The sequence below is a fragment of the Falco rusticolus genome, chromosome 5, assembly GCF_015220075.1.
Source record: "Falco rusticolus isolate bFalRus1 chromosome 5, bFalRus1.pri, whole genome shotgun sequence".
NCBI classification, from domain to species: domain Eukaryota; kingdom Metazoa; phylum Chordata; class Aves; order Falconiformes; family Falconidae; genus Falco; species Falco rusticolus.
In genome coordinates, this window is record NC_051191.1 from 35,998,781 (window position 1) to 36,070,869 (window position 72,089).

Below are 72,089 nucleotides of genomic sequence, written 5' to 3' on the forward strand. Positions count from 1 at the left end.
CTGGGTAGTAGGACAACTTCAAGACTACATCTGTAGTTTTAGTTTTGAAACTAATACAAGTACTATTTTTCCTTTAGGTACATATTTAACTCTAAAAATTGTAGCCAAACCTGCAGTTTCCTTCAGCAGTTCTTCAGCCCTAACATTTGGGCAGATTAGCACCGAGTTTTATTACATTTAGACCCCTAGCAAGCATACGGAGCCCAGTTTCCATAAGCATGAGAATAAAATCATTCTTAGGCCACATCATCTTCAGAAGCTCCTCCAGTGAGTAAATTTTGTTTCAGTTTCATTCTGAAGCTGTTTTCCAGAGACAGAAGTTGCTCCCTGCATTGTACCTGGCAGGAGGAACCACCCACTCTCAATATAGGTGAAATTTAGAAAAACAAGGTGGATCAGAGAAACATCCTATCAGGTAAGAAAACTGTTGATCTGCCATGAAAGCCTGGATGTAGCTTTGCTGTGCAACATCATAAAGGAGCACCGGGACATAACAACAGTTGTGGGCTCAGAGAGACTAACCCAGCGTACGAATGACGAACTGAGATCCCGCAGAGCGGGACAGCAGTCTCCCAGCACTGGGAGAGCACAGACCTGCTCAAATAGATCTGGCTACTTGCTGATCAAAATAGAAATTTAAGAGGTTTCTGGTTCAAGCAGAACAGCAGTGCAGAGTGGGTATGAATGGTGCTGAACTGAACAGGCCTATGAACGGGCATACAGGCTGCTCCGAGCATCATGGATGAAACCACTGAGGAGCTCAGGCTTGTTGATCTGAAGTGGACATTGTAAAACAGCAAGGAGAGGGATGAGTTAGAAAATTAAAATGTACTTCAACTCACAACACTAGTCCTTCTGGGATGAGTCCTTCTCTCTCAAGATCTCCTTGACTGAGAAAAAATAAACTCTTTCAAACCATTGGGAAGCTAATGATGAAACTGTATGGGAAATGGCGAAGCCTGCTCAGGACCATGGCTGGGAGCAGGTGGTACAGTACAAGCCAGTCCATAGCTGTGTCTCATCTTCAGTTTCCCCAACACCCGAGTCCAATACTTGCCGCTCTACTTTTTTTTATGTTAACAAGACCCTAAGACAACACTCCTTTACAACTCCAATGTGACATACATCGTACTATCCTGGAACAGAACATGCTCCTCAGTAAGACAAAGGCATTCAGGAGACCGTTTGAACTTTTTTAGGTCTGGTGCTGGTATGAGCTGTTGGCACCAAGTACATAAGCAACAGCAGCATTTGGTCCCCAGAGCAGCATCACGCCACAGCCAGTGCTGAGGAAGTATTAACATGTGTGGGCTGCAGAAAAGTCTTATTCTGAGGGAACCCAAGAGCCAGGATAAAGGCTGAAATTAAAACCAAACAAATAAAAAACTCCCGCAAGACTGAAAATGCGAAACTGGTTACATGTGAGATAAAACAAGCTTCACCTATACATCATGCCATCTCTCTCTCACACAGCAGTGGCTGAAAAGAACAGCCGTCTGCCAGGATGTGTTTTGGTCTGTGCTCGTGCCCACACTGAAGGCTCTTTCCACCCCTCCTGCTGTGTGCAAGAGAAAGCAAGCCTCCAGCACCAGCCACCACAGCTCAGCTACTGCAAGATGGTTGGACAGATCATTCAAAGCACTAATCTCCTGATTTTAAGGGTTCAACACAACAGACAGAGATTTACAGGGATGGCCAGGTTTTTCTGTTTTGGGCTTTTTTCTTCTTTTCTACCCACATATCTATATAACACAATTTATATATAAAAAAAAAATTTTTGCTTTGACTTTTCTTGAATCCTATCCCAAATAGCATCTGGTAACAGCAACAGTGCTTATTTCAATACTTGCAGCATGAGGTGCAAGCCTGTCCCCAGGCCTGCCAAAACCACCTCAATGAGCTTGTGAGCTCCTGAAGCTGCTGTTGCACATGTGTCCAATGACAACTGCTGGGCAATTCCCTTCCCCACTTCTTCTTGTAATTATGGTGCACATTGTGTTTCGTTAGAATTGCAGTTTGTTTATATTACTACAGTCTTTCTTCTTGCAGTCAATGTCTTTCCAGAATGGAAATCCCACTTCTGCAGCGTAACAGGGTATTAAGGCTGGAGCTGGGGGCTTGTTGGATTTTTTTGTTTGTTTTATGGTCAAATTCCAAAACAGTACCCAATAGGACTTTGCTGGTTAGCCCATTAAAAAACAAACCAACCTCTCTGTAGCCATGGTAACTTAGAACAGAAATATAAATTAACAATGCACACATGCACACACACCTTTTTTTTTTTTTTTTTTTTAACTCTAGACCAGAAAAGGAAACCAGTGTATTGTTACTCAAACACCTCAAGTTTAGCACTTTCAGGTAAGAAATTAATGCACTCATTGAGTGGAAGGTAAACACTGCTGACACACCAGTCTGCTCACCAGAACCTCACACCTAATTTTGTTAGGTCTCTAGTGTTAAGGACCACCGCTCCATTACAGCTGCCTGCTGAAAGCCTGGGAGAAGGGAAATCACGAGCAAGGCAGACAGAAAATATGCAATTATGCTACAAAATCTGCTTTTTCAGCCATGTAACTCAGCCGGTGGGGCCCCATAGTTTATTCCACTCTTTGCAGCAGTGCCAAGCCATCCAGACCATACCACCACCAAACACCCGGCTGTAGAAGCATTGCCATGGTGACCACCTACCTGCACAAGCTTTGCCAAACTCGACAGAATGGAAGTGAAGTTTATAAATGACTTGTAAAAGATTGAAAAGGAACTTTGAAGTCAGTCAGTCAAAACAGAAAGCTTCATTATCTTGTCAAGAAAAATAAGAGTACATGATCCATTTCAAGTCTAATCTTCAAATACCTACAATGTCTTATCTGCAAAGAAATCTTTCTGGTTTTCCCCCCAGTTTGAATGGCATTTGTTAATGAGGTTACAGCACCATCTCCTGGAAGAAAACAATTTGCTGGAATTGCTCCTGAAATTTAATTTTCATTTAACTGTGTTCATACAGCCAGTTAATACACTAGATTCTGCCATGACAGTGCAACACAAGTGAAGCAACTGGATGGGCAAAGAATTGTATTAACCTTTTTTCCCTTAGTAGACATCCTGTAAAGTGTTATAATGAACAAAAGGAAAGAATGTAGAGGTGAATTTTAGCTATACCCTAACCTTTTGAGAGGAGTAGTTGATGCTTTGTGTTTATGAGGCAACAGCAGATTTACCATTACAGAACCAGCACTGGGAGAGCACAGACCTGCTCAAATAGATCTGGCTACTTGCTGATCAAAATAGAAATTTAAGAGGTTTCTGGTTCAAGTCAGAGGGTATAAAACCAGAGGGTCCAAAAGGCTAATACTATGATGAAATCAAAGTATCACCAACCAATTATTACAGATTTATGTTCAATTTCTTTACAAAAATACTGAACAATTAATAACAAAATTACTTGCAGATAAAAATGATCCTGTCAGAATTAAATTTAGGTTTTTACAATAAATATTACTATACTTTTTTTAACATTTAGTGTTGGAAAAACATCAAAGAATTGTCTTTTTATTTCAGATGGCTGAAATAACTTTCAGAAATGCAATACTGATTATTTGCATCCAAGAGGAACTGTAGCTTAAAAAAATCAAAACATTGAAAGATTGAAAAAAATAAACTCACCTGTTCTCAAGATGCATGTGTATAGATAAGCACAGATATCTAGTAGAGATTTTAGTGTGTTAAATCAGAGAGCCACTTGAAAGAACAGCACACATTCACCAAGAATTACTAGCAAGCAGGTATCCTAACCCTGCATCTATATATGATGTTAATATTACTAGGTACTTTGTTATATTTATGGTGCACTCTGAAAACTGTTACATAGCATAAAGAATGTACTTATCTGTAGTTACTGCAGAAGTTATCATGAAGAAACAATGGTTGTTTTCAATAGTATTAACATTATTTATTAGCCCACTGAGCAGGATTGTACCCAATGTGCTTGTTACCACATCCAACTCTACAATTATCAGAGCACAATGAAAAATACAACTACGGGATTAAAATACTTCAGTTATTTAAAACAATTTTTCTTTCACTAAAAGGTTTCAGCGCATGATATTTAAGGCTATTTCTGAAAAATGCAGAAAGGAAAAAATGAGAGTTATTTTTATGATTCAAATTATGATGATTATCAATTCAATGTAATAATAGTAGTCTTGGGGCATCACGTCTCCTTCTTGAAAAATCAGTGCATGCAATCACTAGAATTTTATTCATAAACCCCTGCCAAATGGGTAAGTTGGGGCTACAGGAATATCTTGCACACAATGCAGCATCTTGCTTTTAAGCACAAAATCACCTTCAGTACTGTGATGTATTTACCAATACACGATCGTGTATTTACTGGTACAGCCAGGCAGAAACATTTGGATTTTTCTCTAGCAAAGGCCATTAATGAGCAATGAAGACAGACCTCACTGTGAATAGACTCTTCTTCAGCCACACAATCAACCTGCTGAAAGAACATATTTATGAAAGATGCTTCCGATGCTGTTCTCAGATACTGTACATTCAACAAACGTCTTTCCACTACTTTGTCAAAGAAATAGCTGGTTGCAAAGTGGAGTGCATTAACTACGATATCTTTGTAGTCAAACATATTGTTCTGCATGCAGACCACAGATGCTTCCTAGGGCTTCTCTGTTTCTGTAACATTAGCCTTCTCAGAAACAAATGCTGTTTTTGTTGCTATAGGCTCAACTCTGGATAAAACTACAGAAAAGTACGCAAGATTTAATCAATGGAAGCAAAACTAGGTTTGATAGTAAGATATCATCTGTTTACAATCCTGAGGTGCACGTGTTGGAACATTTCTCTTGTAAACCAACAGTACAGCAGCACAGAAATAATGTGGTACCCACTTAAGGCTAACTCTGCAAGTATTTAAATCTTCTATTATATTCTTTACTGTTTCAAAGCACTATCCAGAGAAATTGCTCCTTGATGGGTTCAACTATTTGCTGTAGTCTACAACAGTGGCAGGTCACTTTTTAAGAGAGCAGCAGTCCCCTTCAAAGCTGATTTAAACAGGTTACTAAATAGGTCTCCACAAATAAATACATATTTTTAAAAAGCATAGGCATTCTTCATTGCAAATCACATTTATCCACTAGACCATGTTAAAACTCAAATAAAGGAAATTAACAGAGTAAACATTCTCCCACTTGCTTTTTACCACTTCCAAAGGCAGAAGGTAGGCGGCACGTCTGACTCAAATCCTGCAGAATGTTTCAGCTGATCCTGGGAACTGTGCATTGTGGTTGCTTTACTTCATTAGTTGACATGGAAGCATTTTAAAGTTTTCTTTAAAGGAAAATTTTAAAATTGGAAATAAAATTTTATTTATTGGAATGCTTAGAAGTAGTATTAACTCCTAGTTTCTGTTATTAAATGCTGCCAGAGGCATTATTTAAAATTGTATTATTTGAGGTGGATTCTCCCAAAGAAGATCAGTGAAGCAAGCCAATTTTTAAGATGAACTGTCCCTTGAAATATAATTGTGCACTTACTAAAATTACCATGAAAAATACAAGTCAAAAGTAAAGATTATCACAATCTTACAGCGAACTGGATAGCAAGTGAGCATAACTCCACTACCTGAAGCAAAACAAAGCTCCCTTACACCTACATACTTACCAGTTGCAATATGAATTCAGTGACAAGAGTAGACATGACCAGATTTTTTTCTGCACCATATTGTCTCCATCTTGTAACACTGTATTTTGCTCAGCATCCATACTACACACAACTATGGGCCTTCACTTATAGGTGTTAACAAGCGTGTTGCAAAACAGCTCCCAAGTTCTCTTCTTTCTGTAGTACAGAATATACCTTGCTCACGTGATACAGCCAAGCATATAGAACTGCATCTGTATTGCAACGGCAGCCTTCAGGTTGTTCTTAAAACAGGTCTGATTCTCTTCAGTAATTTCTGCAGGTTTCAAGGAGACATTTAGTCTCTCAACTGGAAGGTCTGATCCCACAGACATGCAGGATTTTGCCAGGTCTGTTTGGTTAGCCATACTAGACACTTCTTTTGTCCCTGGTACGCACCCCAGGACAGCGAACAAAAAAATACTTTAACCAAAGAAAATCCATTATATTCTGAAGTGTTCTTCTTGACCTCCTTCTACAGAACTGCCTAAACCTGTCATCGGACCTTTTTCTTTCCTATCCTTCCGCATGTTAAAAGATACACAGAGAAAAGTTAAACCCAGTCAGTTGCCCAAGTGTTTCTGTGCCCTTCCCAACCATCCTTCAAACTCATCATCCCATAATCAAAAAGCACTTGGATAAGGTGTAGAGTATTTTGTTGATAGCTAAACTATGAAGTCTCAGAGCAATAAACGCCTAACAACATCAGTATCAGGAAAAAACAGAGCAACAAATATTAGTAATTTGCCGAACAGCAAGGTAATGTAGATTCACATTTGTATGCAATAGCCTGCTCCTCCCTCCTTTTAGCTTTGTTTCCTGAACCAGCCATGTTCAGTCACCTAACAGACCTAAAATAAATCATTCAACCAGAAATTTTTACAATTTCAGAAAATTCTTTGTCCTTTAACAGCCCTTGATGATACCCAACTGTTTCAACCTGAATACACCCATTCAAACCATTGTAAAAAATTATTTTCTCCATGGGCAAGTAACCTCTTTTCATTTTTCTTATAAAACTCTATATAGAATGACTGAATGCGCAAGGCTGAAAAGCCACTCAACTAAATTTCCACCTTAGACTTCTTTTTTCCCTCTGGGAAGATATAAAAGAATAAAAAAAAAATAGTCTTGCAAAAATCAAATAATTATGCCACTACAAAATTACAGAATTGTGGGTTTTGTCTTATTTTAAAAAGTTGGAAGTGAAGGAGAACTGAATAAGAATTTGTCAACTTCTTAGAAAATGACCTGCAACTAAGGTCACTGTGTCTACATATATACCCTCCTAAAATCAAAACATTGTACAATCTTCCCTGTCAAACAACTTTTTAATCTTTCATACCAGCCACCGGGAGATAAAATTTTTTTTTCATTTTATTACAGCTGAATTCAACCCACTTTATATGCCAAAATTGGTACCATGTGAGAAAGCAGTGGAGAGTTCAGTGTTTCACTTTGACTGCCCCCTGCCAACGTACCAAAATCAACCACCTTGTCCATCTGCAACTTCAGTTCCACACTCCTAATTTTGATGATGAGATGGCTTTTGTAAACAAGTCATGATTCAAACCAGAGATCTGGTGTTTCAGCCTACTGTGTCAGGAAAAACAAGAACTCTGTACAACTCAGTCACTTAAATTTAGTATCTTTCTTCTAATAAAGAGATATTTGATCATCTTTGCATTTGGGAAAAAAAATATGGTAAAGTTGTTTGACTTTGAAAAGGAATCAGGATGATGGGAAATCAAATGTTGTTGTTTTCTTAAACGCTGGTCAATTTTTACCCTTCTGTTGAACATGGCTGACATTTCAAAGTTTGCCATCGGTGTGAAGATCAGTAGCTGTGGAGTGAAAGAATCAAAGTAGCTCCTCCCATACGTTCCATCAGTAGGCAGAACTTAGCTGCTACAAAACACCTTACTGGCAAGCTGGTCTAGAGCTGCAGATCGCTTGATACAGTGCAAGCACTAAAACTGAGGGGCAAGAGAAAAAATTACACGAAGCCACATTCCATTAGTTGTGCTGCGCATGGAACAAATTATTTTATTTTGTCCTTCAGTATGTTTCTAAATAAGGAAATGTGATTTTGCGTATTTTTTATTTAAAAAATACTCTAAATACCGGTTAATTTTAAGTATACTGGATTTTCACTGCATAGTGGTTGAACTATGAACTTCCTCAAAAATGGCATTCAGCTGCATTTAAGCATAGCACCTGAAAAATACCTCCGTAAAATGGATACTACGTGCAATTCATGGAAGAATAGTCTTCATGCACAATGGAAACGTTGTAGATATGAGAGATAAACCTAAGCCTTCTAGCACATAACATTAGTAAAGACTGGAGAAAGAAAGTCTTCTAGAGTACTTGAAATTACAACATCAAGAATCCCCAGAAAGGGTGGCATCCAAAGTAATAGTAATCAGATGATTAAGAATCCAGTACTTGTTCAGTTGAAGAGAAGAAAGACTGGGGGTTGAATGTGAACAATTTTTTTTTTTAATCTATTAATAAAAGAACATTGAGAAAGAGTGAATTGCAAACTTTTTTCTACTACAGGAATATTTTTACTGCACTGAACCAAGTGCCACAGCCCATCTCCTAAACTCTGCAGCAGTTGTACTGAGCTGCCTCATAATTGTCAGGTGGGAGAAAGACACATAGGAAGAGAAATAACTTCTTCAGAATAAAATAAAAATTAATGAATATATAATAAAAAACTCAAATCCTTGACAATAGAAGTCTTTTCAGAACTACTACACGCTTATGTCAAAATAACTCTTGGTATTTTGGTCGGATTTTATTTATTTATTTATTTTTAAAAGAAGCAGCAGGGAATAGAAGATACCCCTTAAGTTCTGGGATCACAGGTCACAGCTTGCCATTTACTCCCCCACCGCCCTTCTGTATTCCCCATTCTTCAAAAACATGATAAAAGGCAGAACACAAAAGAACAGATATTTTAAAATTAAAATATTCTCACAAGTTTTGTTTTCTTTCTCTCAGTGCTACATTTCAGCTAACATCTGTCTTCCAGCCTATGTCTGCATGGTTCTCAGAAACACACTCTTCTCCGATTCACAGTTATGTTCTAGACCACAACATACAGACTAAAATCAACAGAAACCTTTTTATTTTTGGGGGGGCGGGGATGGATGACCTTTCTGAAGGGATTTTTCTCCTCATCAAAGATTATACGGAAACATTAAAGCCTCATGGGGTGGAAACGAATCTAAGGAAGTCTAACTCTCTACCAAGACAAAACTGCCTGATACTCACAAAAGTACCTCTTGCAGAAAACCTCCCCACTTCCCCACCACTGGTCATGGAAGATTAATTTACTTCATTATTCTCAAGAACTCAGTTTTTCTTCTCCTCCCCAAACCGAGATACAGTGAAGAATTATAAATGGATTCTGATGAAAAAGGTCAGTTTTAGTATAAGAGCTATAACTCTATACCGAAGAGCTCTTCTATAGCAGGGGGCAACACTCGCTGTCACGATGCCTGCCTGTTCATATTCACTAGTGCAGCGAGCAAATCTTTCCATCTCATAGCAAGGAGGAAACAAGGACAAAAAGAAAAACTGCCTAGTATTTTTCATTTCTCCAAAATTAAGAACAGTAATAACAACAAAAATATTGTTTATCTGAAGTTTAGAGCAACAGGGAAATAAAACCTAGAGACTGCAGGCTTAACTGTTGGGTATTTGGCAAAAACAGGTATCATTACAGTCAGAACTATCAGGATTTACAAAGCCAAAAAACCACACACTCCCAAGGCCACGTTACTTCACTTCTAAAAGGCGAGGAAGGGGAAATACCAGTAAATACGAGAGCAGATGCGCTAAGTCACTACCACTAACCAAGTCCACCAGAGCAGGGTGAACTTGTTCCTAGCATTGTTGCTGAGTATACCTGTTAAGCCAAATACAATAGTAGCAGATAGGAACTTTTCATTCTTATTTCTTATTTGAGTTGATTAAATGTTCAAATAATCCTTCATTTGAGAGAAGCAATGCTGCTTACATGCATATGTACTGCTTTGCTCATCTCATAAAAATACAATCTAGAAGTAGTTCAGCTCTTTTTATTTTGTCAACTGCTGTATTCGATAGAATATTTTGAAGGGAAATTATATCAAAAATAAATTTACATGATTGAAGTGAGGCGTTCTTAAGGTACTTGTAGTTTTCAATTTATAACTTTAGAAAAGACCTCCCTCGGAAGGACAGCAAGATTTTTCATGGAAAATCAGACCATTAAGTATTTTTGAGATACAAAAATATATAAAGGTAAGAATTCAGAATGCGAGGACTGGCCAACCATTTCTGTATTATGTGCAAGCTTATTAATTGGTCTCAATTGCCTGTGTGCAAAATGATGAAAAACACTAGAGGAAGTTCTAATCATACCAAGCATCTTCAAAAGCAGCCTTTCAGAATTCAGGTTTTGTTCTAGTAAGAGTAATTTCATATTTTAGTTTCAAATATTTAGCATTTAAAGAACAGCTACAGGTATTCCTGACACCATCCTTAACAGAATTATCTAAACCTAATTGCACTAAAAGCATAAATACACTAGATTTAGCCCAATGCTTGGATATAAAGTGGGGAAAACAAAAAAAAAAAACCTTTCAACCAAATGATCCAATGAAAGTCAGTCGAATTAGAACACCTGATCTGGTCAGACTTCATGAAACTAATAAAAAATTTTGGTAATAAGGGTGCAGTTACAATTCTGTTATGATCCTTTTGCCCTGCATGGCCAAAGTAACCAACTGCTACTTGGAGAAAGCTATACTCTTAGATTTTCAGAAATTTACAGGGAAGACTTAATTCTTACGTTCCTACCTGCTTCATCAGTGGTCAAAGTGAAAATTATTCCCTTGCAAGAAAGCATCACTATGTACTACATCTCAATCTTCTCTTCTATCCTTAAGTTTGCTCCACTGTAATGTACTGTAAAACAAAGCGAAGATTATTTGCATCCACCACATTAGGTGTTGTAGTAAATAAACACACAGATCTCTCAACTACAAATACAAGTATTCCGTTTACTTGCTGCTGTCACTCACTCCATTTACATATTTTAGCCTCACATTTCATGTTTATCATACCATTCTCACACCTAGCTTTAGGGCTATAAAACATTTTAATGCACTCTGAAAACTTAACACAAAAGTTCTAAGATTAGTTTGACAACTAATTAGCACAACAGTCTTAATTAGGAGACCTGTATACTGCTGTAATTGAAGTAAATGAATTATACAGCAAGATAAAATGCACCTAATTCACAGTGCTTTTTCTACCATATGGTTTCTCTCTAGAGTCATCCAATTCTTTTTCATGACATTTAGATATGTTGGTACGTTTAATCTCATTTATTTTTACTTCTAGAAGACAATCGTTACATTAGTATGAAGACTTTGGAGACAGAGAAAGCTACAATTTCAAAAATTTCTACAGCATTAAAATTGTTACTACTGAATGAGTTCATAGATTTCTTCGTTCAGGTCCTTTTATTAAAGTAAAATGCACCAGTATCTCCCCTGCTTTTCCCAAGCTGCAAGCGTATAAGGTGAAGAATTTGCCCCCGAACCCCAATGCTCACAGGAAACTGAAGTCATAAAAACATGTTTGTTTAGTCATGTAGCAGCTTACGCCACACATCCATGTAACAGGTTTCCAAAATATCAAACTAGCTAAAAAATACCTGATAACTAGAGAAAAATCAAATTCAGATCTCACTAAAAGAAGACAAATAAGCAATTGCCTTAACCAAGTAACAACAAGTCTCAATTTGAGGCGGGGTGGTTCCCCATCTTCTGCTATTAAATTCCCAATTCCAGTTCACTGCAGGACTGCCAGCTATCACCTTCTGGTCCAGTTATAGATTACCTCAGCATATTCACGGCAGATTTCTTTTCTTGTATCTGTTCGTTTTCTATCTCTTTCCAGTCTTATGACCATTCCCTTGTTCCTGTCTTGACAAAATACTGTATGACACTTGCAGCACTGCAATCTACTGGTGATTCCACACGCCAGAAAACATTCCCACAGGCACAAAATGATGGTCTGGCAATACTTGTCTAGGTAACACCGTATATTAGTGCCTTAACAAAAGCTGTTGGACAAAGAATAAGAGGTAGAAGCCACTGAAGGAACTTCCTTTGACACTTTCATACAAAAGCAAAGTTGAATCCAGAGTTCAGGAGCCACTAAGCAACTACTGTTGTTCTCTGCTCATTTTACCTCCATCTTATCTCCTATTTCCCTCCGATCTTCTGGTTCGTCTGCCTCAGTGCCAGGGGATCCAGCCTTTGGGAATGAAAAATCATGAAAACTACAGGAATTGTCATATTTACCCTAAGAACATCTGCAGGGTCATACTACTGGCATTATAAAAGCCAGCTTAAGACAATCAGCCTTCACTCATCCCTTCCTATATGAATGGTCTGTATGTCAAAATACCTGAAAATTGCACTGATACAATAGAACTTATTTTAACTTGCATTACGAATAAACTGCACATGCTGTTTTACAGACAAGATATATTTGTAAACTTGCTCATGCAAAATTAGTGTGCACAACAGGGATATTTGTTTTCTAATCCCCATACCTTTAAAAATGACATTTATGACTGATTTTTTGGAACTGTGCCCAAACCCTCTCTTTAATATAATAAATCTTACACAGAATTCATCTGCCAGCCAAACCAATTTATGAAGCTGAAACAAAAAAGAATAAAAAGTTATACAAAAACATGGTGCACCTGGACGCTTGATTCCCACCTCCCCCCTTTTTGTTTACAAGTAAAGTGTAAATAAAAGAAAAAAAAATCATGATCACAAAATTTTGACATTTTAATCCTAGACATTACAGGGCAAATGGATGTTGGAACCTATTTCCATATACCATGCGTCAAGTTTTTAATTCCCAAATGTGGCCAAATCCACTAAAACAAGAGTGGTTAACAAACTCTGGATAATGGAAATACATTTCTGGAATAAATGCTAGAAAAGCAACAATGGGAAAAGCCAACTGTCTCCATAAAGGTAAATAAAGTGGAACAATGTGTAGATTAGATACTTTTTCTGTTTCTTACTCATAACCTGTCAATTCAGTGCATCATATGGTTCAATATAATGGTCCTCGTTTTGGACAAACATCTAACTAGTGTCCATTGATTCCAAGTTAGTGGATGATGAATCTTTTTGGATACTTTCAAAGATGGCTGCCAGCTCAGGGTTAGAGCTTATCTGTGACTGAAATTCACTCATTAATGGACTCTTCTCTGCTTCTGGAATGGTTAGAAGCGCTGCTACTGCCCTCATGGCAGATCGTTTCAGTTCATCTTGCTTTTCAAACTCTTGTTTCACAGAGTTTGCCTTTACCTAGGGAAAAAAATGAAAATAACTTTGAATCTTTTGCTTAACCCTCCTGCTTACACCCACCTTATATATATTAAAAAAAAAAATTATCTTACAAAGACCTATTTTCTTCCATACTACCACTTTGCACAGCTTTCAAAATGGCCTAAGCTCTTAAAAAACCCACAAACAAACAAACAAACCAAAAAAAGAAACCCTCCAAACCCCAAACATCTACTTTTTAGCAGGCTTTTTAACAGCAGTTTACAAATAGACTGAAACTTGAATACTGCAAGGTAAAGCAGAAAAAAGGTTGCAAGCTACCAAGTCGATTACCAAATCAAAACAATTATAGCAACCAACCTCTAGCTAGTGAGGTCAGTAAATGACATTAAACTGATACTATCACAGTACATGCAGCTTCCTTCTGGAACTTTTTTTAAAAAAGCTGACCTTCATGAGAATAACTGCTTAACCTTCTGTTATAATTCGCAAAGATGTTTCAGTGATACAAACAAATTATCAATAAAAGCAGTCAAATTTCTTGATGTAAAATATAACAGACTACAGTAATGGAAAAGCAAGGTAAATCAGGCATTAAATGACTGTCAGAACATGCAGGTGGATCAAGACAAAAGCAGGTATAGAAGGTATGTAATATAAGTGAAGGGAAAAAGAAAAAAATACAACAACAAAAATAGGACTACTTTACACTGCCTCCATCCTTCATTACCCAAATGCACGTTTGAAACAATGTAATGAGCAGAAGTCTGAAAAACTCTCAGTACTCCAGTTTCACTATTTACAATAAATTGAGACTTAAAAGTTGCCGAAGTAGTAGCTAAATTTTTAAGGAATAAAAGAAATGGCATCAAAGAAACAAAGATTTTTAAAAGAAAGTAACAAGTCCACCCCTCCACTTCTAATTCAAAGAAATTTAATACGTGTATAAAGGCCCACATATGTATATTATTCTGCCTACTGCAGCTTATCAACTGTAACTCAGGAAATACTGCAGCAGTACAGAAGTATCCTTCATACTCAAGTTCATTTATATTTCCATAAGACAACACAAAATAATCAACTTAAGTAAGTTTGAATTTAAATACCTTAGTTGTACATGTAGCCCGTAAAGGTTCAACGAGCCTATCCAACCTTTGCAGCACTGCACTTGGACAAAGGGTAGACAGTCTCACCAACATTAAAAAGGTTAGCATCTAGGTTGAGAAAAAACAATTCAACAATTAATTATGCTCAGCACATGTATGGCGATATATTTCCTACAATGTTGTGTAACTTTTTTAACAGCAACACTTTAATGAAAATTGCAAATATAATTAAGTACTTAAGCATACAGAGTAGCATTTTTACCATTTCAGCCTATTTGCTATTTAAAATATTTTGACTAAGTCACTGCTTAAACAGAGAAAAATGACAGCTAACCTTAATATCATAGTGATCCTTCAGTCCATCTTCAACATGGTTTAAGAATTCAAATATATCTAGTCTATCCAAACAGCTATCCAGAAGAGTATACATGCACTCGAAAGCTGCTTTCCTTATGTCCAATCCATCATCCACTGTATGCTTAAATGGTCCCATTTCCACCTGTCAGAGAATAACAAAATTAAGAAGCAACATGTTTAGAAAAACCAAAGAATTACTTACATATATTTAGCACTGGTTTTCTTTGTTAACATACCTCTCTGATTAATTCCTTTCTGACTTTTGTTTCATTGTAAAGATGAGGAAGCACAGTATCTAACAGGTCCCTTATTAATGACGGTTTATTGTGTGCAGCTGAATTAAATGTCACTAAGGCTACTCTCCTGACATTAAGATCCGGGTCCTCCAATGTTTTCAGAAAATCACCTGCAATCATGTACAGAAATAAATCAATCTATGAGGATCTTTTTCATTTGCTACTTTAAATCTTTGCTTAGTTTTACCTTTCAAAAGGATGTATTTAGTGCAGGAGTTATTTTCACGTAACAAGAGACCAGTACCTGTTATTTTAGCATGATTACACAAATAAATCTATTAATTGTAGTAACATTAAAAGTATTAATGTAATTGATACATAGTATTTCATATGATGAAACAGAAGAAGAAAAACCACCACCAAAATAAATGGCCATCACTTAATGACGTTTTAACTTTTTTCTAAAGGTACGGTGTGTAAACTAATGACAATTACATTTAACCTTTCCTTTTCTCCATTAAAAGTATTTCAGAAAATGCATTAGAAAACAAATTTCAATTTTGCAGTTCAAAAATTAGAGAACACCTCTTAAGGAAACTATAAACATTGATTTTTAACACCTGAATTGGCATATACTGAGAATCCCTAAATAAGCCTTAGAATTCCATAAAATAAGCCTATTCAGTAAATACCAATGTAGTAACACCTCTTCTACTACAGTTCTATAACAGAGTCTTTTTAAAATAAATGCCTGCGGGAATATAATGTATTTTCCCTCAATGTTTGTGAAGTTTTACTAGCAACTGCCACAAGGAGTGAAATTTTTAAAAGGAGAAAAACAACAAGGTGTAATATCAAAGTGACTTCTACACACACAAAAGAAACTGGGTAACAAAACCAAAGATGACTGAGATGTTTTAAGTACTAGATACCAATAGGTTTTTGACTGAATAATCAATAAATATTTCCAGAACACAAAGAGGCAAGGCAGCTTCAGTGGGAGGGACAGTAGGGGGGAAAACCCACAAGCATAATCAATTTTTGAATATATTATTTTCTAAAAAATTAAGCTTAGTGATGAAAATAACACATAGGAACTGAATTTCACCTCCTCATAAATAAAAACCTTGCTCTCCACAGAACTGTATTTTTTTAAAGATTAATCTTTTTCCCCTATTTAGGTTTAACAGTATACACAATTTTTTACAGATCTTTAAACCTGTAAATAATCCACAATAAAACATTCACCATACCATATTAAACAAGTCTACAATACCTTATCATACAAATGAGAGAAGAGCAAAAACTCACAACATTGCAAAACTCTTTTATCATACCGATATTAGACTGAAAGCTTCAATTACATTATCCCTGTAAAAATATATACGTTTCCAAATGCTTCCAGACCACAAGCATTATAGAATTGTAAAGGACGTAAATTTACAATTCACCACCTGTAATACTCAGAATTCACATGTGCATACATATTTTAAGTGACTGAAAGTCAAATATTTCCAAGACCACCCTTCTGGGTAAAGTCAGTACCTTTCTACATCAAACTGATATAACTTGACAAAAACATGGGAAAGGAAATCAGCTTTTGAGTTTCATCTTCCTAAAAATCCTAGCTTCTTGTATTGTCCATCACCGCTTCAATACATGTAATTTTTAATCACACAACTTTTACCGCTCAGAATGCAAGCAAACAAGGACTAATAGAAATAACTGACTATTATGGAAACATTTTATAACTGATCCAACAATTATCATTAGCAGTTAATTACAGTACCCACAAAATACTTCTGAGAACACAAAGAACTAATTTTAAATGCAATTCTACTGCCTGAAAACATAGAAGCTGTCAGTAAAAGTAAAGAGCTTACCTATGCAGTTCTTCAAGAGTGGGTCTATGGGTTGTGGATGGTCAGAAATAGTGAACTTAACAGCAGTAACCACTGAACTTCGAGCATATGAGGACCCTAGTATGAAACAAAAGTGTGAATATGCAATGTTAAAACAGTACAACTAAAGAATTTAAATCATGCTCAATGCTGTTCTTTTTAAACTTCTAATACTCTTAAGGACACTAAACAAGACATATTATTTATTACTAGCAATGCAATACATAAATCTACAGAGAAAACATTTTAAATAAGGGAAAAAATACCATAACATTTTTATAAGCATTTAATGATATTTGATACAGAAAATTAAAGTAATAAGCCTACTAAAACAGGGGTTTTTTATGATCACACATAGGCGCACAAATAACTCTTTAAAGCAGAAGCATATGAAGAAAACACGAATACGGTTTTTGATATGAAAATGATTTGTGAATTATGCACAAAGATTCTTCCTAATCCTTACTTCAGAATTCTTATCTGAAAATTAGGAATACTGTAATTTACAACAAAAGGTCAACCTGTTGCAGCTTGCTTGTTAATTCGTCCCATTATCACACATGCTCCTTCCTCTTTAAGTTTATAGCTCTTTATTAAATATAACATCATTAATTGAAATACCAGAGTTTGAAAGCATAACATAAAAGTAATTCATGTTATGTATGACTAACGACTTCTAATAAAAATGCAATCACCACATTGTTGGGGGAGGCAGGGGGAGCAAAATTTCAAGAGTATCACAAAATTCAAGCAAATTACTTGCAGAACTAGATCAATTTATCCACAGCTAGCATAAGGCCATTTGCTACAATACATGCCTGAGTCAGTACTACTCACCTGACGCCAAGTATCCCTTTAGTCGTGGAAGCAGAGTCTCTGGGTCTATTAGCGTAAGCTTGCCCAAGCATTCAGCAACAACATTCCTTGTACCCTCTTCTGCACACTCGCAGTGTTTTAGGAGTAAGGCCCAGATGTTCTCAACATATGGTTTGAGACCAATCACTGATGCAGAGCTAATTATTTCTTTCAAGGAATGAAGGAGGAGGTATTGCCTCTTAGGCTGACTGGTTATTTCTTGTAAGACAAACGGCAGATACTCAGGAAGATTGCCAACACTAATACTGCCTAATGCGTAAGATGCTGCTGATTTGACTTCTTCACTAGGAGAAGAGAATGCATCTAATATTACAGACTTCAGCTCAATTTGTCCACTTAAGTCAATGTGATGCCCAACTTCCCCAAGAGAAAGCAAAGCCAAAAGCCGAATGGAATCTGTGGACCTTGAGTTCTTGACATCTTGAATGAACTGACCTACAACAGCCGGCCCTTCCTTAGGGCAGGCTCGAGTAAGGGCAGCAACACATTTGGCAATGGAATAGTAAGACTGCTTGTGAGTAAGTGCTGTGCTCTGTGAGTACACTGGACCCGTTAACATGCGCAGTAAATCCATATAGCCTAAATTATTTGTACCAGTCACAACCAAAGCTTGGAAAAATTCTAGCATGGCACTAAGTGCTCCACCCTGAAGTAGAGGCGATCTCACCAGCCCAATAAGTTCATTGAGAATGGACCCACTAATCTTTGACAAAGAGGAAGGATATACTTTCGCCAGCGTTGTCAAAAAACTAATGGCCATTTGTGATACGTGCATATCACTTTCACTAATCAGAGGTGGAAGCTCATCCAGCACAGCATCAATCATGGCAGCTGTCAAGCTGTCACTGTAATTCTTAATTAAAATATCTAGAGCAGAAAGAGTGCCCAGTTTCAAAGCTCGTTGGTTCTTTCTCAAAAAAGAAGCAAGAATAGGAACTCCTTCCCCAAGGATTGGTCTCAAATCTATCTTCAAAGGAGAACCAGCAATCAATGTCATGGCCTTCACTGTAGTCAACCGAGTGATCTCATTTTTCAGTCTCTCTAGGAAGATCTGAAGTGTACTAGGTAGGTCTGTGCCTAGGCTGTCACCAAGGCTACAGATGATTTGACCCATGCAAGATATTGCCCTTTCTTTCACCTCCTGATCAATGTCAGCAGCCTTTAATCTCTTGATTGTACAAGTAAACAAATCTTTGATGTAAGGAGTAGCATCAAAGGAAGAAGGCTGGTCTAAAGGACGAATGACCTTCACAAGTTGTTGGGTGACTAAAAGTGCCTCTGACGTTATCTTGTAAAATGGGTCTCCAACACAAGCTACAACTGGAGGTACCAATGCTTGAACATGAGGATGAAAGACTTGGGGAGAATGATTGCAGAGGATCACATACAAACAGGATAAAGCATCTATCTTCAGATTAGAAGAACTTGATTTATCATTCAGTGAAAAAATTATTCCTGCAAGAAGAAAAAGAAAAATTTATTCTTAGGTTAGGTATTTATATTCTATTAGCACATTTGAAAATCTCTGAATTCAGCCAGTTATACTGAACTTATGTTTTCCTGCTCCCAGCATCTCCTGAATGCTTCCAAGCCCCTTTTACCATTTTATTCAATTATTTTTCAAGCTTCCTCTACACAGAGGATGCGGACCATTTGATGGTTTGTGATGGATTTTCTTAATCACAAACAGATTCTGAACATCTAACTTATCCAAACTACTTTTCCTTGTTAATGCAAAACTCAACATTTTAGGTCCCAAAAGCTAAAATATGGACAATATTTCGCTCTGTTTAGATGAGAAAGAAGGCAGTTTGATCTTGCAATTAAGAAGCAAATTAACTTTTTTATATATATAGAAGAAAAAATTACCTGAATCTTAGAGCCAACTCTTGTTTTCAAGATTAATGGAAATACATCACTAAAATATTTATATGGATCTATGCAGTAGCTGATTATTTTGCCAATTTCTTTAAACAGAAGCAACACTTGAATATGCTTTTTGCAAAAGGTTTGAAGTTTTAAAATTTTTGAAACTTCCCATCTAATTTATTATTACCTTTAAAATTTACTAGTATGTTTCTCATACCTGGTACAAGTACAGGAACATGTTGTGTTAGGGCTCCAGGTAATACATTTACTAGCTCAGTCAGCATGTTAAAGCAACACTGACGAGTCTTCACACTTTTCTCCTTCATCTGTTTGTGCAAGGCTTTAACTATGTTAGGGACCTGTAATCATCACACATCTGTTAATTGATGCAATAGGCTGACATTTCCTTGATCTCTGATCACTGGGGGGATATAAAGATAGATATGTATCCTACCCCTCTATTTCTGATTTCTCTACAGAACAAGGGAAGTTATAGAAACAGTGGGAAATGAAGATTCAAAAGAATCACTATTAAAAAAATAGTAATTTAACTTTGAAAGGTGAGATGACACAAAACAAAACTAAATTTGCAATGATAAAACTGTAGAGAGCAACAACCGAGAAGTCATCCATACAATTCACTTAGGAAAAAGCTGTCCAGCACTATCTTTTTTATTCTGCTAATAAAATACATTGTAGTAAATCAAGTTTTATCTTGACCATTAAAGCTTACACCAGCATTACAGAATGCAGAAAAAAAATAATCTGATTTAGTAATTTGCCTGAACTTCATAGGACATGCAACTTCTACAGGTGATGGTAAACAACTGAAATCAAGATAAGCATATTTACATGAGTTGGTAATTTCAGTTTCCAAGACTGTTGCACTCAAAACTGCAGGCCAGTTTACCTGGCTTGCTCTCTGTATTAGTACTACAGCAATAAACCGTAATTTGTGTATGAAGGAAGTATGGTATGGCATATTTAAAAAACTATCCTAGTGAATAAGGCATAACTTCAATCAATGTGTCTTTTGAAGATAACAAAATACTTGAAAAATAACCTGACTCTGAAGCATTGTCAGAGGCGTCTCTCCTTGTTCCATTGCATCAGGATCACAAAGCCAACTTTGCACAGGTCGAGTTTGTTTTAAAAGAGAAAGATATGCATGAAAAACATCTGCTTTAACATTCTCTTCACGTTCTTTGAATCTGGCTATTAAAGCAGGAGATACAGTTTTGTAGAATTCTGGAAGCATTTCATGTCGTGTGCTAACCACAGCATCTAGACACTTTGCAGCTGCACGCCTCACTTTCCAGCTCATGTCATCATCATCACTATATTCATCATCGCTCCCTTGAAAAAATAAATTATGCATATGTTAAAGTCTAGACAATCAAAGCATCAAACATTATTTTAAACAATTAATAAAACACATTTGGGCTCTGCGTCAGGCACATCAAAGAAATTGGTTCAGAAGTATGTTAAAAACTATACTTAAAAAGCCTTCTAAACTGCCTAAATCATAAGGCTAATTATTTTCTCTGCCAAATTTTCATGCTAGTCTTACACATGTATTAATTTAAACTGCAAATAGGACAAGGCAGTTCCCAACGTATTTACAGCCTGACTATTGATTTAAAGCATATTCTTCTTTATTTGTGACATAAGTGACAATGCAACAACAATTACTAGCTGATGAAGATGCAACAAATTACTGTTTGTCTCTTTCTAGGAGTAAATGAAATCATACTCTGTCCCCTAAAATTACAACAAAAAAATATACGTTAAGCAATACAAATTGACTTTTTAAGTGCTAAACCAACAACGATGCAGCTCATTCATTCTTAAATTAATGAGAATGTTACGCTCTGGGTTCAGATTACTTGTGTGTCGAAGTTTTCATAAAGCTTACATATGGCAAGGTATTGCCACCATATTAACAATAAATACCTTATGCCTTTCAGTCTAAAACATTTTTTATCCTACAGAAAAATACTGAGTATTTTGCAATTTTTAATCTATTCTGATTTTATGCATTAGGTAACAACATATTGTAGTGGAAAGTAGTGAGAAGCCTTTCCCATGCTGAATATGTATTTTCAAATCATTAACTGATGTTCTTCTCACTTCAGTTATATCATCCTACATGCTTCTGCCTTTTTCCACCTTTCAAGTATTTTAAAATATTTGCCTTGTACTTTGTATCCACCCTTGGAATTATTTATCTCCAGCAACAACATCCTATACTTTTATTCTAAGAAGTGAGTTCATAAGGTATGTTTATAAACACTACAAAAATTGAATACAGAATATACAAGTCATTCAAACACTGCTTCTTAGTAGCAATACCACCCATATCAATTTTCTCAGATGAATGCAGGTTCACAAGCTCTTCCTCTCTCCCAAACCAAAAAGAATATACCTTGATCATCATCATCACCACCATCAGCATCCATAGCATTTTCATCTTCATCTTCATCATCATAATTGTAATTAGGATCATAGGTAAGATATTTAAGACAAATGTTTATAATAGTTGATACATGAGGATAAACTTCTTTAGGACATCTGTGTAATACAAAAATACAATCAATGTCAAATTACTTTGAAGAATTAAAATTTTTCTGAAAGACTTCATGCCATACACTGTACTTTGGAGACATTAGCCAAACCAAGTACCATCCATGCATCCATCTGAATTACAGAAATTCGGAAAGGAAGGTCAGAAAGGGCAATGCTATTCTGTAACTAGATCTGCTAGACTGGAAGCTTGCAAAGGACCAAGATATGCCTTTGGTTATCACTTTTTTTGTCACCACTACTGGACAATAGTATTAGAATACTGCCCCTCTCCTATCTGCATAAAGAGTAATGGCACAGTAGAAAGTTTCTGAGGTACAGAAATAACACTGCTTAATATTTAAGTTACAAGATAAGAGTTACAGGAACAGTTTCAACTCAAAGCTTGCAAAAATATTTTGTACCAAGGAGACTGTTTCTTGACAGTTTACAACCAAACAGCACACTATTAGATCTTAGAAAGCCTGAAACGGGTACCTGAAAATAACTTACCTCCTAACAAAGGATTCAAAGGCTTGAATGCAGTACTCTCGCAGTTCATCATCATCTACATTACAAAACTTTACAACCAAAGGAATTATTTTCTCAAGATATTCACCTGGTAAGAGAAAAAAAATTAGCAAAGTAATTACTCTCATCTAAAAACTTTCAAAATTACAGATAATTTATTTATATATATATATATGTTTATAGGTGTTTTTCTTACCTATTCTATGACCTGCTTGCCTACTGATAGCAGCAATACACTGTATATAGGTCCTAGTTGTTGACATGGAATCATTTTTAGACAGTTCTGTCAACAGATGTTCAATGAGGTCAACAAAAACCATATTGCCACAACTCATAACCAGGTGACCGAGAGCAATGATGGTTCTTTTCCTCACAGCAAGTCTGGGGCTAGTCAGCTGGGGGAGCAGACAGGTCAGAATTGAAGGATGGAAGTTAACAAGCAGTCCTCCTTGCCTTAAAACAGACAAAACACAAACTCAAAACAATTGAATCTAGATAACTTTGCTCATATACTGTACAACAATTCCTTTAAAAATTCCCAAAACATCACCAAGATTCAAATTAATTTATTTTTTTTAAGTGTTCAAAAAGCTTAAATTTATGAGTTTAAAATATACCCTCAAGGCAATAAACATTAAAATAAAACCACAGTTCTCAGAAGAATAAATAATGATCTATCTTCACTTATCTTCACTTTTAACTTAACTTTTTTCTAAATTAATTTTCACCTATAAGTAATACCTTATCATATTATTTCACATAACTTAAAATAATTTAAATTTAACATTTGAAAATTAAATTTCAAGGTGTAAAGAGTATTTATGAGTATTCACCAGTGTTTTGAAAGAGGGATGTTTACCTGCTCAGCATATCAGCCATAATATCCAGTGCCTCCAGTTGAACAGACACATCTTCCTGCTTGGCTATAGCGCTAGTGAGACGCCCTGTGATCTTTTTGCAAACATTAGCTGCTAGTGCCGAACCTGAAAGTACAACAAAACCTCAGCATTTTCATAATTTTTAAAAAATACATTTTTAAACATCAGAGATCATATTTGTGACTGGGGAAAGCAACCTGATCCTAACATAAAGCAGCTCTTCCCACTCTACAAAACAAGCTCGAACAGCCAGTTTGTTTGTTAATGTAATATATGCTCTGCATTAGAGCTGAAAGACTATCTATGTACAACCATACCGAGAAGGAGGGCTTCTTAACTGTCCTATAAGGTATCTACAACAGAAAAGACACTGCTTTTGGCAGGGCAAGCAATGGAAAGTGAAGGCCAAGACAAGCCTAAGGCAATAAATCAAAGGCCTATAGGTTAAAAAAAAAAAGGAATAAACTAAACGGTAAGGGGAAGCACTGAAGTAGACAGGGCTGCCTCTAAAGAACAGCTGTATAACAAGAAAACAAGATAAAATTATTTTGCACAATAAGCTATTTAAGTAATAAGTACCTGAAATACTGCCAAAACATTTGAGAAAGGGGAAAAAAATGTATACCCAGAGTATTTTAAAATTCAAGTAAAAATGTTTTTACTACAACTCCACAGTTCCCCCTTCTCCAAATGTCTAATGTTGTTCAGAGTAATAATGAGAAGATAAGAAACTCGCGTCATGGTAACAGCTACCCAAAGGCTAGCACTCATCTTCAGTTGCATGAAGGTTTTTAACCACACTTTGGGAATTTTGATGTTAAAATTAATACCATTCCAACCTATAATAATTGTAATTTATATTAAATGTAATATATATATATAGGGGTTTTTTTTACGTTTTATTCTTAACTATATGACTAAAACTAAACATAACAATTGGACAATCAAATGTGTAACCACAGAGGCTAGGAAAAAAGACAACAATTACGTGTCTAAAAAATTAGTTGAGAGCAAGAAATAACACCCAGGTTCCTTTTGTATTGGAAATACTAGTTCTATTGAAGGATTTTGCTACATTTTTGTTTGAGCTTTACCTCCACCCCAAAATCTCCTTTTGTTTTGTGTAGGCAAACAGAAGAGTAGAAGTTTAAACTGATCTGCTTAAAATTAGTTACTTATTTTAGCATCTCACTATTGTTAGCACTAAAAGCAAGACTTAGATGTGGACTTTCAATAAACAGTGCTAAAATCAGAGTTGGTTTTTTGATTTAAGAAACCTCAGTCTCTAAAAACTGCATTTCCAAAGCCTTTTTAACCACTTCTCAATTCTCATTCATATCCTACTACAATATCTGAAAAGCACTTGCATAAAAAGGTAATGCTATTAACTGATGAGCTGTTCATCATTATTCTCTCTTTTGGAGGAAAGACTGCCTTCATTTAAAACTGCAGGTAACCATTTCAGTAATTTAACAGGCAATTGTTAGAAACACAAGGTACTTTCCAAAACACCAGAAACTGAGACAAGAAATCAGATCATTAAAGAAAAATACCCAAGTTATAATCAATTTTAGAGTATACTATCAATCAAAAAGCCAGATGAGATTCAGCTATTATTACAGGCTAGAAATATTCCACCAGGCAATTAGGAAAATCGGAGCTTTTACACTGAATTTGTTATACCAAAGTTCATATACCGTAAGTTTGTTTTGCATATTAATGTAATCCTACAGTAAAAAAAGGTTTTAAACTAGTAAAATCTGGAAATAGAGTCAGAGAAGAAGAAACTAAAATGACATTTGTGCCATACGTTTTTCCTCTAACAGAAATAAGTTCCAATGTTAAATGAACTGAAGCCTTTTAACTAAATGACCCAACTTCTGCATTTTTTAATTAGTAATGAAATGATAAAACTAGATAGTCCAGAATACAAAATGCCTTACCACTGGAAGCTGGGGGGAGTTCTCCAATCACAGTTTTAAGGCCAATACTTGAAATGTCACGTAACTGTTCTTTATCTGAAAGCATGTTTGTACAGAGGGTATCTACGATGGTCTCCACTTGATACTCCTTCACTTTACTCACCAAAGGGCCAAGGCTGTATAAACAGAAGAAAAGTATTAGATCTGCAAACTTAAATAAAATGCCTAATTTTATTTCACTACTTCACATTCAAGTCAACAAACTTAAGGGTGGTTTTGGTAGCAATATAAAGAATTTTAGAATCTGAAAGCCTTCAGCAGGTTGGGTAGATAACCCATCTCCATAAACCTAGTAACAAAATACCGGTTTAGTGCACAGTTTTTACCTAATGGTGGAAACAGTGGAACTGTTCTGCTTCAGAGTCCCTCTTACTTCTCACTTAACACCAAGATTTATCACAAAAGTTACTTAGCCAGAGCCATCAGTTTATGTGCTTGACCTGGTGAGTGCCTGCTTAGTTCAGACAAGTAAGCAACCGTTTTAATTACTGCATCTTTATTCTACACAATGCTTGTGTTCAATCTGATATACACTCAGACTCATTCTATACCCTTCCTTAATAGAATGCAAACAGTAAAATAAAAAAAACCACAATGACATGGCATGCCCTCCTTCACACCAACTCCAAGCAACACTATACACACAGCACACAGTAACACTGCATCTTTTTCCTCTGTTTTTAGTCATTCCAACTGTTTTGAGGATCATAACAATCTTGTATTCCTTTACCAAATGCTCCCGTTTGTTCAAAATACTAAAACTGCATATGTCCTACTGAAGTCTAGATCATTGCTAAGAAACATAGCATCCTTCATTAGTGAAGTTCAACAAAGTGTAGGGTCCTGCACCTGGGGAGGAACAGCCCCAGGCACCAGCACAGGCTGGGGGCTGACCTGCTGGGAGGCAGCTCTGCAGAGACGGCCCTGGGAGTGCTGGTGGACAGCAAGTTGCCCATGAGCCAGCAGTGTGCCTGTGGGGCCAAGAAGGCCAGTAGGATCCTGGGGTGCATTAGGAGGAACGTGGCCAGAAGGCCAAGGGGAGGTGATCCTGCCCCTCTACTCCGCCCTGGTGAGCCTGCGTCTGGAGTGCTGTGTCCAGTTCTGTGCTCCCCACTTCAAGAGAGACAGGAAACTGCTGGAGAGGGTTCCAGTGGAGTCTGCAATGATGATGGGGGGACTGGAGCATCTCCCTTACGAAGAAAGGCTGAGAGAGCTGGGTCTGTCTAGGCTCAAGAAGAGAAGACTTGAGAGGGGATCTTACCAATGTCTACAAACATCTTAAGGGTGAGTGGCAAGAGGCTGGGGCCAGGCTGTTTTCAGTGGTGCCCAGCGACACGACAAGGGGCAATGGGCACAAACTGGAAGTTCCATCTGAATACGAGAAAAAGACTTCTTTGAGGGTGACGAAGCACTGGAACAGGCTGCCCAGAGAGCCTGTAGAGTCTCCTTCTCTGGAAACATTCAAAACCCACCTGGACATGACTCTGTGCAACCTGCTGTAGGTGAACCTGCAGGAGTTGGACTAGATCATCTCCAGCCAACCCTGACCATTCTGTGATTCTTTGATTTTAAGTGAGCCCTTTGTTCAAAACAATCTGGTTAAGATTTTGAGGAGTGGAAAGACATGCACAAAAGTTGTTAATTTTTATGAAGCATTTTTCAAAAGCTTGAGTTTTGTTGCTGTTTTTGTGAAAGTCAGGGCCCAACTTGCTGTACAGAAGTCAAAGCAAGCCCACACACAATGGTTCCATCAGATTTGCGCTGTGAGAACAGAAAGCGTTAGAATGGTTTCAAGTGCTGAGCTAGGAGGCCATGTCTCCTACTGCAACTGACAGAGACAAGCATTACGGATCCAAAAATCACAGGTGTTTCTGTGGGTTACAAGGGAGGGTTCAAATTTTGCATCTGCCCTTCAACACTGTACACAATTTACACAGACAACTTCTCTATACATCAGAACTATAAAACTGAAATATGTGGAAAACAATGTATGAACAAATGCAGAAAAAGGAACACCTTAAAGCCAATCACAGACTGACTATATGAGGTCTACATTAGAATGTAACATCTCCACATAAACTTTATTTTTTTCCCAGACTGAACTTTAATACTGTATACATCTGCTTTTCATTAAAGTGGATTCTAGCAATGCTGAGTCTAAAACTATGTCTATAGGGTTAGTAAACACTGATTTTGGAGAATTTAAGTCAAACCGAAACCCTAGAGGGAAAATGAATGAACTAACTTGTTATTAAAACAAGACTAAGAACAAGAAAGCAAAGTTTAAATTTTCAAGTATGTGCCACTATTCACTACATCAGACTTTTGAAACTGCAATGATTTAGGAGTCATGACCTTATTGAAACATAAGTAGTATGCAGAAATTTTACAAGCAGATGACGGAATTATTTGTAAAATAGATTACATAATTAACAATAAAGCCACTTTCAATTAGACATATTTTTCTGGTTGTAACTCCTTGTCAAGTACAAAGCGAGTATGCTGTCCAAAGATAGATTGTTTGTGCATGCTTAGAAAAAAAAAAGGGGTAATATTTGGAAAGTTGTAATATATTAATTTGCATTTCGATTTTCATTGATTTGAAACAAATAGCAATTATCAAACTTTTTGAAATAGTTCAGCCACAAGTTAGTTTGATACACAAGGGTAAGATCTTTTTCCCTCTCCCCAAAAGTAGCTTTCTAAAGCATTTTGCAAAACTAAAACAAGCTCACAACACTAAGAAAAAGGTGGGGAGAGAACTTCCCACTTCATACATTTGATTGTACAATGTAATAATGAAGTTGCCAGATCATGGTACAGAGCTAAATCCTAATTAACAAATATCAGTATGCAGTTCTAGTAAACTTAATAAATTCAATACATCATATTGAAATTGTGACAGATTCCTGAAAAGAATCTATCTGGAGGCAAAGTACTTCCTTTCAGACCTTAGTGATTACCATGGGGAAAACAAAATGGTTTTGTCTTACTTAGTAAGATTTTGAAAATTATTCTGAATTAAGAGCAAGTTTCACACTTAAAAAGGCACAGGCATTAAGTCACCTGTACAAAGCTGGGGGGGGGGCAGAAATCATCCACAGGCAAGCAGAAATTCTGTCCAAGCTAGCAAGATAATAAGCTTTCAGTGAAGACTCTTGTTCTGAAAGCAGATAGTCCAAAATCTAAATTAAGTTATGCCACTCATGCAAAAACTTACTTTACACTTAATGTTTAAATCATTTAATTCCCACACTACTGTATTACAGAAACTCTCAAGTGTCTTAAGATGGAAAAATCACTCAAGTGTTTACAGTGTAAAGGAGAGTTCCTTTCTTAATTTCTATGTATTGAGAGACAAGCACGCAATGCACAAGATGACAAGCAAAATATTTTGTTGTGGTTTTCTTTTCTGGAAGTGGCTCTGGAGATTAAGTCTAACTCTCCAAGAATGCAGCTGGACCCTGGGTTCACTACTAGCTAATAAAACTGTCAGCCAGGCAACTAAGAGGGAACACACAGGTCACAGATCACTATTCAAAAGGAAAGGCTGGAAGCTATGGTATCCAGCATAAAGCCACTGCAGTTAGTTTAGAAGCTTAGTGCTGTATTTGCCAAGAATGACGGTAAGACAATCCCATGTTTACTACCACCTTGCTGGTAATGCTGGGGAAAAAAAAAAAGAGAAATTCCTGCGCTGCTTTAGCAGTGGAGGTCTGAGGATGTGTAGCTTAATTCCAAAGTACTGTTAACAAGGAAATGTTATCTCGCATTAATTTTACTCGTTGATCTAAACATGCTTTGTATTATCTCACCATGTTTTAATGTGACTTGGCAACTTGGATCATACTGAATTAACTTCTGAATGTGTAGTCAAACTCGACAATGAATTTGTTCATTTTGAACAAGTCACTTTAGCAATCCTCCCTTCTGTTCAGAGCAATTGTCCTTTTGAGTGTGCATGGGGGAAAAAAAAAGAGGAATCGCCTGCTCAAACACAGTTTAGAAGCACCTAGAGGGTAAATCCAAACACACATGTTCCAATTTCCTCTGAAACTCAGTCTTCTCTTCGGTCTCAGACCATCAAGCTTTTCCTTCCTCCTGCTACAAAGGCTCCCAAATACACTCGGAATTCCCCACACCTTTCACTTCCTGCCTTAGAAGTCCTGTCAGTCATTCCAAACCCATCCCTCTCCACCACATAGCTCACACCACAGGACAACTGTAGACCCTCAAAAATCACTGTTCCAGCCAATTTGGTCACCCATTTTTTTCCACTCCTGAAAAAAAAAAATATGGTGTTCCAACAGCTCAAACTAAATCATTACACACAGCTGTTGGAGGGAGCTAGACTTAAGGACTAGGCTCAGATTCAGAAAACTGCAAGCCAGTAATTCCAGCTGGACTCAAAGGGCTGAGATCTATGACCTTTCACTCTTGGACAGCTAGCAGACATGGCTCTATACAGTAGCACAAAATCAAAATGTATTTTCCACCCCAAAGCCTGCTGTATGTACCCCACTGCTGCTACCCTTCACTCCCACGTCCAAGAACTCACAAAGGCAAGAGCTAATTATCATTTAAAATGCCCAACAGAAGCAAAGGCAGCAAGCAAGAAGTGCAGACAGGAGGTGGCCATGGACAAAGGAGATATATCTATTATATAAAGCAAGCCCTTGCATTCAAGCACTAACTATGACTTAGAACACCACAGTTATCAGAGTAAGGTTCAAAGTTTTGGCATTAATGGTCTGTCACCATGTTAGGCAAACAGGAGCTTCTCTTTCAGTGGCCATGCTCATAATGCCTTACCCCATGAGCTCAGAACAGTTGTAACATTTTCTCCAGTTGCTCAAAAAGCTCACAGCTTTCTCCACAACTTGATTTCATTCTTCAGCCAAGCTTTACCTTCACTGTGTTTCATTGACCCATCACTATTTTCTCTTCAAATACACACCATTGTTGGTCAGCAGCTACTCACAGCATTGTTGCACTCATCTACCCTTGGTGCATAGTAAATTGTTTTGCAAGCAACGCAAATACAAATCACCTAGAACAGAAACAATCACAATTCCAAGGTATGATGACTGTCCACAGTAGTCCAGAGAAATTCCCTGTGCATTTCAAGTCAATGAACCATGGTATACAAAGATGCATGTGCAAAATCTGTTGAAACCATTTCACATTCGTAACGCTGCATGCTCCAACAGAAGTACTGTAAACAGAAGCACTAGAAGCAGGAACAAACACATGTTCAATTATGAAAGCGTATTTATATAAAACTGAGTAGCAGTAGTCTTTCAAAAATATGGCAAGCCTTCAGAGTAGCAATCTGAAAGTTTGCTTTTGATCAGTAGTGAGAGTTTGCTTTCTGGCTGATGAGATTCCAGGTGGCAATGTCATCCCCCCTTTCACTACTAGAAAAGTCACATCTTCTGGGTTTTGCAGTTTTCAGTGACTTGTGCAGCTCTTTCAAAATACATCTTTCACATTCTAGAGATGTCCGGCTGACACCATTGCTTTTACACATTGACAGACCAGAAGCAGACCTTCACCAAAAAACAGTTGTTCCATAAATGAAAACATCTGAAATGATGGTAAGGATTTTTTTTTAAAACCTGAATTATTGTACAATTACTAAATTCTGCTGATTTAAATATGTTTTATTTTTCAAATGTAACCTAAGACTAAATAAAAAAGTCACAGCAAAGGCTGGCCAATTAGATCCATCTCAATTTAAGTACAGGAAACACTTTATTGCTGGTATTTTAAAGATGACCAAACTGCTGAAATGACAGTCATTCACATGAACACTTGAAATTACAGTTTCTAGAAAGTGTTAAACCAGATTTTACCTGAATTATCATCTTCAGTCCTGTTTATTCAGCCTATTAGTTCAATAAAGCTGACATATCAATTATGAAGTAAATTTTAACAAAAGAGACTGCCTTGAGCTTTTCTGGCCTTTAAAATCAGTAGATAACCCTTACAGACCTTATTTTTCATCTCAGATTACAAACTAAGCTTACAAGTTGAAAATAAACTATAACCTCTTATAAAATCAGTTTTGAATACAAAGGTTCTGCATGTAAGCATGTATTTTATATTTTTTAAGACAGTTTCAGTTATTGTTTTAAGTGCTCTTTGATCTTTTCCCTTTCACTAGCCAGTAATTTGTGTCCAATTTCTCTTAAAGTCGAAAGAAAGTCATTCAGCTGCCTATGGAAAGGAACAGGAACTATAGCACCCTGTGTCTCCTTTAAGTTACACACATTTGAAAAAAAGAGGCATTCCTAGTGTAGTCCCCTTATGAGGAAGGGGGACATTAACTCACAATAATTATAGTGTCCAACTGACATGTTTTAAGGCTATCAAATAAGCACATTTACTTGCAGGGAAGAGTTAAAATTCACAAATGGGGAAAAAAAATAATTGATTCAAATCACCAGTTTAGTGGGATGTGAAGCACTGTGTTACCACAGCATCCAAAAGGCTTAAAAGCTGCTGAACCGGACTAGCCACACAACAACCAATACCTGCATCATCCTGTTCATACTAGTGACTCACATGCACAGCATCAAGCAGGGCTCCCTGTATTGAACAACTGCCCAGAGAAGTCACACTGATAAACGCAGATAAGCTACATTATCACTTGGGAGGAATTGCTGAAAGTACTTACCTTAATCCCATTTTTCATATACACATATATACACACATATATATATATATGCATGTTTGTTTGGGGTTTTACAGGTTTCAGGAAACATTTCACAATGTGAAACAATGAAAATTTCTAAGTATAGGTTTAAATAGCAGATTATATCAATATGAGAAGCAGTTCATCCTTAAACTGCAACACGGAACATACAAAACAATGTGTACTTTGGGTGAACAGAACATTACCAACATTATCCGTGATGAAGAACAAATACTCCATCAAATGCAATACCTATGCTTACACAAACTATGCTGCTTGTCTAATCCAGGTGCACATAATCTTGGATAGAGCTACAGGCAGTACAACTACTACTGCCGTAAGGTGCACAGGATACCATGCTGGACTACACTAACAGCCTTAACCTAGGAATGTGCTGTAAGAACGCCCAACAGCATTTTCTACATTGGCTGACCTGTAAAACAGCCTATGACTATCAAATGAAGCAAAAAACAACTCCTCCAGAAAAAATATAGACAACAAGAATACATTTAAAATTTTACGTGCTCTTAAGAAAAACAAGCTGGACAACCTGCCGTTACCGACCCAGTTTGCATCTACTGCCTGCAATAACAGAAGCCTGACAAATAAACTCCTTTCCCTTCTGTAGGGTCAAAGCTTACACCAGGTTGACTTTTACTCCAAAGTAAAAGTACTTAGAGTACTAAGGCAGTTTGTTAATTTTAATTTTTATTCAGAAATGAACTGCACAATCATCATGCAAGGTAGCTACCCAAACATCCATGAACTCTAAACCTGACTTCTGCTAACCAAAGAACGTGTTTTATCCTGTCCAAAACCAGCATAATACAACTGTAAGGATCCAAGAACAAAATCACTCGTGTGCTTTGAAGAGTTAATAAGAAACAAGTTGATCAGCATTTTAACCAACAGAGCCCTTCCTATCCAAACGTGAAAGCGAGCAGTGAATAAGCCAAAACCAGGAACACTGCTTACTTGTTGCTACACTTGCCTAACAATAAATGCTGCTTTAAGGTTGCTCCCAGTTGTTTTTTATCTGCTTGGTTCGGTGACCTAAGAATCAAATCTTGGAAGAGTGATCCTCCCGCAAGAGATTCTTACCCACTCAAGGAATGATCAAGGCCTTTGCCATTCACAGTGCTTCCATTGATCTACCTGTGGAGGATGCTCCCCTAACAAACTGCAAACCTTTCCTCCCTTCCTCAAGAAAAAATCTGTCTCAAATACAGATTCAAAGGTACCTAGGGTTGCCTTAAATCCTTTCTCTACGAGAGGGGGAATCTATACTTAAATGGGTCATCAAGTACCAGTCTGATGAAAGTTCCTGCTGATAGTCTCTGAAGTTCACCAGAGCATCTAAATTAAGAGCGATCTAAACACAGTTCATGCTTTCCTCAGCTGAAAGTGCCAGCAAATCCGTAACAGAAATACACAAGTCAAGACCACCACCACAAAATATTTAAAAAACAAGAAGTCAAGAAAAATATGCTGCCTGAATTTAACTTCCCAAAGAAATGGGCTTACATCCAATGTTGTAGTAGATGGAAAACTTCACATCAGCTTCAACTGTCTTAGAAAAACTACACCTTGATAGTGTTCAACCTCTCCCATCCTTCACCCTTGCTACTGTTTCTGCCAATGCTCATCTGACTGCAAGAGAGCTCTAAGACAGAAGAAAACCAAGTCCCCAAACCAGTCTACAACAAAATCAGATAAGCAACAGTGCAAGAAAAGGCACAGGGAAGGCAAGAACAGCAGCGTCTGCTCAGACTAGCTTAAAATTGTCACGGAACAATATGGTGAGTATAAGCTGCCTGAAGAAGTAAAGACTCTTTTAGGGTGGGGTTTTTTGACCTCAAACATATATCTGCAAATGGTTAGGATGCCAAAAAAAACACTTGATACGCTCAAGAATGTTCACATTCTAGATGAACATTCACAATTTTCAAAGCTTTTCCATCATGTTTCTTGTCCCATTACAATAAGTGTAACACTTATTTAACATTATTTGGATTTCTTGGAATAGACGCCAAACTTTAAATAGATCCTATCATTTTCATTCAATCAAATAATTTTATAACTATGTCAAATTAAACTTTAAAAATGTAAGAATGGTTGATAAGAACAGATACATGCACATGTGCACATACACAGCCAGCCACCTAATTTCTCATTCTCTTCCCTTTGCAATCTTTTTTAATGCTTTAATAAACATTACTTTAGGTCCAAAATTCTAACATTGCTGTTAAAGTCCTGATGTATAAGTTTTGTTTGTGTGCATGAATCTAAACTCCACCATGACTTTAGGATGTAGAGTACTGCATGTATGGTACAACATAACTTTTCCATAAAAAGCTATTTCACACAAAGACAATTCTAAGCCTGAGCAAAGTTTCATAATGATCTACTCTCCTGAGTACGAGCAATCTGTTTCAAAGCCATAGAACTTAAGCTGTACCACAAGGAACTCTGACATTTCAGAATTTTAAATTAAAGAGAAACACGGCATTTTGTATTGTTTAAAATAAGATGGGGGGCAGGAGGAGACTTTTTAACAACACTGGAACGCTGGTGATCGTAGTGAAAAAGTAGTCATAATTATATTACTATACTGCCAATATTACACTTTGGCTTGAAACTTGCTATTCCTACACTAGTTTCTCTGTGCAAGGTTTTGGTTACCATCACTTAAAATATTTCAGAAGCTGAAGCAAGCACTGCTTCTAAGTACATAAACAGATGTACACACAGGCTTTAATTTCTGCTTTGCTAGTCTGATAGGGCAAAATGTAAAGACTTAACAAGCTGAAACAGACTAACTCAGCTAGCCACAATGCGAAACTCCTCTTCAAAGCTGTCCCAAGCTGTTGTGTAGCAATTTTACTTCAGTCCATGCTTCATGGAATATAAGGAGCACAGATTGAGTATTTAAAAAAAAAGACTGAGCTCATGAACAAGAAACATTTTCAGGGACACTAAAAGCTTCTTAACAGAGGCCTACCTTAAAAAGCACATAAAGTCAGAACAACCAAGAACAAAAAGTCATAATAAACGTAGCACCTCTCCAAAGAGTGCTCTGGAAAGGCCACACCACATGTGAAGTGAGGCAAGGAAGAGGGGGTACTGAAGCAACAAAAATCTCTGAGATGCAAGTAACTGTACCTTGACCCCATAAAAAAAGCAAGTAAAACCATTAACATATTATTCTGAATGTTAGTGAAGAGATAAGTTCCGTATTTGATAACCAAGACTGTGTATTTACTGGTTTACGTTTTTATCTCTGCTTGAAAACTACTACAAAACTATAATTCTTCCCCTGCACGTCATCTACCTTCTCAGAGTCAAATATCAATGTGGCAAGTATCAATAAATTGTAGTATTTTTAAATCTATTTAACATTCAACAACTGTAACCAAAGAACTAGCATGTCACTCATACACTTTCAGCAAGGACTGCATGTGCTATTTGCAAGCTGAAAATGCCAAATGTTAATCCCCGGTGTCAACAAATTATAGTTCTGTAAGAAACTGCAACTAAGCGGGTAACCTACAAGTATGAGGGCTCCTTTGTAGCAGCAGTTTCACAATTATTTTGGGCAGCAGTGGTCCTTTAAGTTTTTCAAAAGTGCTTTATGTTGTTCAGTCATTAAACAATTCTTTACACCACAGAACAACAATACTTACCATTTGACAGCTAAGTTTTGCACCTCACCATTTTTATCTTCCAATAATTTCAGAATCATCTTCACCACCTTTCTTTCACTGTCATCATCCAGCTTGATAGAATCTTTCTGTAGTTCTGTCATCAAGTCATTAGTAGCCATAAACCTGACAAAAGATAATCAGACAATTATTGCTAAAAGGATACAGGTTATTCACAGTGTTCACGATTCAAGATTCTCAATTTCCACCATCTATTATCAAATAAATCACATTTAACATTGGATTAGTTACCTGTTTTGTGATGCAAGTAGCATTTATTTTAGTTATAGAATAAAAAGGAGAAAACTTGTATTTAAACATGACAATAACTTTTAGTTTGGTCATCATCCTTCCCTGATGAGAACAAGTACATATTTTACTCCCATTGTTTACATTATATGTCAAATGATCTTCACAAAGAAAAACTGACACTTTCATGGATTTTAGGTAGTATTTACATTAGCTATGTTGATGTTGTAAAAAACAGGTGCTTTTTTTTTTTAAGTTTGTTAAAAAAAATATCTCTGAGTTTATTTTAAAACAACTTTTAAACAAGAAGAAAAATACACGTTTTTCAAACATTCTCCCATAAAATTTGCAAAAGCCAAACATTAATGAAGGGAGAAATGAAAGTGAAGCTAAGTTTTATGTGTTACTCCTTTACTTGCCCTATAGAGACTAGTTTGGTTTTAGTCCAGATAACAGCCAATCACATTTATGCAGCTTCAATCCAGGGTGCCACATTAAAAGCCAAGATTAATTCTTGAGAGATCAAGGAAATAAAATCATCTTTCGTATCAATTACTATACTACTCAGTAACAGTTGTATCCACCAATACAAGAACATACTGAGAAATTACTTTCCAAAAATACTGCTTTTATGCCTTTTGTTTTTCCTTCTGAAATCTGTTTTCCAATCTGTTCTTTTGCAAGTGCTCTCTCTTGTCAGAGGAAGTAATACAGATGTATTACTCAATTGCAAATCCAAAGGGCTTTGGTACCAATCTCAACCCCTATTCAAAGCCCCAGACAAAAATGGTTTGTAATTAAACAGTTAGGGTTGACATCTAGACTTCAGGCACATCAGCCTCAAGCAGACATCACTTGAGCTCAAGTCATACTCAGAAGGGTATCTGTACAGCCTGACATGGAACATATTTTTTTATTGATGTGAAAGAAAAGACTCTGCATGATCTTAATAAGCATCACAAATGCCAGATGCCTGCCCTCACATAATGGACCTCAACTTGTCCTCCCTTTTAATACAGTAATTCCAGTCTAATAGTCTCAAGGTATTTCAAAGATAAGACCTCATTCATTTTTCATACATTCCAACAGTCCCACTGAAGCAAGTCTGTAATCTGACAGGAACCAGATGTGTGCACAAACAGATGATGAATGTGAATGGCATCACCTTTTAAGCACAGCAGGGAAAAAGCTACTTAGTAAGTAAGGTTAATGGACAAAGAGGATGCGAGTAAGGATATACACAAAGTCACACAGTACTGTAACATTCAAAAACTCTCTCCATGTTACTGCTGTATTTATCTTCTTTTCTTGAACCTTAACAGCCTCCTCTCACTTCCTTGTTCAGTAGCTCTCATTTCCTAGCCTTACGAGTTCACATGCACACATCACCTACTTGTGACAAGTTCCTAAACTAAGCAGAGCTTGCACATCCTCAGTGCATCAGTGGCTTCTGCACTACAAACGAGTAGTCCTCTTGGCAGGCTCCTCCATCAAAAAAAAACCCCACCAACGCAAACCCCACAATGGTGTGGGGACACCTGGCAACTTTAGTTTGAAGTAGCTGGTATTTAGAAACACAGGTTTGAGTAGTTTAGATGGGACCTTTAGTCACAACTGCTTCCTCCTCAAGCGCATCAGACTTTACCTGGTGCAAAGCAGCAGCATGTCAGGCAGCTCCCCCTACCTTGTACTCCAAGAGTAGTCATTTGCCTCCTCCAAGTGAGTACGCTACTTCTCCCACAGGCACACAGCAAACTGCCACTTTACATTACTGCCCATTTTAGAACTTAAGATCAAATTTCTGGACAATAAATACCACAAACATTTGCACTGGACAAGTTAGCTTACCCAAACCCCCAAAAATTAAATTCTACAGTAGAGTAGTTACTTGAACTGTGGTTTAAACTCAGCTCCCTGATACACCAACAAGTTATCTGCACTGTCCCTCTTCAAATACAGATGATCTAGTAATGAATGCACTTAAAATTACTAGTACTAAATATTATTTTATCCATTATGCATGATACATGACACACAAAGCTTCATGAAATGTGTTATTGCATAACAGCCAGTTTGTAAAGGTCTATCATCGCTCATTTTTATGGTTTGCAATGTCAGATTTTAAATGTATGCTAAGAAATAAAAATTAATATTTGAGAATTCCAAAGTTGTTCAAAGCTCCTAGAACAGGTAATTTCTAAAGTGTGCTCTCCTAAAGCGACTACAAAACAAGTTTTAACTACATACAGCTGTAAGAAAGAAGTGCTTGCTACAACTGCATTTGACAGGTGTGACCCACCCCTTTTATGCAGAAAATGTAAAACTCATTAAAATCAGTATTTGGTCGCAAATCCATCAGATTTTTTTGTAAGTCATCCTCCCTATAAGCACAAAATGGAAAGCTCACTTAATCACAGAAACAAATTAGCATGATAAAAGTAAAAAAAAAATCTTAACTAACATTCAGAGGAAAAAACATTTGAATTTATTTTTAGTACAATTTAGATCAATCAGGAAGTTGCGGACTGTCTCTTTACACTAATCAGTATTTTTTTGTACTTCCAAAATTTCTAGACAAAACTTTCTAGGTAATACCATGCTGCTAAAATCTGAAAGAAATTGACATAAACCCTACAGATTTAGCACATGTCCAGTGCTAAAACAGTCTGTCAAAAGCAAACAAGACTATTCAAAATCCAACTCTATGGTTAGGTATCTAATCATCACCCCTATTTCTGTTTAGATTTTAATATCAAACAAGAGACTTGTTTGGATGTCAACATGTTTTTAACTATAAACTATGCACTGCCATGCTGCAGCAAAGCAACAAAACCCAGATGTATTTTAGCATTTTTCCTGCCTGTATTCACATACCCTCTTTGACAAAAAAAAGGCTTCAAATGTGAGTATCTGGTTGCACACAATACAAAGAAATTTAATTATTTTTAACCTAATGCTTTGCTAGAAGTACTGTGTCAAGGTATTATCTCTGCTGATTTTTAATAGCTTACTTCTACCATTTCATTTTCTGATACTCACAAGTTTGCATTTTATCTGTTATTAATTTATTACGAAGCAAGCAAATGATCCAATAAAAAGTAGTGCTCGTGACAGATGCTAAGCTCAAAGTTTCGTACACCAGTCCTGTCCCCGTAACACTTAACCGGACTTCTCTCTCTGGATGCACAGACTTTTCGAGGCAGTACCGAATTATGTGACAAACACAAAACCCCTGTCTCCAGGAGGCAGCATCCAGGAGGCTGTGAGCTCAGGATGTTCAAGCCCGCGGGGCCCTCGCCGCCCCCATCTGCAGGATCACAAGATCCGTGTTTGTTTCAGGTTGGGAAGGGACCCGGGGAGGTCATCTCACACAACCTCCGCTGCTCAAAGCGCGGTCAGACACAGCAGGTTGCGCAGGGCTTCGTCCCTTCGGCTTTCGAGCATCTGGGAGAACAGAAATCCAAAGGCCGACCTCCCCCCTCGCCTGTCCTCTGGCGGGCCGGCAAGCCTGCCGTCCGCCCAGCCCCTGCCGGCTGCCCGGGATTGCTGCCCACGCCGCGTGAAGGCCGCGGCTTCTCGGGCACCGCCGCGCCTCGTCCTTCACGGGCAGCGAGAAGGGGCGCTCCCCTCCCGGGAACTTTCTTCCCGGGCTCGCAGCAGATGGGCACCCACCCCGCAGGGGCGGCCCGCGGAGGGAGCCCTCGCCCACCCCGAGAGCCGCCGGGCCCCGCAGGCCTCCCCGCCGCCGGGCACCTGCCGCCGCCTTCAGCACGGCGGCGCCAGGCCGGGGAACGGCGCGAAGGCGGACGTGGGGGCAGGGCCGCACGGGGCCGGCGGGCGCGGCGCGGCGGCGGCGGGCGCGGGGGGGCGGCGGCGGCTCCCACCTGAAGTCCTTGTCGCTGGATGTCATCTTCTCCAGCAGGTTGGAGATGTGGTACGAGGCGCTCGCCATGTTGACGGACGCGGCCGGGGGGGGAGGGAGAGGAGGAGAGAAGGAGGAGGCGGCGTCTTCCCGGCCTCGCCGGCTCCACTTCGCCTGCTGCTGGGGACGGCGCTCGGCGGGGCGAACCGGAGCCGGGGGGAGGGGGCGGCGGGGTCGAGGGCGGCGCGGCGTGGGGGAGGGCGGGAGGGCGCTCCGCCGCCTCCTGCGGCTGCGACTGACACGGCGGGAGGGGCGAGGAGGCGGGCGGCCGCTCGCGCTCGGCGCCGTGTCAAAGGTCGAGGGGGCCGCCTCGCGCTGTTAGCGGCCCTGATTGGCCCGCTGAGCTGGCGGGAGGTGCCCGCGGCCGTGTGACGCCAGCGCGTACGTGGCGCAGAGCGTGCGCGGGAAGTTTAGGCCGCCGTTGCAGAGCGGCAGGAGGGGAGGGGGCGACGGCCCGAGAGGATGGCAGGGCTGGCGGGGACTACGCTTCCCAGCGTGCATCGCGGCCGCGCCGCACGCGGGGCTATGGGCGGTGCCCGCCGGGACCTGTAGTTTAGGGGCTCGGCGGGGCCTCGCCGCGCGTTGCCCGCCGGGACGTGGAGCCTCGTTGCGGCGCCGGGCTGGGGCGTGGGGCAGTGGCGCGCGGCGCGCCTGCCGTCGGGAAGGAGGCGGTTGGAACGCGGCTGTAAATAAACTTCTCCACCAGCCTGGGTGCTCTCCGCATCACAAGGGTTCCCCAGCACTCTTGAGTGCCTGCCTGGGGCACCGGGTGGGGGCTCTGTACTGTGGCCAGTGTAAACCCACGACATAGAGGCTGCAGCCGCAGTTCCAGGCCCTCCTGGGTGTGTGCAACAGCGCCCGTCGTAGCTGTGCACGCTGTGAAAAATGGCTGATGGAAGCCGAAAGTGATGGTGTGAAAATTAGTTTTCTTGGTAAATAAAGGCAGGCTTGCATCAGTTGTGGTTTGCCGAAAGCAGCTTGGAAGTGTGAGTGCTTTCAGAGGTCTTGGAAGCCAACGGATGCCTTTTGGAGAGTATTTTTTTTTGTGTACCTCATGATAGTTCATGTCAATCTCATTACTTTTCTGGGCCTAACCCAGGGTCTGTGTATGTGGGTAGATGATACACAGCAGTAGGAGAACTGAGGAATTATTTCCATGTGTTACATGTTCCTTAAGTTTCATGTTAAAATACAAGAATGTTAAATATTCTTAATCCTTCTCAGTTACATGTGTGTACAGCAAAACTCCTGAGGAAATACTTTTTGATCCCTTTATGTATGTTAAAAAAAAAAAAAAGTATTTAAAGTAGGTTTTTACTACACACAGCTTGCAGGCAGCCTTGCACAGCAGCTGATGGAAAGCGTGTGCTCAGTTGGCAGAGAGAAATTGTGTGTCACCACCATGGCCTGTCACCCAGCCACAGCGTACAACCAGCTATTGTGGAAGATACTCATGCTGTTAATTGTCTGGCAGCTGTGTTGCAAGAGGGAGCTTCATATGTGCTGGTCGCATTCCCCAGAGCAGCTTGGTGTAAGGTGAGCGCTGCACAGCAAAATGATGGACAGGGTAAGAACAAGGTGGGCAGCATGGTGTTGGATTGGTGGCATTATGATGGGGCATGATGTAGGGATGGAGTAAGGAAGATGGGAGTAGTTGGGAGGGGAGGGAGCGTCCTGAGGAGAAATGAGGGAATGTCAGTATGGGTAGAAGAATTGCGGTAAGGGGAAGCACTCACAAGGAGAGTTGACCCAATGCTGCTTGATTTTCAAATAGGCCATTCACTGCTTTGATTTGGGAGTACTTAATTTAGAGGTTACCTATAGAGAGGGGAATTCATTTCTTCATTTTGATTGAACACTTGTTTTGGACGTTCAAGGAAGCCAGCTGGAACAATACAGATGAAGATAGACTCAGTCTTGGTTGTGACAGCTGAAAATGGTTTATGACATCTGAATTGTGATGATACTATACCACATACAGGAAAATTGTGTAGCTCCCCTTTGAAGTACCGAGATATAAAAAGTTAAGTACAAATGTTTGACATTTGGCACATTGATTCATATTTTTCCATGTGAATGTTAGCGCTATTCTGAATTATTTTGGTGACCATGACTTTTGAGCATCTTACAGTTCCCACGAACAATTTGTTTCTGAGATGTCAGTGTCACATTATCAGCTCTCACATACTGTGGGAAAAGACCGTTCTAACCTGGTCTTCATTTACATTTATGACTTTGGTACTACGTGGGGGTTGGGTGGTTATGGGGTGGTGAGAGAACTTCTGTTCCAAAAATATTCTGCCCACATGGTTACCATGATGCATTCTACTGGGTAAGCATGTTAGACCAACCACGCAATAGAAGATTCTCTATGGTAGGCAAGGTTGATTGCTGTTGTGGAGTAAAGCATTTCCAGTGGCCCCTGTAAGCAGATCCACTCACTTCAGTGAGCACCACATTTTAACTTTAAATCCTTACTGTTTCCAGTTAGACCCTAAACCAAGCTGTTTCCTGCTTTGGGAATCCTACATACCTTTGCTTATAGTGAGAGAGTATATGAGAGAAAAAACCACACCAGAACAATTAACAGTTCTGCTTTCATGTACTATACAGACTTGAACACTTTTAAAATTATTTTAAATCATTTAACATCATACTTCCCATGCTGGTTTCTATACCTCAGCCAGCTTAACCTGCCACTACTTAAACCTGATTTCCTATTACTAGCAGAAACACAGGCCATCATGGAGGAAGCCAAAGTATTTTTATTGTTCAAGTGCATTTATTACAACTGAGATTTAGCTATAGTAGATGCAATGTTCCAGAGGAAGTTAGACACAGAGAGAGGCTAATTGAGAAGAGATTTTTTTCCAGCTGATAGCAAACAACTTCACAGATGGAGTGGTACTCCTGATCTGTTCCCTGTAGACACACATATTGGATGCTCTTGGTTCGTTCACAAAGATAGCTAAAAGCTTAATTAAATGCTGGAACCTGAAAGGATTTATCTTGCTTTACACTTGCAAATATATTCCCCAAATGCTAAAGATGAGAGAAGAGCAGAGTTAGTTTAGAGATGCATTCACAGTACTAGAATTTGAACCCTCACTAATCTGCCCTTTCACTTCATATGGGAGTTGTGAGCCCACTGATCGGCAGAGGACATCAGCAATGTGCTGCTGCATCTTCATCTGTCGGCATGGAGAGAGCTATACCACACAGCTTTATTCAGCTTAAAGGGAATCCTTTAGGATGACAAGTTTAAAGCTGGTTATCATTTTTTTACAGCTGGTTTTGGGGAAATAAAAGGAAAATTGTTTCTCTAAGTCAAAAGCTGGGCACCACTGCAAGCAGATATTTGAGCCAGAGAACACTACAGTTGTGGGTTTATCAGTTAGATATGTGACTGACTTTGTACCTCAGAACTTCGAATTTTTAAAAAGATACCTGGAAAGAAAGTTTTTACAACTTTATTGGCTGATGATATTAAACCACAGATGGTGTCAAAGAAGTGATGTAGGTTTAAATATGAAAGAAACAAAAAGGAAAGACATGGCAATCTTTAACTTAAAGCAAACATATTGAAAAAGCAACATAGCCTACACTAGAACAGTCATGGGTAAATGTATAAAATTTTATGTTCCAAGATTAGTTAACTGTAGAACTAAACACTTGGCTTTGGAATCTTAATCATAACAATGCTGTCTTTAGGGTGGGGTTTTTTCCCACCTTTTTCTCTCGTTTCCTTATTTTAAAAGTTAGATGACATTCCATAGCAAGTAATAGCAATTTCCAAAGCAGGGCACATTTTGAACTAAAGAAATCATCGGCTGCCTTTCACCTCATAAACCAAAGTTTTAGTTAAATTTTTCTTTCTTCCAAAAGCTGAAAATTTGTTCACATGCAAGTTAAGTAAGAGTCCCAAAATCTTTCCAGAAGCAGTTGTTGCTACTCTGCTAATTCTCACTTAAGACTTTCATTTCTGGACAATAGAAGATACTGTTGGTCTCATTTAGGAGAAATTTCTGCACACTTACCAAGAAGAATAAATATCTACGACTGTGAACTGCCTGGCTTTTCCTTCCTAACCCAGATAATCCACTTCTGTAAAGCAAAGCAAAGCTTTGGGCGTTTGGGTGTCTGATTCCATCAGTTTTAGAAAGAGAAAGATCAGGAAAAGTGCTGAAAATAATACATGCATCTGGTTAAGTAATGGACTGAAGCAACTATCAAACAGGCTGAAATTGCCTCTCTAAAAGAACACCACTCCAATAGCATCCTCATCATAAGATTACGTTTCAGGGAACATAATATCTTGAAGAAAAAAATGTAAGTCTAATAAGAAAAAAAAAAAACCCCAAACACAAAAATGCTGAAAGTTACCTCTTCTCTGGCTGCTAAACACCACACAGCTTTTCGCAGCGTCTAATGGTCAAAACTTTTCAAATACATACCACAACCACCCAAAGATAAAAAATAAAATGAATCTTTCAAATGAAATCTGATTTGAAATATGAGCCGGAAATTTAGATTCAAAGATTTTTATCATTGTATTATTTTCATTCCAAATAAACTTGGTTTACAGAACAAAAGATTTTTTTCCTCCTTAATACCTCTTCTGAAAATCAGTCCAGGTTGTTTTTCTTTTCGCTTGACAATTTACATTTTCATTCCTTATCACAACTCTAAATTTTTAATTCCTTCTGAGCCAATTATGTTTCCCTTTATGTAAGCACACCCAGCTTTCTTCATATGATGATCTCAGCAGTGCTTGTACTAGAGATGTTTGTCTCCAGTAAACTTAAAAGTGCTTGTTTATTTGAAACTTCTGATACTGAACAATAGTCTGTGTTTCAGAAGTTGTAAAAATACAGATTATTTTAAGTGTTTGGACTATTTAGGCTTATTAGAGATAGAGGTAGCTCTGGATTTTGTTTGTTCTGGATTCCACATTTCAGGAAAGCCTTGACCATACCGATATTTTAGGTATTTCCATGTTAGTACATTGGGTAATTACAACATGAGTCAGTGTTTGTCAAAGCATCCATAAGGGCTAATCTGTTTAAATTCATAACATTTTAAGGCACTGCTGTTTCTGTGTTGATTCTTGCTTAAGGGTGCTTCATTTCAGGTCATTAGAATGTGCTATTTCCTTCCCTCATTCATAAGACTGTCAATAACAGCAAAGATAAATAAACACAAATACAATTATTCTTCCGTGAATCAAGGTGAACAGAGAGGGCTAAAACTAAATTGGAATGAATGAGTCTATGAAATAGAGAGTAACTTTGCAGAGTCTGATTTCTTGGAGCAAAACTGGCTCATCCATGTGATCATCCATGATAAAGTGACTTGGTGACTCTCTTCCTGGAGCAGATGATGACTGTTGCCAGCCTACCATTACTTGAACAACGAACGTAGTCCACTGCCTGTCAAGATGTGTCTCTGTTGGCTGCTACAAACTGACTCCTATTTTGATCTTTTTCATACTCTGTGGACGTTTGACTGAAGGGCTGTCTTACTCTTTAACTTGCATGCTGGAGCTGAACGGCCCTTAATATACGATGTATTCTTTTCTTTTGAATTTCCTATTTAAGAAATAAATTAATAGTAATGACTCAATACATGCTGTCACCCGCATTCTCACAGCAGAGGAATCTAAAAACATCCCCTGACTGCCATGTGCTCTGCAGGAGAGACTTCTCCAGACATCCTTATGTGCAGTTCTTAGACCTGACATGTAATGCCTGTACCATTCAGGTCCTCCTGAGCAGGAACACACACTTGCCAGTCTTTATTAGGAGCTCTTCTGGGACTGAGCAGCTCAAAAGTTCTATGATTGTTATTTTTTTTCTAGCGAACTGAAGTATATTTAACACATAAGAAGCGGTTACTATCCACAAAATCTTGTCAAGAGGAGTACTAAGTTCAAGTACTGATTAGAGCCTGTCTGTGTAGTTTCCCCTTGTTATTTTTGTGAAGAGAACAAGGGCATAGCATGGTAACAGACTGGAAAACTGTAAGATTGCTTTTGCTGTGAGCACCAACAGAACTGCCACTTCTCCCTTCAAAATCTTTGAGTACTTTGAATTTAAACCTTCTAAAAGATGGAAGTCAAGGTCCAACCCCTAGAACATAAGAATCTGCTAATGTGTGAGAAAGCTACATACCTCCTTGTCCTCATTAGAGTTTTACCCAAACTTGGTTAACTCACCCTGGATCATTTGTGCCACAACCATTTCCACTTTACCCCACAGGCAGGGCTGCTGAAGGGGCTGGGGTCTCCAGGGTCTTTCTGTTTTCTGGCTGTCCTGCACACATGTGGTGGTACCACAGAAGAGACAATGACCAGTCCCTTCAGCTCTGCACCGAAGGGCTTTGTTAATGTCAACAACCATTTGAACGGGAACAAGAATTAATTTTAATTGCCAATATTCTTACTGTAAACTATTGAACCTTGGGGCCTAGTGTCTTTCAACGCCATTTTGCTCTTTGATATAATTCATTAACTACCTGTTTGAGTGCTAAAATTAGTTAACACAGAGTCCTAAGTGTGAGCGTTGTTTAAATACATATTACTAGGCTATTCATATCATTCTAGGATTAGTAGCCATGTATGGTAATAGCAGAGTGTAGTCTAGGTTTAGATGTATGAGACAGCATATGTCTGAACTTGTCAGAGCCACTATTAGCATTTTTAAATCCCCTGGGTATGTACAATTTCTCTTCTCTTCATAATGAATATGTATAAAATTGAGTAGGACTGCCAAGTATTGGTGGCTCATTTCTGGATTTATGTATATGAATGGCAAATACAAAACAAAGTATCAAAAGAAGCAAGAATACCAGCCAAGAATCTCATATATCTCATGTGCATTATTCAGGCAGGAAGAGGCTCTTAAAAGAAAACATCTGCAATTAGTTATAGTACTTTTGAAATCATTACATGTCAGTAAAAAAACCACAACATATATTGAAAAGAATATGTTTAAATTTCAAAACAATCTTAAGAAATGCCACTGTTGTTTCGTTATCTCTCAGGGGGTTAATGATGCCAGTAACTCTCACTGAGAGAACTGGCATTTTTTAATAACTTCTATCACAAAAGTCAACCCACGCTGCTACAGTCTGATATGAAGGAATATCATTTCCAAAACAAAAATAGTTCTCCAAAACTTCTGAATTTTTTCATGCATTGAAATGTTGAGTTGTATTACTTACATTAGAAATGACATCTGCCTGTCACAGTCAAGGTGACCTATATGATTTATAATTTTTTTATCACTTTTGTGGTACTGCTAGTTTAAGGGTATAATTTTGTCTCTGTATTCAGCTATAATGGTACCAGATCAGGGCTTTGTTCTGTTATCTTCTTGTAGAGGCCAAAATTAGTAATTTTTATAAGATTTTTGCATTACTAGCCTCTGCTTCAGAGAGCCTAGAACAAATACATTGTAGAAGCAATGTTGTTGGGAAGGATGAGTTACAGAGAAAGAATTGTGTGCTCACGTATCGCAAGGTAAAGATGATTTTGTCTCTCAACGAGTTGTAAGAATGTCTTCCAAGTCCATTCCTACTGTGTTTCTGGAGGCAGTGCTTTCTTTAGCAATAGAATGAAGTAAGCTTGTTTCTTTGTTTTCTTGTACCTGATGTTGTCATTTAAACCAGCACGTGCTCCGTGAAAAAGCTGATCTGATGACATTTTGCAGTCACTTTGTCCAGCTGTGAGTAGTGGCAGTGTCTGCAGCTGCATGGGCATGGGTGGAAGGAAGATGCAGTTTTGCAGCCTTATCCTCCATCAGGAGGTCATCAGTGTGCTTGCTGCCCAGACAGAACCACTGTGAGAGCGGGAACTCAACTCTCCCTCAAAACCTGTGTTGCCAAGCGGCAGAGAAACAGATGAAGCAGCACCTACTGTAATCAGCCACCACTGTGCGTGCCCAGTTTGTTGTCCCTTTGAGATACACGATGTTATCCCTTCCACATTTGCCATTGTGAATAAACCACAGAGGCTCATTGCTCTCAGGTCCCTTCCTTGTGTTGCTTCTGTTCGTTGATCTCTCGTCCACTCTGCTTTTCTGTGTGATGTTAACAAGGTCATTCTGGAAACCCAACACAGGCCAAGAACAGCATGAGATTTGTATTATGTTAAATTTACACAGCATCGGCAGCTGAGGCTGAATTTTCATTATCCCTTAGCAGTGTATAGTCTGAGGCATCTAGCTGAGAAGCAGTGATACTATCCTGAATAGTTTGTACATGCTTCAAGGTCAGCTTGTAAATATAGCTATTTTATTGCAAGGGAAATAAACCGTTTTAGTCAACATTCAGGACCAGGACATTACTGGAAGGGCAAGAATACCTGTGGGACGTTTGTTGGGTTTTTTTTATTCAGAACACTTTGTCCACAAACTGATGCAAAGAGTTTTTGTTTCAAGAAGCCAACTCCAAAATCACATTTCCTTGAGGTGACTTGTCCAGTAGTGCAGTAGTGCAGTACCTGCAGGGCAGTTAAAGGAGGTTGGCAGTGGCCCATGATATTTCAGACTTCTGGGAGAACAGTGAATTGTGGAACATGGTTGGGTTGTGTGAGCCGTCTTGGTTGATTCAAGGCTGGCTTAAATACAGCAAAGCACTTACACACATTGCTTAAATTTAAACCAATCAGAGTATTCTTATGGCTTCATGTTCAGCATGTGCTTCTGTACTTCACTGGAGAGAGATGTTACTGTGTATTGCAGGTATATCAAGCAGGAGGAAAATCTGTATTGCTGTTTGTTGCATAAGGTCGGAGGCTCAGATCTTTCTTTAATTAGTGTATTTATTTCACATGCTTCAGAGATCAGGGAAAAAAATTTTTCGGTTTCTCCAGTGAGGGTCCAGTTCATCAAAGTTCTTAGCTCAAGTTAGCACTGTACAACTTAAATGCCATTTCCAGCATTGGACAGGACAAAACCCTAACTGACACATCTGCAAAAACAAATGAAGCCTGGGATGGTGAATACATTTCCAGAACTGTGGGAACTGATCGAATGTGACATTAAATCCATTTGGCTCTTTTTTATTAGCAGCCACTTGGATGTCCAGGCAGGTAATTCAGAGCAAGTGTGTTCCTTTGAGTGATTCAAAAAAACTGGAATGAAAATCCATTTTCAAATCAATTGATAAACACTGACCAAAGGGGCAAATATTATGCTAAGCCATGTTCTAATCTGGGGGGGGGGGGGACAGAAAAAAAATACCTATATATATATCTTTCAAGGTAAAGCACTGGGATGTGTATGATCCACTGTTGTTAAGATGGAAGGAAAAAGAGCTGCATGTCACAATTACTCCTTCATTTCCTACCAAGTAAAACATCTCCTGTAAAATTGCTCTGTTTGTAGCTTCTGTCTTGAGATAACTTTTGCACCTGCTGCTCCAAGATTAAATTACTTCTGTTGAAAAGAAACTGCCACTTTGGGTCACACATGTTATTAAATGACATTTTTGTTTATTTGTGCAGCTAGGGCTACCAAATTAGGTATTCTTTCTCTTAATTTTGAGCTTTACTATGATTTTCATTGTAAAACAATTTCTCTACAATAATATCTGTATTATTAATACTTTAGTCATATAAGTAATTCTGTATTCATCCAAAAACCACTTAGTTACCCCAAGAAGTTATGCATTCTCACTGTTAAATACTTCATTCTTTCACTGTCATCTCTGGTAAGTATTTTACTCCCTGCCACCCTCACCCTTCTAATGGCATTGTTGTTAAAGTAATCTTAATGTCAGTCACCAGTTCAGCATCCTTCTCGATGTGTGCAGAATATAGCATAAGAGCAATAAGAAACTAAGAACAGTAGCTACTTCTGAAAAATCAGGTTTACACGTGGATGAGTTCCCCAACATATGTCTTTTAGAATATTTGCAGAAAGCTTATAATGTGGGTACTTTTAATGTAAAATAATTTTCCTCTAAAAAAGTTATTTGAGATATAGTTCTTTAACTTTGTATGGGTCTTATTCTAGAATAATTATTTTACGGACATAAGCTCAATAATATTCAACATTTGTGAACTACAGAATTATCTACAGTCACAGTATTTTAATATGAAAAAGCTGACTAATCAGAGCTCTTGACAAAAAGGCAAAGGAGTAATGGCTGAATATACGCTACAGCGTTTAACAAACTGAAATGAATCACTCAATCCCTCAGAGTTGCCTCCTTAGTGATACTTTCTGTTTTGACAAGATCATTTACTTAAGCTGTCTCTCTTACAACACATACAGTTAGTGGCATCTGGAGTCAAGTAAGCCCCAGCTTTTCATCCTTTTTCCATCAGGGAGTAAAATTTCTAAACAGAATCAGGTGATGATTCAAAATGGAAGCTAGTAATTTGATTTTATATGTTGTTAGACCTCACAGTCTTAGTACACATTTGGTTACTTCCACATGAAATGCACCGAACTTGCTATCTGTCTCATGCGTATTTGTTTTGTGTACCAATAGTTCTCATGAAAATCTAATGCAAGAGGTTTAAAATGTATTTGCCATAACTCATATGTCTCATCTGAAGAGCCATCATAATTTATGCTCAATATAAATGCCTAAAGAATAAGACTGTTCTTCTAGGAATGGGAGCAGAATAAGGCTTCAGCAAAAAAATATTTTGTGGTTGTGTCATCAAATGGTATAAGATTTTCCAGGGTATTTCCAGTGATTAGAGAATGCTAAACAAAGTGCAAAAAGAATGAATGTTGTCCTGAGTGCTGAATGATACCAAGAACTAATGCAGCAATCAGCCCTTATTGTTCCAAAGAGTCATTTTTTACAGTAGGAGAAAAATGTAGCAATCATAACCTATAATACAAAGATAGAAGATGCAGTAAGAGTGATACTGCATTCAAGTTCATATCTAATTTTTCACTAAATATCAACAAGTTCAACAACATCTGAAATCAGATTTTTATAGGCAGGTATTGTATCAGCTGTCAGTACTTTTTCATTACTTGCCATCAATGAATATTTTCAAGGAGCAGATGTAGTCTTTAACTTAGCTATGCTCAACTGATGCATCAAGACACACTTAGAAAGGGAATGCTGGAAGATTATTTAATAAGCAGTGATTTAAACATGGGGAAGAGTTAAAAGAAATAATAAAACCAGTGTGCACTGAATTACAAACAGGAAATAGTTTCTTTTTGCTCGTAGAGCTACATAAAAATAAAGCCTCAAAGCAATGGATGTGTTTCATGTCCAATTGATGGTGACAGAATTAAGGTTCCCAATATGTAAGGTTGAGTCAAACTGTGTGCCAGTTGTAGTTTTTCTCTTGCCCATAAAAAAAATCTTGTGATTCCAATAATGAAAACAATTTCACTCAAATGCTGCAGCTTAATTCTTATCCCTTCAAACCAAACCCCAGGAGCTGATGGCACAGAAGATACGGGAATTATATATCACATCAGTGCAGAACGATCTAATTTGCTCTGATGCAGAAGTCCTGAAGAAATATGCTGCTAAGGCGATCCAATCAGCCAAGGTTTATTCTTTTCCTGTTCTAGTTTAGAAAGCAAAAAAATTATCTGAAAACTAAAGCTATGCCTTCCAGAGAGTTACCTTATCACAAAATCAGTCACAAATGGAATGCAGAAATCTTTGAGGGAAAATAGACATCGAATCCATCGTGGTAGCATTATCTTCATTTTAGAACTTCAGTAATGATATTTCAGAGGAATTCACAATGAACCCACAAAAAGGGAAACATCTGTAAGTTTCACTTTGATTTCATACATGAGTTACAACAACAGCTCCCAGACTGAGACCGTCCCCTCTAATGGTAGTAAGCAAACCTATGCCTAAAGAACTATGTCAAAAAAATCTTGCTAACATAAGTAGAGTGTACCAGAATGTCTTCAGAGTTCATTTGGCCAAATGCAAAAGTACTAAAGTGTGATGTCTCTTTCTGCTACTAGTAATGCAACCAAGTATGACGATCCAGAAGGCTCAGTGTGCTCACGATTGGGCATGGCCTCTTTTGCATCTAGGGTAGCAATTTAAATCCAAAATAAGTGAATACAACAGTGATTGAATTCTGTTGCCACATCTGCTCTCGGTGAATTGGTCTCTGAGTTCCTGGTAAACAGCTATTATATCACATGCAAAATGTCTCACAATAATTGTCACCCTCCTAATCCACAGAGAAATAAATAATACAGACTGGAGCAGGCAGGAGGAAAAAAATTCTCACTGGTTCTGTAGGTTTTTCCCCTTTGGGCAACAGATTTACCTTGAGGAATTGGGCCAGGAGTAGCAAAAGAAAGCCCGTAACCCTTCCCACCTACAGCTTTTAGTACTAGCCTTATGCTTAACCAAACTTGGTAAATCATGTTTCAATTATTCTTCATGGACATTAGAAAGGCATTTTCAGGTCTACATAGAACCACTAAATGACAGGTAAAAAAACAGCAACTGAGGAAATTAAAGCAAGAAATAATTATTTTTTCCACTGAAGAAAATATATTTCATGTTTGCATTTTACTCATTCTCTCTCAGTAATAATTTAGTCTTGTGCAACAGGTCATTAACCTGCTTAACAACCCTAAATCTAGATGGTTTCCCTTTAGAGAAATATAGTGAAAATACCAAATCTTCCTTCCACTTCATTTTCTTTGATAGCTTGGGGGAATACATGAACAGGATTTTTCTCTCACAGTGGCAAACAGTAGTTTAGCTATTAACTACACAAGATCTAGATTTGGGATCCTTACTGTGTCTGTGTACAGTCTTATTATCTGCCGAGTCTGGCTGTATTCTGATCAATATTGTGTAATGACTATGACCACAGGTGGGACGTTTCAAGGATATTTCAACTTCCATTGCCATTTGACAGTAGGGAGAAAGTGTCACTGAGAAGTTACTTGACCATCTTGATCTTTTTTTCCTAATCAGAAACCCAAGGAAAATCCTTGATTGGATAATTCAGTTTCTTCATCCCTGTCTCCCATGCAGCATAAATCATGTGGTTGTTTAGGAGGCAGATCATGTAAAGAAAGTGAAAGCTAGAGCTATTCCTAAAAGCCAAGTGACGGTTCAAAACTCCTCCTAGGTTTCTGTTCTCTCTCATTTCAATTGGTGCTTCATTAGAAGTTACTATTCTTAAGATATGTTAAGATTTTCTACGTTTCCCTTGATGTGTTCAGTCCTGTTCTCACCTGTGTCAATGTTCTTTTCAAATTCATTACCTGGAGGCAGAGGCCAAAACATTACTAGCTGTACGACTGTTTCTGCTTAAGTATTATAAAACCCCATCTCTCTGCCAGAGATGTTCACTGACAGATATGTCAGCCAATATGGTGTTCCAGGATTAATTAAAGAGTTTGTCTGCCAGACATTCTTTAAGTCTGCTTTTCCCCATTTTATTTTTACTTTTTGGCATGTAATAGTATTTCCATACTTATTAAATCCTCACTGATAATTACATGCAAAAGAGCAATTAGCAACAGACAATTTAGTGGCAAAGTTGTTATCATTGGAACTGTTTACCATTCAGAGCCGCCTGAAAGTGACGGCAACCTGTTTCCAGCCCGTTGTACTTCTCGGCTGTGAAAGTGACAGGGCCCTATAAATCAATGCAAAACAGCACCAAATGAAGCTTCATTTCAGTGATATTGTTCCAGTGGAGCTTCCAGCTGAGGTGGTCTCTGTTTCTCCAGCCTGTCTTTCTGTTAAACATGAAATCATACCTGTACGTTAGACAGTTACCTAAATGGCACGCATATTAAGTGTTTCCCCAAATCAAAACCTAATTTCACTGCTTATTGCTGTGTGTTGAGTGACCTGTCCACATGCTGCCTCCTGTTCTTACTAGAAAATAGCCCAAGTGCCATGAGTTAGCATAAATTATATTTGTTACTCAGAGAAACCCAGTGGTGACTGGGATCTCTGGAGGTTTTAGAAACTTTAATTATCTGTCTGCAGGAACATAGTTTATATTTTCCAAAAATAATATTGCTATTTCAAGCACAGTCACTAGGCCAGCAGATGCAGAACCCTCATCAATCAGTTCATATCTGAAAGAAGGAAAAGATTTGATGATTAATATAAAGAACTCATCCTGAATGAGAAATTCAGGGCAAGTATTTGAATACCTCTCTGATCATGGACTCAGCAGGAACCACAATGTCTCACATTTTTGACAGCCTTTTGGGCTTGAAATGTTTCAAGTCCGTTTATGTATGGGCAAGAATATGCATAGGCACTACCAGTTTTATGCAAATAATTGTTAACGTCCACTGCCTCTTCTGATACGCATCACAGGAAAGATTTGAAAATGGTGCTGGACAACCAAAAAGAAGGAGAATGCCTGGAAAAGAGAAGACAACCCCCAGGCTTTGAGGCTTGATTTCTTTCTGGTATTTGGATACTTAGTCTGTTGCTTTTTTGCCTTGTTTACATTGCAGTTATGCAAGATCACTTCTCCCGTGTAAACCTTGCTATCAATTGTCACTTTTTACTGTCAGCCACCCCACTAAAAAACTGCTTAGAAAACAGTACATTTATGAACGAAATCTAGTAATCTCAAGGAAATTTGGTACCAGTTTGTACAGTAACACTAGGAAAGAAAAGACTGAGGTAAGGACCCAAGTTCATAGATCCCTTTAAGATGGCCAGGTAGCAGAATGTACTCATGACAGTTTTAATGCCCTTGCTCCTCTAAAAAGCCACTGTGGTGAGCTGGCCCTGGCTGGGCGCCAGGTGCCCAGGAAAGCTGCTCTGTCACTCCCCTCCTCAGCTGGACAGGGGAGAGAAAGTATAATGAAAAGCTCATGAGTTGGGATAAGGAAAGGGAGAGATCACTCACCAGTTACCATCACGGGAAAAACAGATCCAACTTGGGGAAATTTATTTAATTTATCACCAGCCAAAATCAGAGTAGGGTAATGAAAAATTAAAAAAGCAAGCACTTAAAAACACCTCCCCCCACCCCTCCCTTCTCCCCAGGCTCAACTTCAGTCCCCATCTCTCTCCCCGCTCCCCGCAGCGGTGCAGAGGACGGGCAGTGGGGGCTGCGGTCGGTCCATCCCACGCTGTCTCTGCTGCTCCTTCCTCCGCAGGGGGAGGCTCCTCACACTCTGCCCCTGCCCCAGCCTGGGCTCCCTCCCACGGGGCGCAGCCCTTCAGGCACAGGCTGCTGCAGCCTGGGTCCCCCGCGGGGTCACCAGCCCGGCCAGCAAACCTGCCCCAGCCGGGGCTCCTCTGCCTACGGGGCCACAGGTCCTGCCAGGAGCCGGCTCCAGCCTGGGCTTCCCACGGGTCACAGCCCCCTCTGGGCATCCACCTGCTGCGGCGTGGGGTCCTCCGTGGGCTGCACATGGGGATCTCCTCCATCGTGGAGCTCCATGTGCTCAGGGGCACAGCCTGCCCCACCATGGGCTTCACCATGGGCTGCAGGGGAACCTCTGCTCCAGCGCCTGGAGCCTCTCCTTCCCCTCCTTCTGCACTGACTTGGGTGCCTGCAGAGCTGTTGCTTTCACATATTCTCACTCCTGTCTTTGGCTACAGTTGCCCTTGCAAAGGTTTTTCCCCCCCCCCCCTTCTCAAATACATGATCCCAGAGGCGCTACCACTGTCCCTGCTGAGCTCAGCTTTGGCCAGTGGCGGGTCCATCTGGCAGCCGGCTGGCATGGGCTGTATTGGACATGGGGGAAGCTTCTGGCAGCTTCTCACAGAAGGCACCTCTGTAGCCCCCCACTACCAAAACCTTGCCACACAAACCCAATATAGCCATGTAGATCTTGACTGTCTATGCCAACCTGAAGACTGGCAGTGGCATTGTGCCCGTTCAGGTGCTGCTTTAAGGCTCATGCAAGTCTGCTATCTACTGATTAATATTTCCTTTCTGTGCGCCTGCTATGTCTTTCCAACTAAGTATTGACCTAATCAAAACTCATTTAGCTTATGACACATGATGCAACTACAGCCTGGCAGGTATGGTTTGGAATATTTCAGAACACAGCAGAAGAAAATATGTCCACTTTTTATTTTAAACATCCAACCCTCAGCATGCATTTGATTCATTATGAACAAGTGCATTGATGTTTTTAATAGGAAAGCAGAGAGGATCAGTTTTGAGGCTGTGGTAGTTTTTAGATTTGTTTGCATGTGTAAGTACTTCTTCGATCTAACTGACGTAACAGGAAACTCTTGTTTGCTTTACAGTTTAAGTGTAATGAAAAACATCCTCCAGCATCTATCATGAATATACACAACTGTGGCTCCATAATGAGCTTTCAAGCCAAAGCAGGGAGCCTGGGAAAGCTTTTGTATGGCTATAATTGTAGCATCAAAGCCTGTAGATCATTGCCTATATTGTTCTTACCAGCAGTTTTACAGCATCAGAAGACCTTGTAGCCTCAACAGCTATGATCTATTGCAGAATGATAACTGTGGGCACTTGATTTGATTCCTCCAAAATCAATGTTCACTTTTAATTTGCTAACCCTAAGTCAAAACAGATAAATCCAGCAAAACATTCAGACGAGTTTGTTCTGAAGATAAAGGGTGTGTTTGTTTAATAAAAAAAATAAAGAGACAGCCATGCAATGGGACAGTTAAAACATTTACACCTACACAGAAGCTGAAAGCTTAGTCAGCCAGGCATTACTGCTTATTTATATTACAATAGAGCTCTACCGGTTGGAGGGTCCTTTCTGGAGGATATCCCTACCTCCAAAAAACCAATTCAAACTGTGTTTACAAAAAAAGGCACAAAACTTCTTAAAATAACAAAAGATCATTCAGGCATTGAGATGTTATGACTTCTCTGTCCCAGTCTGCTAAAAAACCTTAGTCTTTAGGATAGATTGCAGGAGTGCATCTGGTATCTGGGCTACCAATCCTTTTCCCCCTTAGTGGGGAGATGTCTGTCTTTCCACAGAGCTCATTCTTCACTGCCCGGCTGCCTGTGCATTAATAACAAGGAACAGAAACAATTCAGTGATTGGTACCAGCTTATGCTAAACAATTTCCCCTCCTGTTTCCAATAAACATGGCTGTTCAAATAGATTATAGTGTCTCAGAGCATTCACTTACCCCCCTCCCCGCCCACCCCGCCCCCAGCTTGCCTTAGATGTCCTTTAGCTGCTGCTTTGTGATGGTAATGAAACTAAACAGTATTTCAAAGTGAGCTTTGATTAGCATGATAACCGTGTAGTGGCTTGATGGCCAGCATGGAATGATTATCTAGCCTTCCAGCACCAACAGCTTCGAAGAAAAGTTATACAGCCTGTTAAAATGCACGTATGTATGTATATATACACATGTATGTGTATGTGTTTGCATTCACATAATACATACAGGTATAACTCAGATATCAATAAAACCTGACAAGGTCCATTCATTGATATTCCCTGTTAGAACTGTGTTTTCTTAATGCACAGGCTAATTGCACCAATTTGCCACAATTTGCCTGGGTAGTGCGTTTGCATTTAAATAGTGGATAGGAGGTGGGATTGCAGCAAAGCTCAGTAATTACTCATCACGTAGAGCATCATCATATGCTGCTAGTCAAGCCACTGGGCATGGCTGGAGATGGGACATCTGGAAATGGCGTACAGCAGGAAGACTGCAGAAAACTCACTGTGTCGAGACCTGCATAACAGTGTCAGCGTGCACACCAAGGGCTGAAACTAAAATGCTGTGGCACCACTAATAGAGTAGTCTTTCAAATCAGATCATTTAGGGCAAGACTTTCAGCTCCAGCAAAAAGTCACATCTACATCAATATCAACAAAGATGCCTGAGTTTGTGCTGAGAGCATGCCCCTTTCTTACTTGTAATATTTATTCATTCCTTCTGAAAAATAAATGCAAGACAAAAGTTTATTTCTGGACTGTTGCTGACATGGGTCATAGTTTGAAGAAGTTATAACCACACAATGTGATGGGATGAGCAGTAACCCATTGGCTATTTCACAGTAGTTAGACTTTATGATACATGACTGACGCCTCTGGTTTTGTTTCTTTTTGAATTTCAACTTTCATTTTCCCCTTTTTAATTATTTGGAGCATGAACATGAAAAATTGCCTTAATTGAAACAATGTTTCCTCTGGTTTTCTTTTTTACAATGTTTGTACGTACTTTGGCATCCCTTCGGGATGCTGCTTGTTAAGCAAATGTATGATAAGTGACATCTTGGTAGCCTATGTATCTGCAATCCAAGCAGAAAGTAAGAGATGGGTAGGTACGTTACAGAGGCAACACCAGATCAATTCAGCAGCAGCATGAAGCTGATCACTGTGATAAAAAGCAGTGTGTCGTGTCGTGTCGTGTCTGTAAATGTACTCAGAACTGGGGGCTGTGGTTACTGTAGAATATCAAAAGGCCTTACAAAGAGGTTTATCTCCTTTATCTCTAGAAATATAAATACCATGAATCCAGTACACACTTTGCAAATATTGTTTATTTCTTTTGTGGCTGTTTTTACAAAATTCAGTAACTGGACATTAAAATAACAGATAAAATTCCAGAAGTCCAGGTACATTGGGGAAAACAGTCTTAATTTCACAAATGAAACAGTGTGAGTTTCTAACTCAGGAGTTAGATCTAGGAGCTATAACATATGTGGGTTTAGGCAACTATTAGATAAATGCTCAAAACAAGGCAACAGAAAACAAGGAGTTATTTGGAATAGCAAAGGAAGCAGAGAGTATTCTGATGTTGCTGTGTAAATTTTGGATGCAGAGGGCCCTAGGCTAACAGCTGGATGGGTATAGGGAGACTGAGTGGTCGGGGAGCAGCTCCACAGGAGCTAAAACGAGTCAGCTGTATGCCACACATAGCAAGGAAGGCCAAGGGCATGCTGAGCTGCATCAGTAGGAGCACCATGGCCAAGAGATTATCCTGCTTCACTCAGCACTTATTAGAGCACAGCTGGAATACTGACATCCAGTTTTGGGCCCTACAGTACAAGAAACAAACTGAAGAATTGGAGTGAGTTTGGCAGAGGGCCACGGTGGGGGTCAGAGCTGGGGCACTTGCCCTTAAAGGAGATACTGAGGGACCAGGGCATCCTCAGCCTGGGAGAGGATGGCTCTGGGCAAACCTATCAGCAGTACCTACTAACCAGTACTAACTAACTAGTACCTGCCAACAAGTACCAATGCCTACTAGTTAGGTTACTGAGAAGCTGGAGCCAGGCTCTTCCTGGCAGTGCACGGCAGGAGAACAAAAGACAATAGCCATGGAGTGATACAGAGACGAAGTGGTGGATCTGACTGGGTATAAAATGAAAATACTTCCTGGATGAGACTAAAGAAATGTTGGAGCAAGAAGATTGTGCAGTCTCTGCCCACAAAGGTTTTCAATACCCAACTGCATAAAGCCCTGAGCAACCTGGTCTGACCTCATAGCTGCCCCTGCTTTGAGCAGGAGGTTGGACTATAGAACTCCTGAGGTCCCTTTCAGCTTGAATTATCCAGTGATCCTGTGCTTCACACAACACAGAGCTAAGCTGTACAACTGTGCTGCAGGATGCTGCAGACACTGTAGGTCAATGTAGGTTTCAGAAGCTGGACAGGATCACCAAAGGGAAATACATTGATGTTTTGGGTCTGAGCCCCAAACATTTGGAGGATGGGAAATGTTAAGAGGAAATGTTACTTTCGGTTTGTTATAATCTCATGCTCTTCCTTGGGCAGCAGCTTATGGCTACTGCTAGTGATGGGTTACTGGACTAGATGGACTGGCTGTCCATCTCCTAAACCATTGCAGCTCTTTTTGTGTTCTTATTTCTATAAAATACGCCATCAGCGTGAGCTACTCTTTCAAACCTAAAATTTTGCAGAGCTTTTAATTACAGGGAATCGCAGTTTTTAGAACGTCATCTCTACCCTTGGAAGGAATAGTAAAATAATGAGGCTTTTCAGAGGGCTGGGATTTTTTTCAGTCAATTTTCATAATGACAGTATTTGGGGGGAAATTGAAGATTGTAGCTTGTTACCAGAAAGTACCAGAAATTATGTAAAGAGATCTATTTTTATTTAATTTTTTTTACTTTTTCGAAAGTTCAACAAGTTCATTGCAATCTGCCTTTCAAGGTCATCCATCTGAATCAATGATCTTAGCTCCATCAGTTCTGATTTTTTGAATAAAATTGTAATTACCAGCCTTTTAAGCACCAGCTGTTCTATTGAAACATGATACTGGTGGTGTACTCAGTCCTGGTGGAAAAATATCTGTGAGCTGCTCTTCACTGAAGCCTCCAAACTGATTGCAAGAAGCATTTATGGTCCCAGGATTAAAGGGGCCACAACCAGATCCTTTACGGATACAGTTGCCTCTCTCCTTTTGTGAATTACCCTGTTCAAACATGCATTTGAACCTCCACTGTACTTACTCCTTATCAAATAAGGAGAAAAAGGAAAGTACAATATAATACAGTGTAATGTGCAAAGGAATAATCTGTTAGCTCATCCATATGATGAGCCACATGGTATCTATGTACAGAAACAGAAATACTTTGGGGAAATGTTTCTCTCGTTATTTAGCAGCACCCGTTATTTAGGAGTGTGTCCCATCTTTTAGCAACAGGAGACCAAATTTAACATTTAAGGTGATGTAGCATACTATGCTAGAGAAGAGATCAGTGATGAAAAGAGAAGCTGAAGCGTGTTTCTAGCAGGATTTGCAGGAGAATTGAAAGGCTGATTGGCACAGGAAGTTGCATGGGAAAATAAAAGCAAGAGGTAGAATTTGTCTTGGCAGGAAAGTGATGTTCCACTATTAGAAATGCCTGCAGGCCAAAAAGAAAAAAAAATCCTGTGCTGAGATTTAACATGGATTTTCCAACTGCTTTAAAGCTCAGACCCTACACTAAATATCTTCCTAAAGCACGTACCGTTTGAGCTACACAGAAGTTTTCTGTCATGTTCAGAGAAGCCAAGGACAAGTGCTTATTTATCCTCTCAAGCTGGGATCATGGCAGTGTCTGGTGCAGATGGGCAAGATGAGAAGAGCAGTACGGCACTGCCAGCTGCTGCAGCACTGCCTCCCCTCCCTTCCCCTGAAAGATTTTTTCTTTACATGTTATATGATAATGTATTTTCCTTTTTTCTTCTGTTTTTATAAGAAATGAGGACAGTGGAACTAGGAACACATCTGAACAGCAGCTCCTGCCAGGTCAGCTCACTACCAGAGGGCACTGGGGCTTGAGGATGCAGGGGAGGGAATTTGCCCTGTTCAGCCACAAGATCTGAAGCACTGCAGTAGTGCTGGCTGATTAGGCATTGCTGTATTTTTCCCTGTTAATTACACGGCCGTTTCTCCCTCCAAAGCCAGGAAAATGACCACACTGTCAGAAGTCTTTACATACAATGACACTCATCCCTCTGCAGTGTGCTATCAGGAATCGCAGTGTCTGGCAAGTCCCTGCTCTGTAAATCTTTCCCTTACACAACAGACCTCAAGCAGTATTCCTCTATTCAGCACTGCTGTCAGTCAGACCATTAACTCATAAGGTCCCGGTTCAAGAGTGCCTTTATGCAGATAATGTCATACCTCTTTTTCTAATGATTGCACTTGGCATGCAATCATTATCCCTCAACCTGGCCTGAAGAAGTATTTCTTCCTGAGTCAGAGATAAGTGTATTGCCTTTCCTGGAGTGAAAAGGCAATACACAAGGAACAGTGAAGGAATGCAGTACTATATTATTTTCTTCTTTATTATATAGAAATTAATACAGGAAAAGATAAAAGCAACGTGTGTATATTTCAGTTGGAAGTACTGGTACAATTGCATGGAGCTAACAAGGTTATTTCTTTTGTGTCACCCCTGTCTATCTCTTACTGCAGGTATTTGCCATGGGGATTTTATTTTACTGCTTTTGTATACATCACCTTTTTGCCACAGTAGTTCTTGATCTCATGCAGGATTGCTAGGCATTCCTATAGGACTGGTAACAGTTACAGAGGACTCCTGTTGCTTATCATTAAGGTATTTCTGAAAAGCAATGAGGGGAAATTCAGAATGACCACATGAATTAATAATTAAAAAAAAGACATAAAGGCTAGCGAGTTCAAATTATTTCATTTACGGTAATATAAAAAGCAGAGACTACATCTTTCTTTTCAGACATGCTAACTTTGTCACGTTGATGTTTGCCCTTGCTTTAAATAGTATCTTCAGGTGTTGTATCATGATAACTGAGGCTGAATGGAGAGTCTTTTTTCTTTTGAGATATGTAACTAGTGCCTTATCTCCAGAAGGAGCCACTGCAAATAGTCTGAGCATTTCCAGTTCCTGCTTCTGTGCTGTGCCTGGCTTCTGCTACCCAACACAAGGTCATTTCATCTTAATATTTCATTGAATTGGTGTGTTAGTTATGTATCAAGGATGGTGTCTTATTGAAATGCAACAGGGAGATACAGATGGCATTTGAAGGCTGTTTACTCTGCATGGAAAAAGAAGTCTGATATTTGTTCTTCTGAAAGTTGAAGGCTCCAGCTCTGGAGTAGGCGAAATGCACAATATGCATTTGGTGTTATGTGAATTTTAGAGCTGGTGATAGACATGCAATCCCAGTCAGTTGGCAGGGATTCACAGAGCAGGCAGAGGCTGCTGCAACCAAATAAGCTTTCATATGCTGCCTTGTATCAAAACTCAAAATTTGGAAGTGGGCAGAAAATACTTCATCATACCATGGCAAATTCTTGGCTTCATAGCCAAAAATGCTACTGAGGTTTGTGACTAGCATCAAACATGCGGTACTAGTGGTTTTTGCATGGGCGCTGGGCTGAGAGCACCCAGCTCATTCCATACAGGTCAGTGGGTGGTCTTTAGGGGCTAGCAGTCCTTGGCTGCTAGCAACTAGTGGCTGGCATTGGAAGCAGAGTTCAAGGTAAAAGATCTCCATATACTGCTACCTGTGCTCTAGGCTATCCATATTTAGTCAGAACACAAAGGTACAGAAAAAAAATAAAGACCCTAGACTGACGATGGATATTTCATTAACTCCAGCTAACAATGTGATATTTTTTCCTTAATAAGTTTATGATTTGTTTGCAGGAGTCCCCTTCTTGTTTTTTCTCTGTGAGATCAGAATCTTAAAGAAACAAGAAAGAGCACCTTTAATGACTAAAGGTGATTACAAGAACACTATTTTTTTTCCTCCTTGAACAGATTTCAGATATTTTTTACCTTCTGTTCCTGTGGGTCATTTGATATGTGAATGTGTTTATCTGTCAAGGTAGCTCTCCCAGATATCCTGAAGAACTCTTTTCCTCAAGGGTCTTAGTTTATATATTACTTACAGATGCAATACACAAAACCTATTCTCAAATGCAATCTCTTTAAGTTTGCAGAATGGCTGATCAAGCTGTTGGCTCAATTTGCTATCTGATCATTTAGTTGATAAGGTGAATCTTGACTCAGTCAGGTTTTCCATGGTGGATCGATCAAGTAATGGAAGTTGAATACTGTATTTTCTCACCCTAAGATAACTAGGGAGAAGATCAGCATCACTAGACATCTATTTTGGTAGATGGTTTAAGCTCTGAAGCTTGATTTTTATCAGCTATTAATATCCATGAAAAAGAACTGCATATCAGAATGACAGCATTTATACCCACTCTGCTCTTATGTAAATAGCTACGTGAAGTGCATAGGAGCTATGGGTTGACCCTGCTGTGTTTTGTACCAGTGACACTGGTAAATGATTTTGCTTGAGACTGCCTACAAAAGACTAACAAGTGAAACACTCTGAACTAATAATAGAAATATGCAGTAGAACTGATTGATCCTGATAATCACTTTTTTACTTTTTCCCTTTAAAATGCATTTGATTTCATCTGGACTAATTAATTCATTATTAGTAAGAAGACAATAGGAAAATTACTTTTGGAGGAACATAAAGGCAAAGCCCAAAAAAAAAAAAAAAAGGCAAAAGGGAGCTAAATATAAAATATATCCTTGGATAAAATTATAGCTGGTTTCTTAACAGTAAGGACGTGAGACAATTTCAGAGTTCTTTTCAACTCATCAGAACTGAATGGTAATCAAACAAAAAGTGTTTTCCATCTTAATATACTATTCTTCTCCCTTAATATAGAATGCACCATCAATTACTGAAAATTATATTGAAACTCTGCATTAAATTCATTAAATGTACTACATGACATGACTTCTAGAGAGTATTTTTTATTACGCTTGCCTAGTTTACACATTATTCTTTCCCTCATCAAAAAGTTTGTGAATGACCAAGAATTCCAGACAGCACCCATCCTTTGCTTAACTTTTCACATTTTATTATAAAACATCACAAATCCCATAGAACATTGTGGATCCCAGTCCCTTTTGAAAACAAAAATGTTGTCCTTTTTAAAAAAATAGAAAATACAACTTTCTGAAGTATTTTAATTAATAGTAATAATTAAAAAATGAGTGAGATTTTTGTTTTTGTAAAGATAAAGAGGATTTTTAGTTGTAAAAGACATAATTATTTTTAAATGTCTTCACTGAAAATGAAAGAACCTAAACAAATACAACATTCAGTCCATTGGCTATGTGCACCCAATAAAGTTTAATTAGATGTAGTCACCTTCTGTCATTTCCACTTCTCCTGCCTTCTGAAAGTGGGGCATTATGAAAACCAACTTGCCTTCTCATATAGGAATCAATTTCAGGAAATCAAAGTTGTGTTTATAGAGTCTGAATTTCTCAATAAATTAAGGTTCTTGAACTACTGACCACTTAAAAAAACCTCTGAGCTTCTTCCTTAGTAGATATTGTACCCTCGTTCTCTGTGACTTCTAATCTGAATGACTGTTACATTCTATAAAATTTATCAAAGATGGAATTGTTGTCTGTAGCTTTTCTGCATTGCATCTCAAAGTTACCAAAATTAATGCTCCTGCCAATCTCATGCATATTTGTTTTTGCTTACCTAGATGGCCAGTTTTCTTGTATGCATTTTTATTACGAAATTCCTATTAGTTTAAAGGAAACCATAAAATGGCAGTATTTAGTTAAAGATGTACTACTGCTTGAATGCAAAAGTTACTATTCTGCCTTTAAGTTGAATCAAAAAATTCCCTTTCTTACATCCAGTCTTGTGTGATTACATTGCAACAAAACCTCACCCAAATCTACACAGGACAGGTAGTTTATATTATTAACTTTACTACTGTAAAGGGGGGGAAAAAATCCACTCTTATCTTTTTTAGACCTTTGTGGAATTCTCTGTACCAAATGGAAAGGAACTCTTATCTGCTCAGACACTGATGTGAGAAAAAGCAATACCTCCTGTGAATATATTATCTGGATAAAATACTTGCTTTCCAATAATGTCAGAAAAGGATGATAGTGGCCATGAAACCCACATGCCTGTAAAGCTCTGCATTTTGCTGATATCTTTATTTACACACCAAGCAGAAAGATGAATCTTCTGGTTTCTAAAAAAAATGATGCTGTAAAGTGGTTGAGAACTGGGTTTGGCACATTTTTTCCCCCGTTACTCCCTTAAATTAGTTCCAAAGTCTTATGCTTGCTTGTTAGCCTTATAAATACAGACTGCTTCCTTTTCTGCTCTGGCTGCTTTCCACAATACTGGCTTCAAAGGATGGGGAAGAGGAAGAAGCATGCTGACAATGCCTGTACTTTCTATGAATCTCTTTCACTTATTGTAGCCTTTAGTTCATACAAATTTCAGCTCTAAGGCATTTGCTTGTACAGCCATCGCATCACCGACGGTTTCTCCAGCTGCCCCAAATCCTTTCCAGCTCCGACTCTATTTTAAGGTCCTGGCTGTACCACATCTTCTGGGTGAAGAGACAAAAACAAAAATAAGTGTTTATTCACCAATGCCTTCTGGATTTAGCAGCTAGCCCCTGCAGTTATTTGCTGGAGAAATGGTTGCCACATTAGTTTAGTTCAGAAACGCCAGTCACCTTTTCTGTACTTCATAAATAAGTGATCCAGGATTGTGCACTTAAATCCTTGGTGTGCAGAAACCACCGGGGATATTATTCACTTCAGAATTAAGAAACGTTAAGTGTATGTGTCTATACATAGTTGTCGACATGTGGGTTTGAATTGCTTGTTATAGGCAGTGGATCTAGTCAGCGCAGGAGCCTGTAGGGCATTTCAGCTGGCCCGCGCAGGGAGGCTCAAGTGCGTTGCTCACACTGAAGTACCTAGTGCTATTTGAGGTGTAACTGAGGCACCCACACCATGAAGGCAGGCACAAGGCAGGACCTACAGGAGACCCATGTCCTCCCAGAGCAGCAGTGGAAGGCCAGGAGGGATATTCTAGCATGTCTTAGCACGAGCCACTTGTGTGTAGCAGCTTCCTAGCCCCCTGCTCTGAAAGGGGTTGAATTTCCCTCTCACAGGTCTCTTGACTCCATTGACTATCAAGTCAACTTAGGCACATGGCTCACTTGTGGACACTTAGATGTAGGCATCTACCTTTAGGTTTCATAATCTGGATCTGAATTTCTCCATAAGACTCATCCCTGGGCCCCCACTTTTACCACTTTGTACCACACTGGGATTACACCACCAGGTTCTGGAGACCTTCTGACACAAGTGTCATAATAAGATACTGCATTCAACAGGAAGGCTAGAAATATGTAGTCAAGGTGTCTGTGAAATGTGCAGATTTAGAGTACCGTGAATGCATGCACTGGAATGCAACTAGGCCTTAAGGCAGCTGAGTAGACATAGGAGATAAGCAGATGTACACAGACAGGGAATTGGCTAATGCAGATTAGAGCCATCCATAAGGCAAGTTGGTCCTAAATATTTAGTGGGGCTGATTAGCCACTTTGTACTGTTGGGTGGTTTTTTTTTCCATATCACCCCTCAGGCCCTGCACCAAGTATAGATTGCAGGATCCAAAGACTGGACCACTGTTCTTTAGTGAAAGTTAGATAGCAGGTGTAATGCTACTTATCTTATCTGATGGTTAGGAAAACTATAAATACAGAAATAAACTCTGTCACCCAATATATATCCTAAATTGAAAAGCACTGGAAAGTACATGTTGAATATCTTGAATAACAATTGTCAATATATTTGCATTTCTCTTGCATACAACTCACTGTCAGAGAAACTGGTGAGAAATAGCAGCAAGGCTCATCTTGTGACAAGATGAAGTGTCCATATTGACAACATCACTCCTAGACATCCAATCTGGCTTTTGTGGAATTAACCTGATGAGGAAATACAAAAGTCTATTGTTCAGAAATACACAGAAGCCTTTCAGGTCTGGAAAGGTGTAGCTGTGTTGGCATGGCACTGCCCTGAGCTAACATGCTCTGCAAACACATCTGAACTACCCTGAGCCTTGAACTGCTGCCTCTGCATGGTGCCAGGCTACAGCTTGGGGACCTGCTGGCTCAGGTTGGCTGTAACTCAGGTGCTTCATTACACGCCAGAAATTTGGCTTTCATGTCTAAGCATAAACAGGCAGAGGAATTTCAACTGTGAGCCACCCGTCTTCCTCAGCTCATCTGAGTCAGACCTTATTTAATAATACATATATTCAAGACAGACTTCATTGCTCTAGTGCCAAACTGTACAAACTTTAACATATTCTCTGGTTGTTTAAGTCTGACTAGACAATGTATTTCATTAGTGTTTTAAATAAAATTTCTTTGCTACGTCCAGATTTCTTCTTCTGCTGTTAACTTATGTAGCACTATTTCCAGCATGGCTTTATCTCTCAGCAAAGACGTGGTTTTAAAAATTCCTTACATTGTGTAGCAGACTTAACTGATGTGGTCCATTTATTTCCCCTCCAGCACATTATTTCCAGTGTGTAAAATGAATTATTTTATGAACTCTTCTTTAGTGTAACAATGCATTATGCTCAACAGAAGACCCAAGACTTGTAGTCTGTGTTCCCACAAAATGTTCTTCCATGATGTCTGAATGTCTGTAATTACACTTACTTCACTAACTGGTCATTTGTATTGTTCTAATAGCACTACAATTATGTATTAACATAAAAACTTTATTGAACTGGTTCCCAAAAGACATTACAATCTGAGGGTGAAACTCATTCCCATGCAGCTCGTTTGCCAGCAAAGAGAACACAGATTTTACGTGTCATTTATTGATGCAAGGTCTAGCTGTTTAGTGTCTGCTTAGGAGATTTTCGTCTTGATTGCATAAACTCTGGGTAAAACCTTGCTGCTGTCTCAGAGGACTCTCAGCATTTTTAAATAGTACTACTTAAGCCTGTTAAGTGTGTGAAGCTCATGGCATTTATGTGAGAATCACTTTGCCCAGCCCTAAAGTCAGAACCACTTCTGATGTAAAATACAGCTGTTATTTAATATCTCAAAAATTCTAGAGAAAGTTTAAGATGAGGTGTGAAAAATACCATATTCCTGTGAAACTACAGTGGAGTAGTAGACCAGAAGCGTAAATATCCTCTCTGAAATTAAGACTCTATTATGCTAATTGGTAGTAAATACATACAAGTTCGTTCCTTCTAAACATTTGCTATGATCTGTTTCCCTAAGTGAGTCAGAAGAGAGACTTACACCTGTGGAATCATTGACTGTGTTTCCAGTAGTATATGGGATTTCCCCTTTAAGTACCAGTGCAGCCCAGTGCTTAGGTTGTGATAGCTGATTAGATCACAGCATGAGGTTTACATAATAATTGCTATCAACTTAATTGTTTTACCTTATATTAAACACACTACTGCATTTCCACTATTCTCTCTCCCACTATTCAGTTCTTATCTTTCCAATTAGATGACAAAATCATCCAAAAGCTAACCAGCATTGAAAAGAAAGCCATGAAACCCTGCTCTTGCTTCTTCTTTCAGGTTTCTGTTTTTGAAGGAGATGGAGTGTTGGTTAACATATGGCTACCATTTAGGTTAATGCTTTTGTTTTGATAATGTTGCTAAAGTGGCTTAGAAGAACTTTTTCCGGTGATTCCAGTTATTGCAGTTATTGCATAGGTTTATTTCTAAATAACTGTATATATTTTAAATTAAACCCATTATTGCACCTATTCAGTTAGAATACATGTGTTTTGCAGAAGTCACTAAGAGTTTGGAAAGAGTGGACCTTGCCTGAGCCATGCCTAGCTATCTATCTATCTGTTTTGTCTGCCTATTCATCTGCTATTTAGTCCTTGTTTTGCCTTTGGGAGGTCTTTTACTGGCTTCTCTCTTCTGAACTAAAAAAACTCAAGGGAGAAAAAGTCAGAACAGCTTTCTGCCTTTGGAGACTTGGTAAATTGGAAACCATTAACAGTGCAAGACACATTAGGCCTAAATTATACGTTGAGACCCTGATTTGGGGTGGTGAGACACTGGAACAGGTTGCCCAGAGAAGTGTTCAAGGCCAGGCTGGATGGGGCTTTGAGCAACCTGATTGAGTTGAAGATGCCCCTGCGCATGACATGCGGGTTGGACCAAATGGTCTTTGAAAGTCTCTTCCAGCTGTAATAATTCTGTGATTCTATGGTTCGTGCAGCAGCACAGCACTGAACTTTACACTGACATTACTTGCTGAAAAAACTACTGTATTTCCTTGAGTTTCATATGCATGGTTGCAAATTCACAGCAGAAATTGAAAATGCTAGAAACTGAAAGCAGTCTCCCACCCCTGCTATTTACTTGCAACATAGTGTAGCACTGGGATATCCTGATTATTGCACTTATTTCTTCTTGAAGAGAAGAGTCACCAGCAGAGCCTGGGTGATGGCATGAGTCCCTAAACTGCAAGAGCAGTGATCTACAATGATGAGCCATGCGTGGGAACAGACTTTCTCTTTTCTACAGATGCAAAGTTGTGAGGAAGGGTGCAGCTTTGCCCAGGGTGAGACCATCTCTTTTTTTCCAGTTGCATTTATCCTACAGGCTTGGAGCTGAATGGGAAGAGAAGGCAAATTAAGTCTAAATTATTTATTGAGACTCTGATTTGTGATGGTGAGACACTGGAACAGGGTACCCAGAGAAGTTGTGGATACCCCACCATTGGAAGTGGTACCCATCACATGGCCAGGTAGGAGTATAGACAGTGGAGAGTCATTTCACTCCAGTTCAAGACTTTGCCAGTTTTACATCACAAGAAAAACTGCTGCTGTTAGCCCAAGTTCGTTGAAGCTCTGGGCACATGTGCAATCCCTACTGACTGACTTCATACCTGGGTAGACAGTGGAGACCATACAGACATTTTGGTCTGATTATCGTTTAAAGACAGGAGATTATGGCAAAGTGGTCATTCTGAGTATTTGGGATCTATCTTCAGTCTTCTGTATCACTTGCCACTGAGCATCCAGTTTGCAGGAGTGCAGACCTGAATGCTGAGAGTCTGTCCTGTTCCTCTCCGTGATTACATATGAAAATGTCAGGCGTTCTTCTGAATACCTTTACCAGCAAAATTACTCAGGCTAAAAGTCACTTAATCTTTTAAAATGTATGCATACATATATATATGAGATCAGGAGGAAGACTTGAGAGCCGAACTGTCTGCATTCACTCATTAATTTCTTCTGTGCCTCCTTATGAAATCTGTTTTGCTAACCTTGATCTACTCTTTTAAATCCATGCAGACTCTCATGAGTCACTTTGTACTTGTCAACGTGTTCTAGCTTGTTGCTGACCAGTGATACCAAAACTTCCTCTATATCAATGTCAGATAAAAAAAAAAAGCCTTGTTTTTTTTCCCTTGGATATCTGCATTTTTGAGAAGGATTTTATTGGACTATTTTGGGTTCTCATTTTTACTCCTCTTTTAGACCATTATTTTGAACAATCTTGCCTTTTTAATGCACATTCCAACGGAGTAGTATAAATATTTTATCTTAAATGTATTCCAGCAGAAGCAGAGTGAACATTAACTGTCTATAAGGGTTAACCCATTAGTGAAAAGGATGCCTGATAAATTGAAAGTGTGGCTCTTAGCCAAGAGAGATTGGTATATTCTGAGCATTCATTTTCTGCCTTAGGAGTGGCAAATCATGTTGCCTGTATCAGATGTAATACAGCTTCTGAAAGAAGCAGCCTCCGAGGCAAATTCATACTTTGCTATTCAGAGAACTGTCCACTGACTGTGTACGTGAATTAAGGGCATGCCTTACTTACAAAGTTATCATCATATCTGGAATTGTAAATTGTAACTGGGAAACAAAAAGAAACCATAAACAACTTTAAAACAAACCAGATTCCATTTTCAAACTATTATGTGATATGTATATTGATGTAAAAAATTTAGGAGGTATTTATTAAGCGCTCTTTGTCATATTGTAAACATTTTTAGCCATGTTTTCTTCTGAGTACTAAAATCAGTCATGAAGACAGTAGTCAGATGCCCTGATGGAGTTGTTAATCCAAAAGCATTCCCATAGTCTCATTATGAATAAGTAAAGAACTGCCAATCAAGCTGTCTGGAAGTGAGCCTGTTACGAAACAATATACATTTTAAGAATAATTAAATAGCAGTTAACCTTCCTGTTTTAAAAGAAAATAAAGATTCCACACTTTTTTCTTTACAAACTCATTTTGCTTTATAATCTTTGTTGTGTAATTCCCTATCTGAAAACTTTACTCTAATTCAGCAGCATTATATTTAATTTACATTGTGTTTAATTTACATCAGTGTAAACACCTGCACAAGAGCAAGGAACAGAGGTCGTGCTTTGACAAAACAGGCCATACTGAGCCCAGTCAAACTCTTCCCAAAGGAAAAAAAATACAGAGCCCCAGTGCTAATATTGCTTTGATGTACAGGGATTTATGACAGATCACATTGCTTGTGTACTACAGCCACAGAAGGCTACAGGGCAGCTTTTTGGGGGCCTTCATTTTTTTCTGGCAGGTTATACAGAAAGCAAAACAACCCCCCTGGGTATGGTGAACACCTGTGCACTTGCTGCCTGCTTCACCCAGTCATGTTGAATAAAACCTTCACTGAGTCCTGCGCTATGTGAAGACCCAACACCAGTGCCTCCAGTCCACCAATGCTGGTCTTAGCATCAGAGCCAAGTGTATGGAGAAGGGAAGGTTTGGTGTAATAGGATGGTGAAGATTACAGTAGCCTCCCCCAGCTTTCTTTGCCTCCTCCTTCTCCTCCTCCTCTTCCTCCCTTCTCAGCTGATGAGATGCGTTTTGCAAGCACCCAGGCAGCCGAGGGC

General features: G+C 38.8%; 1 protein-coding gene and 1 long non-coding RNA gene across 2 annotated transcripts; one reads left to right on the plus strand and one right to left on the minus strand.

The window, feature by feature from the left end:
• Nucleotides 1-10,732: 10,732 nt before the first annotated feature.
• On the minus strand, nucleotides 10,733-40,185 carry CAND1 (cullin associated and neddylation dissociated 1). The gene is made up of 15 exons (XM_037387671.1): nucleotides 39,906-40,185; nucleotides 35,755-35,898; nucleotides 25,336-25,490; nucleotides 23,374-23,497; nucleotides 22,711-22,967; nucleotides 22,497-22,602; nucleotides 21,847-21,992; nucleotides 20,485-20,777; nucleotides 19,639-19,780; nucleotides 17,514-19,007; nucleotides 16,659-16,754; nucleotides 14,776-14,945; nucleotides 14,517-14,681; nucleotides 14,183-14,290; nucleotides 10,733-13,097 (listed from the first exon to the last, which is right to left on the minus strand). The coding sequence occupies exons 1-15, from the start codon at nucleotides 39,971-39,973 to the stop codon at nucleotides 12,873-12,875; spliced, it is 3,693 nt and encodes a 1,230-aa protein (XP_037243568.1). The 5' UTR covers nucleotides 39,974-40,185; the 3' UTR covers nucleotides 10,733-12,872.
• Nucleotides 40,186-41,275: 1,090 nt separating this feature from the next.
• On the plus strand, nucleotides 41,276-47,974 carry LOC119148071. Its single transcript, XR_005104287.1, has 2 exons — nucleotides 41,276-41,479; nucleotides 45,320-47,974. It is a non-coding gene; the product is annotated as an uncharacterized LOC119148071 (long non-coding RNA).
• Nucleotides 47,975-72,089: the final 24,115 nt, after the last annotated feature.

Coding starts and splice junctions, on each gene's coding strand:
- CAND1 (XM_037387671.1), bottom strand. CDS start 39,973: ATGGCGAGCGCCTCGTACCACATCTCCAACCTGCTGGAGAAGATGACA. Junction 22,968..23,373: donor ATGGCTGATATGCTGAGCAG/GTAAACATCCCT, acceptor GTCTGTTTTAAG/GCAAGGAGGACTGCTTGTTA. Junction 20,778..21,846: donor TGGTGATGATGATGATCAAG/GTATATTCTTTT, acceptor TATTTTTTCAAG/GGAGCGATGATGAATATAGT.